The 72,089-nt window shown below is 36.3% G+C and overlaps 4 protein-coding genes across 6 annotated transcripts in view; 3 read left to right on the forward strand and 1 right to left on the reverse strand.

Annotated features, from left to right (window-relative positions):
* Window positions 1-969: 969 nt before the first annotated feature.
* LOC116182688 (MICAL-like protein 1) lies at window positions 970-2,234 on the forward strand. The gene is made up of 2 exons (XM_031503229.1): window positions 970-1,550; window positions 1,605-2,234. Exons 1-2 carry the CDS (start codon window positions 1,543-1,545, stop codon window positions 2,026-2,028), a joined length of 432 nt encoding a protein of 143 aa, XP_031359089.1. The 5' UTR covers window positions 970-1,542; the 3' UTR covers window positions 2,029-2,234.
* A 4,635-nt stretch (window positions 2,235-6,869) lies between these two features.
* Window positions 6,870-16,603, reverse strand: LOC116182689. Its single transcript, XM_031503230.1, has 9 exons — window positions 16,577-16,603; window positions 16,317-16,502; window positions 15,934-16,109; window positions 15,674-15,877; window positions 15,405-15,626; window positions 15,120-15,356; window positions 14,882-14,932; window positions 8,241-8,975; window positions 6,870-8,155 (listed from the first exon to the last, which is right to left on the reverse strand). Exons 1-9 carry the CDS (start codon window positions 16,601-16,603, stop codon window positions 8,095-8,097), a joined length of 1,899 nt encoding a protein of 632 aa, XP_031359090.1. The 3' UTR covers window positions 6,870-8,094.
* Window positions 16,604-63,286: 46,683 nt separating this feature from the next.
* LOC116182686 lies at window positions 63,287-64,483 on the forward strand. The gene is made up of 2 exons (XM_031503225.1): window positions 63,287-63,464; window positions 63,828-64,483. Exons 1-2 carry the CDS (start codon window positions 63,287-63,289, stop codon window positions 64,481-64,483), a joined length of 834 nt encoding a protein of 277 aa, XP_031359085.1.
* Window positions 64,484-66,857: 2,374 nt separating this feature from the next.
* The window catches only part of LOC116182687 (clustered mitochondria protein homolog), a 7,331-nt gene continuing 2,099 nt past the window's right edge, over window positions 66,858-72,089 (forward strand). The window contains exons 1-5 of one of the 3 annotated variants that reach the window (XM_031503227.1): window positions 66,858-67,161; window positions 67,491-67,597; window positions 67,650-67,965; window positions 68,241-68,371; window positions 68,416-68,552. In XM_031503227.1, the coding sequence (XP_031359087.1) occupies window positions 67,062-67,161; window positions 67,491-67,597; window positions 67,650-67,965; window positions 68,241-68,371; window positions 68,416-68,552 (791 nt within the window). In that variant the 5' untranslated portion in view covers window positions 66,858-67,061. Of the gene's footprint in view, window positions 67,162-67,487; window positions 67,598-67,649; window positions 67,966-68,240; window positions 68,372-68,415; window positions 68,553-72,089 lie in introns of all 3 variants that reach the window. The other 2 variants (XM_031503226.1, XM_031503228.1) reach the window with 2 other exon arrangements.

Here is a 72,089-nt window from a genome sequence, read left to right on the forward strand (position 1 = left end):
TCGCGTTTCGAAATCCGTCAGAAAATGACAGGTTTTTTTGACAGTTGTAGAAAAAATAAAATAACTTTTCTACAACTGTCAAAAAAACCTGTCATTTTCTAACGGATTTCGAAACGCGAAGTACTAGATTTTTAATCGGTTAATTAATAAGTAAGGTTGCTCTTGACAAGGTGCGCGAAATCGTCAACAGTGAAAAAAGTATTTCGCGCACGGGACAAAGTTGAACTTAAACAGCAAATTTAATTAACAATCTGTTCAGTTGTAGAAAAAATATTGTATATAACGCTAGCGCGAAGTTATTTCGCGCATTTGACTGATATTTTAACTCGGCTTCGCCTCGTCAAAATACCTTCAGTCTCAATGCGCGAAATTGAACTTCGCGCTCTTGTTATATAAATAACTATTTTTTAATGTACCTAATAATAAATTAAAAATAATGGGGACGCTTCCAACTGCGATCCTCATGGAAGAAATTTATTATTTACTATGAATTTTTAATCTTTAGAAATTTTTAATTTGTTTAAATAAAATTGCGTGGTTTATTTATTAAAAAAAACAAAAATAATTGAAATATCTTGATGGGAACGCGGGGGTGGTTGAAACATAACTCTAGAAATTAAATCAGACACCGTTACCTTCTATCTTCAATTAATAGAATCAACACAAATATTTTTGGTACAACACATTTTGTAACGAATCGCCTAACTTGCAATGCTTCTAAATATCAGGTGTTTCATCTACGAAGTGATCACTACAACTGCTAACCTCAAGGCGGAAAACGGGTCTAACCTCGTCAGCCAAAAACCCCCTTACAATCCGGTCTCACTAGCGTTTTATCTCCAAAACGCACATCTTTAACCAAAATACACGCGTTTTTATTTCCACACATCCTTTCGTTCACGTTCGCTATGAAGCGGTATATGTATGTGTACAGTTTCCTATGTTGATGAACATAATACAAATTCAGCACCCCGCTCCATTAAACAAAACTAAATGGAGGAATTGTTTCTGGTTCTCTACCTTAAGTTACTCAATCACTTATTGTTTTTATTTTGTGTATTTCTTTCTTTTTCCACTTACACCCCAGTCCCACTGTTTCCTTGTTTTTGCAGTTCACTTTCGCCTTGGTCATAGTAACCATTGTGTTTATTCTTAATTTACCTTCGCTTTTATTTTTATGTAAACTTTTATATTTAAGGTCCTGAATCGCCGTTGAGCGAAGATTACTCGATACCCAACAAAAGCACCTACGGCAAATGGAAACGACGCAAAGGTCCAGCGCCCTCGCGCCCGATTCCACAAAGGAGACACATCAATCCTTTACCGATTGGCGAGATTAAAAGAGAACTAGAATTCATAGAAATACAACAGCAGGGCTTGGAAAAACAGGGAGTTAAACTGGAGCAAATTATTCGGGAGAAATGCGAAGGGCCCAACGAGCAATCCAACACGACCCTCTCCCCTGAAGTTGACGATTTAATTTTGCAGCTTTTCGACTTGGTGAACGAGAAAAATGATTTGTTCCGTAAGCAAGCGGAACTGATGTATTTGTAAGTATTTTAGCTTTTGATAATAATGACGTTATTCGACTCTTACTATTGCAGACGCCGACAGCAAAGATTAGAGGAGGAGTATGCAGATTTAGAGTATCAAATTCGTTGCTTAATGTTACAACCGGAAATTAACAAGACAGACAGTGACAAGGCTAGAGAAGAGGAACTAATTACTCGTCTTGTCGAGGTCGTGGAGAGGCGGAATGAAATAGTTGAATGCTTAGAAATGGATCGAATTCGGGAGGCGGAAGAGGATGATAGCATAAATAACCAACTGACTTTATACACTCTGAAGCGAGAGGATCTTACTGCGAAGATGAAGGATGACCTAAAGCAAAAGAAGAAAAAGAAAGATAAAAAATTTAAACTAAGAGGTTCAAAAAAGACTGATGCGGATAAAGACGTCGACGAATCTGAATGTTCTACTGTCACTATCATGAAAGAAAAAAAGAAAAAGAAGTTTAGTATTTTTTGAAAATTCAGTTTAAGTAGAATGCTCAATTTTTATTTATCGACTTTTATAGCATTTCTGTTCTTTTTTACTTGTAGGAAATTTGGTTACTTTTTTGTTACAAATAATGCAATTTAGTTTTTGTGTGCAAATTGTATTTTTCTAAATGTACACAACTCCTGTGATTATGTAGAGCATATATCTGAATACAATTATCTGTAATATAGTCATTTGGATTTTTTTATATGAGTATGTGAGAATATAAAGAGGAAGCTTTGAACAAGTGACGAAGTCTCACTTTTTTAGACGGTTACGCATATCATAAGAAAATTCGATCTTTCCTTAATAAAGCAGTGAAAACTGTTTTGCAATATCTCTCACCGTTTTCGAATAATAAATTTTTAAAGTTACCCCTGCAAATTCAATTTTTGACATAAAAACTTGAATATCGACTAGGTAAGCCCTTGGAGCAAAGGGTCAACTATGGTATGGTACCGTTGTACTCCAAATTCGACGTAGAATCCGAAAATGGAAAAAAATGGGGGCTCCCTATTTAAAATAAAGTTGATGGCTACTTCCGGTATTTGCGGAAGTGGCGCCATCTTGAAAATATTTTAGTTCAATTCATCATGTGTCAAAACCCTTAAGGTTCTCCATATCTTTCTAACTGACGCTTGTCAAGAATGCCCCTATATAGACTCGTGGAAATACGTTACATCTCGAAACTGTACCGGGTGACCCAATAAGACTTTTCCTTGCTGGAAAACATTTTCAAGTTCTAAAAATGAACACCAGAGGGCGTAACTGCTATTTTCTTTAAATTTCGCATAATAAACTAAAAAAATGTTTTTCACATTTTTAAATTTTCGTAAAAAAAAGAAACTGTTATTTCAAAAACAAAAATGGTATGGGGCGTTCAATTGTTTTTGCAATAACCTGCTTTAACATTTTTATGGTTTGACCGATTTTAATAATTTTTATATCGTTGAAAAGAGCATTCCGTGGGCAATAAGAATCAATCAAAATATAGTTAATTTAGTTGAATCCTTCTCCGCCACGGGATTAGTTTTGACACCATGACCCACCCTAAAAAATCAAATGGAATGGTATGACTTTTTCTTTATAAAAAATTAGCCAAATAACATTCAAGGAGGCCAGTGAAAACCGTTTTTCAATAATCGTTCGTTCGTTCCTAACCTCAAATATTGGGAAAATGAGATTAATGGATTTTGGAAGTTTATTATGCGAAATTTAAAGAAAATGCAATTTTAAAATTTAAGATGGCAGTTACGCCCTCTGGTGGCCATTTTTAGAATTTGAAAATATTTTCCAGCGTTTACCCAATAATTTTGTTTACCCCTAAGTCATAAAGAGAAACGGTTCCCGAGATATATGGCCGAGGAACAGTCTTATTGGGTCACCCGGTACTGTCCGACAATGTAATAATCTTAGACTATGAAAGAAAGCCTTCTCTAAGAGGTAAAGGTAATAATTTCGAAGCTTGTTATACAGGGTGTCAATTTTAAAACTTGCAGTCGGTCATGTTTTCCAAACTAAAGAAGATACTGAAAATCGCGCAAAACCGTTTCGGGGGTATCGAGGGAGAACCAGAATGACGTTATTAGAGACAACACCCCTAAACCCCCCAGCCCTCCCCCCCCTCTTCAAAAATCCTAAATAGCAACTCCATACTTGTAACACATCGTTGGAAAGGTACTGAAAAATGCTTTCCAGTGGTACCAATAAAGTCAATATTCATTAAGACAATTTAACAAAAATTTAATAATTAACAAAAAAAACTAAATGTTGGTATTGAGGGATTTATGGCAAATTGGCTAAGAACTTCAACCTGAGCTGCTTCATTAAGCAATCTTGGTTGATTTCTTTTTTTATAGGGGTTGCCATTTAGGATTTGTGAAGTGAGGGGGCTGGGGGTTAAGGGGTGGGGAGGGGGGGTTGTCACTCTTAATGTCATTCTGGTTCCCCTCAATCAGTCAGTATAGTTCAATTTGTTTTAACTTTGTAACGAAGCACCTGTTTTGCGCCCTGGAGTTGTGACCACAGACCACACCGTATATTCGTGGAGCGCTAGCTTTGCTGATTACCCGGTATCGAAAAGCGTTGAGACGGAGAGTGAGTTCTGTGCTACCAGTAAAAAATAAAAGGAGAGAAGAGAACCTTACATTAAAAGGGGTCGAGACGGAAATGGAAAAGAAGGAAGTTATAAGAGTGGGGGGAAACGCGTCATTATTGGGAGTGGTGTAATAAAACAAAACTGACATCGTCTCTTCTGTAAGTATTTAAGTCAAGACTCGAGTCAACATCACTGACCAGCGCAAAGGAAGTAATATTTGATGACGACTTCCGTCGCGTTCTACCCACCACCGTTATATTCTCTCGTCTTATGTTTATTCGTAGAGGTTCTGTAATTTTTGTTTATTGTACCGCCGCTAAGCATGTAAGTTTTGTAATGAATGAATCAGGATTAAAACCGTTCAGGGAGGAATATTTGGATTGATTTAGTGGGTTACCAGTTGTCCCATATTTTTCCGATAGCCACAGGCCGAGTAATTAATTAAAAACCGAATTAATTTGAAGCGCATTTTGCTAAGTCATGTTGTTTTCATTTCCGATTCATTAATTTTCTCAAGAGGTAATAAGCTCTTCTTCCTCTAATTATGAAAAGGAGGGGGGGGGGGGGATTTTTTGTACGTTTTTCCGCAATTGTCTTCCGCAGAAACCGCTAAATTAACTGTGACTATTTGCTTTTCTTCTGCTAGGAAATTTGTCAGTTGGGTTTTAAATTTTGTTTTAGTTTTGCCGAAGTGACCGCCGCCATCTGCTGGAACCGCATAATGCCTGGAGCGATTGAGTCTACACCAGAGGCTACCGAGGCCCGAGTTCGCGCGTTGCTTTAAATGCAAATTTTATTTCTATTTTGATTTGTTTGAGATTGGCCAGTTATTATAGATTTCATTTGATTGTTTAAACGCATTTAGAGTGAATGGCGATTTCAATTATTTATGTACGAATCTGCCTTTTTTGGGGTAATTAACTTTTTCGCCCGTGCAAAGGAAGATACCGAAATGATAGAGATACTTTTCGGCATTCCTCTCGAAATACAACTTTTTAGTCGAAGGTTACCATATCCAGGACCTTAAGATAGCTTTTGGACTAGAGAAGGTCCGGCTAAGTAACAATGTGTATTTCATGTTCTCATGTGTCAAACTTTGAACTCGAGTTGAAAAACTTCACTTCTGTATAGTTGTACAAATAACTATTTTACCTTTCGGGCATTCATCCGCTGCACAATGTTCACACGCAAAACCGTCTCCTTCTTATACCTCCATATTTCATAGAACATTTGTATAGGCAGGTACTTCAATTTTCAAATCTTTTAATCATCTAAACTGATCTCCCATCAAATTCTGACGGCGTTTAGGATGATCGGGGCATCTGTTTTTTGTTGTTGTAGACGAGGTTGTAGAGAAAACATTATTTGATAAAGCACAGATTGATAAATGATCAACAAGGTACAATGGGTAGGATGCATCAAAATCTCCCAGCGTTGTTATATTCATCATCGATTCGCTGCAGAAAACGTAAATAGCTCCTTGTACCCAGGGCCGTAGGGAGGATAGTATTTGAAAGAGAAGATAAATTCAGAGTAGGTATGTACGTGCATTTTGATAATAATGTTTAGCTATTTTTCCAAATTTTGGAGGGAGTTCAAACCTGAAACACTTATAGGCCCCTATGATTCCCCTTGGCGGTCTTGGCCACGACGCCCAAATATACCATAAAAACTGCCAAATCATTTCTTTGTGAAGGACGCTTAATCAATAGATACATACCTAAATTGTAAGTTTGTCGACCAGCTTGGTTATGACCTTATCATATATACACGATCTAAGGCTATGACCAAGAACTTCCCTGGTTCAAATCTGGGTTCCAACGTGGACGTTTTGAAGACCGGTTGCGAATGGTAGAACAGGTACTGCCGCCCCCCCCCCCACTCAAAAAATGAAAGCAAAACAAGCCAAAATAATGGAAGAAGAAAATAAGCTTCGGTACCAATAAATTAAAGAAGGCGAAAGACAACTTATTTATATATATTTTTGATTTATTAATCTACAATTCTCTTATATCATTGGCCTATTAACAACTGCCTATTAATTTAAAGGACTAAGGGACAATAATCATCTCTCTCATCGACCTTAATTAATTATGCAACTTTTATATCTGCTGTTTAAAATAAGCAATTAATTAAAGTCATACAATTGAGATGTATACGTATTAAACATAACAAATATCGACTAGCCATGATTACAAAACTATATACATCACTAAGCACTCACTGTCTGTTTTCATGTGTACATAATATGAACATTATTCCAATTAATTTATCTAACGACAATGAAAGACTAATCAATTAAAAATAGCTTCATAAATCACATCGCATATAACTCTTGAATAACATGGCATATTGAAATGGAGTATTTCTTGAATACTTTAATGCAAATAGGTACATACTTTGAACCTACGGAGAGGTTCTGCAAAACACTGTGTGAAATCGGAACATTAATGCCTAGGCTCTCTAGGTATATACACAATTACACAGTAGCGCTGTTGTTATCATTATTGTTGTACAAAACCTCAAGGCTGCTTAGTTTATAGCGTTTTACAGACTAGTCGTCGAACTAAATGTGTTGCCCAAATACAACGGAAAGATTTTATTAGGCCACATTTTCAAGTAAGTATGGTAACGCTGTTATTAAATTTTCAAATTCTACTAACAATTCCACACGCTACTCTCTAAATTCACTGTGGAAAATAAGCACATGTTATCACTGACTATTTTGTCACCTTAACTGATATCATAAACGCACGTTTGCGAAAAAGTATTCCAAACAAGAACAGTTTTGTGATCTTACTAGCAATAAATAAGTACAATGATTACTGCATATTTGGCAGCCCGATTTCATCTTATTTTGAATTATTGTATCATCGGCAAATACGTACCATTTAAAAAAACATGCAACGAACAACAATTTTTTTAGACACTCCACATATGCTCGAATTGAAATTTACATTGATCGATTCATATTGCGATATCTAATTTGCTAGAAAATCGGGCGATCTGGTGGCAAATTATTTACAACAATTTGATTGTGTATAATAAATAGGTAGGTATGTAAAGACTAGCATATTATAGAAATTCCTGCATTCGACATTTTCTTTGACGCTATTTTGATATTAATGAGCTATTTGTACTGTAGTTTCTTCAAGAATTTGGCGCGCGATTGCCTTTCCGATGACGCGTTTTAAGTTTGCAATATATTAGTACAGTTTTCGAACAGAAAGTCGCAAGAGACCCTTTCAAATAGATGGCGATGGTCAGAATTACACTTAGATGGGTATGATATTCAACTACTGTTTAAGATATCTACCACAAGTATAATTAAAATTACTTGGATATACACGAAAACACCACGTTACATAAACATTACGTAAACACTGTGCGTGTGCTAGTTATACGTGCAATAGAATATTGAAGCTGTATTACCGACTAATATTTATATGACATAACATGCAAATACATCAACTTTTTTTTAGTAAAAGATTAGAAGCTGCACCGCATACTAATCCTTCCACGAATTTTTTTCAATTAAATTGATCTTAAGTTCTAAGCTAACATTCATTATATCGACAATATTGAATGCGTGTGTATATAGATAGAAAACATTTAAATTTTGTAACCCCAGTGTAAATTCTGACTATATACGACTGTGCATAGTTTACAAGTCGTCGAGGAGAAACAATTGCGAAAGAAATCGACATCGGATAAACTTAAAGGGCTCACAAGTAAGCTCCCGATATTCGATCTAGTCTCGACGATTGCTCATCCTTTCCGCGCATGTAACATGCAGGTCGCATTTGCGCCCGGGGCCGCCGCGACAAAATTCTAATTTTGAATTTCGTGTAGCATCGGAAACGTACCCGCCGCCAAAAACTTGGTCGAACTTCAAAAGTCGATCGATTATAGTAGTGAGCAAATAACTGAAGTGAGGAATGCGGTAGCAGGATGTATTAAAGATAACCAAGAGTTGCATATGTCTTGACAAAAGGAGCGTCCACTTTGCATGTCTCCCTGTGGAGCAAAGAAGATCAGTGTATAGCTCACATATGTGCACTGATGATAAGTGCTAGTGCGACGGTGCGTGGTGTTAACTTACTCGTCTTCCCACGGGCACACATCGTTACTCTTTGCCTCGGGTTCTGGACGGGATTCGGTTTCCAACGGTGTATCGCTACTTGCCGATTCGGCGTCCGGTTCGGCAAGAGGAGCCAACGGGAGACTGAGACTTGACTCTGCCTCGTCGTCTTCTTTGTGCTCAATCGAATCTGCCACTGTATCGTCTGTCACTGAACTTACACTTATAATGGGAGCGTTCGCGCCGGTAACGGAGCAAGTTTTCGTAAGACTACAACTCTTTTTGAAAGTTTTAGTGGAAGTAAATTCCTCGGTTTTATTGTCCGTATCACTAGCAACTGCAAGGGAGACTGGCGCGGCAAAAACCGCAGGGCTGCTCTCCTCAAAGGAAGACACCGAAGGCCTGATGTCGGAATGCCTTATTGGCACCGAAACGGATGCACGACGTTGTTCTACGAAAGAAACTGTCGACAGCTTTCTACTTGACTGGCCACCATCCAATGTACTCTGCTGAGTAATTCCACACGTGCGTCGGAATCGATCGGACACCTCAGTTACGACCGCACTTATATCCGATGAGGAACTACACGAATCCATTTGCGACGAATTCTTTCTAGAATGTGGTTCCGGTGTCACTTCCCAAGGGCACACGTCTTCCGACGTCGAAACGCTCGCCACGACCGCTACACTCGGCGGCTTCTTAATCCTACACGAAGATTCCGGATCGGTTCCTCCGTATTCGTCGTTAACTTCCGCCCTATAAAAGTCAAAACATTAGCAAATCACGAACCAATACTGCGACATTTGACCAAATTTATATATGAGAAAGGTTTTGGGTGCAACAGTATCATTGTGCGCAACAAAAATATTAGTGATAGATAATAGAGACATCTGTAGAATAGATATAGGTGACGCAAGCAACACAGTACTCTGGAACATTCCACAATTTAATAATGCGTATTTAATAATCATGCAATACCGGATTGAATTATGCTGGTTCAGATCTGAACTGGACGTTACGCCAGTCACTTCCCGTAATGCAATCCAGCATCGAGGCGAAAAAGAAACAAATAATCTACTGAAGAATTCTATTCTTCTAACAGTCTTAGGTAAAGTTTTAATCGACACATTTTAGAAAGACAATAGCTCGAATTAGTCAGAATACAACCACGTTTCAATGGCCAAAAATGTTATTCTTAAGGCCATCAAATTCTTTCAACATAGATTTGAGGTATGGAATTGTATTTTGTGTTTTTGTATGCATTTAATGCCGCTCACAAAATGTGCATAGAAATATTTATTGTAAAAACTAGATTTTCCCCCGTGACCTCATCGGTACGGTATGATACAAATCACTTGCGCATGTATCGATCAGTACCTACTCGAAATAATCGAATGCGATCTCAACGAAAAAATAAGTTAAAAAAAAATCCTATAATCTGATGAGGTCAAATTATGAATCTAAACCATCCGGGGTCACACAGACATAAAAAATTTCATGAAAAACCTTCTGGGAGACTTTTGAAAGTGCTGAATATGATTGAACATAACTTTTGAGCTTATTCTTGAAATACCAAGCATTCTAAAAAGTACTGCTTATTATAATGTGGAAAGTACTTTTCTGGTCGATCACATTTACACCACATTTTGTTCTATTGTGTTCTAGAATAATCTCTGGTCTGTTACTCGTTTCATCAATATCTGCTTTATCGTCCATTGTCTATAATAAAATCACACTTTCTTTTTGTTAGCGACATATTGGAATCGAGAAGATCCAATGGGACGAAATCTATTCGAAAGGAACTCTAGAGGTATTTTTCTTTTTTCCACTGTACCGGTCAAGCTGTTTCATTTTCAAGAGGAAATTGAGGCAAAAGGTAATTAGTGTAGGTAGTAGTTATCCACTGTCATATTCCTATCGAAATTCCTTATAGGACCTCAACCTCTTTGTTTACTGCAATAATGTAATCGATTGCCGATATGCAGGAGCAGAGCAATGCCATTTTGATTTGCAGCCGGTCCGTGTGGCGCAGTTCAGTTCAAGCTGAAGTGTGGTGCTGAGGGTCCCTGGTTCGAATCCGGGTTCGGGCAAGGATATTTGTAAATGTATAGTGGGTGCGGTTGGTAGAGCAGCCTCAGCTGAAACCCCGGCCACTCAAAAATAAAGGCAAACTAAAAAAAAATTAAAAGAATTCCATAACTGGTCGTTCTAAGGAGGACCACTACCAGTCCTATTGATGGGTGTTGTCTAAAACAATAGCCGCCACTTGCGTAAAAATCCCGAAGATTGAAAAAACGTTTGTGCTGAACATGAGTCATCACCTTGCAATGTCGCAAACTGCCATACTGTATGTACCTCTAACTGCGCACACCTCACCGTTGGAAACGTCGCTTTCCGTACCGGTTCGCGAAGGAAGAAGTCTATAACTGCATGATTTTGCTATAGTCCGTCTCACCTACACTTCTCTTATGGTCAACAACGATGCCAAATGTCATTAGAATACGATTTGTAGAAAATGGGCAGCCCAGGTTCGATTTCCGGCCGATGCAGAATTTTTAAAATTATTATATATTGTTTAGCATTTCTACATTTCGCCATACCACAGATATTCACAAACAACCGATTGCTAACCTTATGCATTTAAATCATAACACATTTAGCGCCCTCTGTTGAGCAGCAGTATAAACATGTACAGCAAAATTACGCTTATGGATTTATGCATTAGATGTCGCTGCAAAAAATATAAAGCGAATGGGTAGCTCCATTCTTGAATTAAACAATGGTGGGCAAACTGTCATATCATATCGCTGTATACCAATAATACCAATAATAAGGAATTCGAATTGTGCAAACTTTAGCGCTTTAAATTTTTTGCAGCGACATTTAATTCATAAATTCGTAAGCGTCATTTTACCGGTTCAAACATGGTTTAAAGGGTATATGTTTATACTGCTGCGAAATAGAGGGCGTTTTTAAATATACCTAAATAAAGTCACTGGATATAGAAAGTACCGCAATCATCCGCCATTTTTTATCAAATTTGCTGCCAACTTAAAAAAATTGACAAATAAAATCTGAATAGCTGTCATTTTTTATAACCTAACTTCATACTACTGTCATGTTTTATAAAAATATATACAGATATCTCCAGACAGGTGGAACAATCCCTAATATTAAAGTTACTAGAATCTGGTAACTTCCGCCATTTGTGGGCAGAAATCATGCGCTCTCTCTAACACACGAGCCCAATGGATTGCGGTACTTTCTATATTTAGTGACTTTATACCTAAATTAAAGTCCCTAGATCACTAAAGTAACGCGAATAGCAGCCATTTTGGCTCAGTTTTGGAACCGCGAAATTTAAAATTGAAAAACAGTTGAAAAGTATGTATAAAGTACGTATTTTGTAGTGCGGATACTTGGATAGGGCAAGTTTTGTGAGCGATTCACATCACAAGAAAAATGGAGTTGTTTCGCTTTTTCAATCGTTTCACCACTCCACATAAAACCCTTGTGTGTATCCAATTCTAAATATTTTAATTGATCTTCATTGAAAGTTTTAGAAAAATTGTCTTCACTTCTGAGTAATTTCTTTTTTCGGCTTCTATTTTCTTGCAAAAGTGCCTAGATGCGCTTCTCTAATGAATTAAATGGTTACCTACATCAGTAGTGTCCTAAATGTACAGATAACTATTTTATTATAATATAAAACAACAAATGTCAAACCTGACGCTAGGTGTCAATTGTCAAATGGCCATTTTGGCTCAATTAGCAGTTTGTTTTTGTCTAATATCTGGCCTAATGAATCGCGTTACCTTAGTAATCTAGGGACTTTATACCTAAATGTGTTACCCATTAAATACATAAGGTTGGCAATCTGTTGTTTTGTAGGTATATTTGTGGTCATACCACGAACTTATAAATTAAGATGAACTGCTAATGCTGAATTGACAAATGACACCTACATGGGGACAGCCATGATGTGCACTCATTTGGCGCGAAATTCAAATCAACTAATAAACAAGCATTACCCTCCTATGATCTACCACAACCCTCTATAATTACAAGCCGTGCTGAGAATTAGGGCAACACTGCATGGTAGGCCGATTTCCTAATTCAACTTGACAGATTTCAGGTGTATTTTATATGTGTTTTGGGTGTAATATTCCTATTCACTAGTTTTAACAGAGCGAGATTGCATAAATTTGTGTTACTCCGTATGGAATCAACAGAAATTATTATTCAGGTAAGTTGCTAAACGAAATATATCGATTTGTTGTCATAACCTCTAAAGCAGACTACTCCTTACTGGACCCTTTAGGCCTTTACAAGCACTTGTATTTGTTCAAAGTACCTGTACAAGCTCAAATATGACCTACACACTACATGGTACGTAAGTACGGTAAGTGTTTATCGTGAAAAAACACAATTAGTTTGTATTTCAGGTATTCTAGCACGGACATGTCAAGTCGATTTTCTGAAGGAACCGTTCCAGGAGTTCACGGTACGGGAATTTGAAGTCTACGGTGCTCCCCTCCGTACCTAGACCCACTGGAGTAGCGACTGGCTGAAAGTTTGCCATTCCGAATCACACCTGGTCGTTGATAAAACCTCGCTGATGCAGAGCGATTTACTGTCCTTTTGCCGAAATTAAGTGCTCAAGCGTGTGCTTTACCTCGACCTCTTTCGACAGAAGTTCACCAATTTCGTAGATCTCGATGGAAAACACATTATAATGCATTTACCAATTTACAGCGTTCCGAATTTTAAAGTCAAATAAAAATGTTATTATCCATTTTTGTAAATAAATAAAATATATGTAGGTACAATTGTAAGCTGCCTAAGTATCTTTCTTCTGTATTAAAACCACCAAGGCGAAACACAGGAGAGAGGAAAAATGCAATTTTTCAAGAGAAACAAGACGCCATTAAAACGTGAATCGGCTCACCGATTGACTTTCGAACAATGTTGCCAAACTTCTCAGCATGGCTTGTAATTATAGACGGCTGTGGATCTACGTTAACATCACGTTTTCTAAATAAATTACTGTGACACATGTCATTTTCCAAGGCTGCAATAGTCTCAAAACTTGAGCACTAGGAACAATCCCCTAGAAAATAACTAAAATGTGCACATCATGGCCGCGCCCATGCTAGGGCCATTTCTACCTCTATGCAACTGTTTGATCAGCAGTCAATCTTAATTTATAAGTTCGTGGGTTATAGGTACTAATGATGATCGTTGATGTAGGTTGGCAAATGGATGAATGCGCGCGGAAGGTTTCCAATTTAATAAAACACTTCCCGAAATTCCCACCGGAACGGGAACGGGGAAATACAGGCAAAAAAAGACGAGATTTTACGTTTTATAGTTGAAACTGCGGAAGATAGAGACTTCTACATTTAGAACGTAGGTTTCTTCGGGAGCGAAAATGTGTACACTTCCAGAAATTCCCACGAGAACGGGAAAATAGGTACACGGCATTGACTAATAGGCGATACGAAATCGCCGAGCACGACTATTAAAAAACAGGATTATGAGTTTTATGGAATTAGCAGCCTCTACGGTTCTGTTAGCACATACGAACTCTTTTTGATGAAATTTTCCTTAATCGCCTCGCTCCTAGAATTGCCCCGGGTGTGAGGCGATCCAATCACAGACCGCGTCCTGTACGTGCTTCTTCATGGTTCCAAAAACGTGGAACGGCGACATTTTAACCATGGTGGCAATCTTGTCCTCTTTGATGAGTCTGTTGGCCTTTATAGCTTCAACCACGCGCGCAAATGCATTCATCCGTAATCTTCACACTGGATTACCCTGGTCGCGCATTGTCGGGATTTACCAGAATCGTGCCGATCACATTTTGACTATAGTGTAGCTGAACCTGTTGTCAGTGCACATAGCAGCTTCGTTTCATTCAATTCCCAACACACGAAAAGAATCCTCATAGCAGTAAAACGCAACCTATAGGAGTGCTATTCGTACTATCTAGTCCGAGCCGGCGACTATCGCGCTGCTTGTAATGTATATTGGTTGTGATATACAAGGGCAAAAGAATGCAAAAAGATTAAGATATACAGGATGTTGCATTAAAAAATACCAAAATCTCAGAAACAGTGGCCCAAAATGATTTTTACTACGCCACTGGATTCAATGTAAAAAATAAAATAGACAGATTTTACACTTTTTCTATCCCAAAAAGTCAACCTTTTCGTTTGACCCTGTGTCTGAGCAGCGTAACAAATCAGTGTCTATCTTTAAAAACAACTGAGATACACTGCAGTCGACCAAAATGTGACACACGGTACATACCTATGTTCTTAAATGTTTCTGGATTTTTACAAATTAAACGTGGTTATACTTATTCCAAAGATTTCGGCTAACGTTTTGATGTATATATGTTTTTAAAAAAATACTTTACCATGGACTACAAAAAAAAATAAGTTCAGAAGTAACAGAGTGAACAGTTAAAATCTCTTGAAACAGCAACGAAGGCGGGTACACAATAACACTCGATAATACATTATTTATAAAGGTTTCCAAAATTCACATTTAATTGCGTGACAGAGCGTGAACAGCTGCCAGTTCAGGCAAGGGTTCAAGAATACATCGACGATACAACACCTAAAATGAGTACAATGATTGTAGGCGCTCGCACTTACGGACTTGGTAGTGGTGCGCTCGAGCCCTTAGACTGGCTTGGTAGGTCACCCCTGAAAGTGAAGCATGACTTGACTGGCTCTAAAAGTTTCTCTTTTGGCATTGCACATCGCGCAAGGATGTACAGGGTATACAGTACAAAATGTGCCCTAACCCTTTTTTTAGATTGCGGATACAAATAGCGCGCCGTTAAAGCTCATGCGCCGTGCAATGAAAGCCGCCATGTTTATTGTAATATACCTGTATGGAATATCGCTGAGATTACTTTGAGAGTGCGAGTGCGGCACGCGCGTGTCCCTTACGCCGGAAATAGCCAATTCGTGTGCCGATCCCGACAAGCTTCGATCGCTTCCCCTGCGTTTTGAAAGAGCGCCACAGCCGACGATGGTAGTTGGAGGTGCTTGCTGTTGCAGGAGAGAAGGATTTGGTGCGCTACTGGTCGATGCTTTCTTTTTCGTCGGACCAAACCCGAAAAACCTGCAAACGCGCCATGAGAACGGCTGAACAGAAACGCCGTGTACTTGCCGTTTCTTTTGAGAAGGTTGAATACCAGAAGCAAGAAGGCTTTTATAATACTCCGATCTAATAAACCTCGGATAACAATCTTTCTTCAATAATAAAGTGTAAACGTGTTCTTGAGCCGCATCAAACGTAAATCTACTGGGAGATTTCATCTCCTGGTGTACCTTCTCCATTGTTTTTCCGTCGATATTAATTTCGCAAGGAGCGCCAGGTGCCAAAAACTCACTAGATTTGAGAAAATAATTAAAGACCTTTGGAGGAAAAGTACTCACTCAAAAATTTCGCTAACTTTTCGTTGTATTTGAGACTGAGAGGAACGGCGCAGATCATTGACCGCCATCCAAAACCGTATGTTTTCGTGACTGTATTCCTTTCTAAGATAATTCGTGAACTCCTGGATACCTGTTGGATCCGATACTAATTCCTCCATTGATAAACCCCACCTTCTAACACGCTTTTCCGTTGGTATTTCAACTCTAAAAACAATAACGGCGATGAGAACACGCGAGAGATCGCTTACATTTTCACTTACAAAGGACTGTTGAGTTGCCAGTACGTTAGATCTTCGCTCACCCAAGGATTCGAGGGTTGCGTGTTTACAATCAAAGGATCGTATTCAGCATATGTCTCAACGTGTTGCATCATACTCTCTAGGGCTTGCGATACTTTCACTCGCGTCCTTAGTAAACTATTCTTGAGCAACTCAACCTATAAATAAAAGAAGTGGGTAACGTATAGATTTGACTTTTGATTGACTAATCAAGGGAAACGACGAGGGATTCCCGTTTCCAATAATTCGCCAATTTTCGCAAACCCGTTTTCAAATGAACGAGATAAGTTAATGCGATTTATATCTGCTCGCAACGACCGTCGGAATATAAATTTCTCATTTTATTTCTATCAAATTATACTAACCTCTCTTTTGCAATCCTCAATGGTCCTTTTTCGCACTCTCGATCCATTCCTACATCTATTGGGCACGGGGCATTGCTCCAAGGAACTCACCATTCCAGGTGGAGGTCGATGTATACGCCAGTACGCTCTCTCTTGGGAATCACTAACAATTTTATCTCCTTTCTTTAACACTTTCGCCAATTTAACCTGAAAGTAACAAATTGTAGAATGTGGGTACGCAAACACGGCCCTTCGACCTTTTTCTTTGTCGGCCTTTTAACCGAAATTCTACGTAAAATTTTCACCATCTTTACTAAATTGTCGGTGAAGGTAAATGAAGATCAAACACTTGCGGATGCGCTTATTGCGATAAATGTTTATCGCAGAATTAGGAACAAGATATAAATGTGACGTAAGAGTTTGCCATGTGGTTGTAACATCCGAACTGTATTAATTTAAAACGGAAGTCATTCGCTAATAATGATTCATATATGAAATTGGCGGCGCGCGGCGCTCTAGAAAGCAATTGAAGCTTTCCTCTGTTCATGCTTTTTCAAAATTTATTTCTTAATGAATTGTCCGTATTTATTTACTTGAATTTTTCTGGATTGTTTCTATTATTTCTGAATTCTTTAGTTGTTCACAAGTTTTTTTTAAATATTTTTAATTTTCAAAATTTTCTACCATTCAATTTTTGGAATTTGTATGCTACCAATTTAAATCTTGAAATTTTTTTGCCGACAGGAATACTTTTTTTTACTTGACTTTTAATTTTCAAAAAAATTGAATTCTCAATTGCAGAGTAACTTATTTGAGGTTACCGAATCTTCCAATTTTTTAAATATTTAGAACATATTCACATTATCTAGTTTTGTTAATTTTTTTGATTTGTTTTTTTCAAATGTGTCTAATTTCTCTAAATTTTTATAATCAATTGTCTTTCTGGAATTGTTGCTATTTTTCTGGATTTCCCAAACTATTTCAATGTTTGGATTTTTAAATTATTTTTTGAACTTGCACTTTTGTGTGCACTTGCAGGATTATCATTATTTTTAAATTTTCGTTGGTTATCCCGAATTTTATTTTTTATTTTATTATGCACATTTGAAATTTTTTTAAAAAATTACAAATTATTTTGAATTCTGTGAGTTTCGATTTTTTTCAAAATCTTCTAAAACGGTTTTTTAATTTTTCGATTCAATTTTTAAATGTTTTTAATTTTTCCGCATTATATAGAAATCTCCGAAAACTGCATTTTTGTTTTTTTTACAATTGTTGCGCATTTATGAAGTTTTCCATTATTTGAATTTTTACGAGTTTCTTGATCACCTAGTTATTATTTAATGTTTTCTGATGTATCTTTATTTTTCCCAAATTCGAATGTGTACACTCCTAGTAATTTTTTAAATGTTCTGAATTTTTTGAAGTTTTCTAAATGAATTTTCCGTATTTAATAATATTGTAGCGAACATTTCAGAAATCTCGATGGATATCGAGGCGCCATGAAAGATTAGTCATCGGCGATAAAGAATGAAGGCTGATGACATACTCTTTCCCGGAAATGTCACGTGTTTTGCTCTAGCTCAGGGGTCGGCAATCTATTGAAACAGAAGAGCCAAAAATTACAACTTATAACATTTCCCAGTTTTGAAAGAGCCACAAAAAAATTTTGATTTAATATTATAGTATTTGGCTATATACAGGGTCCTGCAACAATGCGTCGGTTTTTCCTACATAGCTGATACCTGGTAAAAAATATTGGTGGTTGCGGATCTACAGAAATTATTTTTGCATGTACAGGGTGTCCCATTTTTACGATGTCAATAAATAACTGATCTTTTTAAATAGAATATCCTGCATATTTTTACTTGTTTCAATGCCATTTGTTCAAACTGCTATAACTATTCTTTTTCAAATGGAACTACTACTGTTTTATTTCGCTATTCGATTGTCTTTTGCGTTCTCTTCAATGTTTATAAGGGGTGCCCTGTGCTTAAACCCCGCAGTTTTTATGTTATTCAATATTTTTCACAAAAGTACCTACTCATTAATTAATTACGTGTTTATACATCGGAGTAGGCTGCTATAATAAAAAAACCAAAGAATACAAGAAAGTAAAGGTAAACAGGTGTCACAAATTAGATAATTATTTGCTGCAAGTGTACTTTTGATTTGGTAAACAAATAAGATTAATTAAAAAGGCGAATTTCGAACAAATGAAGTAATTTCTTTAGATAAATACGGAGAGCCGCAACTTTATATCAAAAGAGCCGCATGCGGCTCGCGAGCCGCAGATTGCCGACCCCTGCTCTAGCTAGAACATTCGAATAGACTCGTGTACACTCGGGTTTATTATATAAGTAAATGTAATATGAATAATTATTTTGCTCTAGAGTTGTGGTTTTTTTTCTTTTTCTTTTTATAAAATTAATAAAACAACAACAACCCCTCAGGCCTAGCCTCAGACGGGCATAATGACCATGAGTACGTCTCTTACATTAATTTTCATTTCTATTGTATACCTACGTTGTAGTTTCTGTTAATAAAGACTTTTATTATTATTATTATATTGTTATTATAAGTACATGGAATTTCGTTTCAGAACAGTTTCAACTTCGATGCGTTTATGTTATGTTATAAATTGTAAGTGATAAATAATATTTACTGTTATAAATTAATCCATTTTAAGACTGTTATAAATTTATTGTTAATTGTCAATAAATAAAACCACGTAATTAAATTTACGTTACAATATTTAAATCTGTATTCTTTTTAGTCTGAATTTTGTTTTCGAATACTTTTAATTTCCTCTATTACTTACAAGAACTAGTTATCACAAAGATGTTAAATTTAACTAAAACAATCTAACACAGACAATTTAACCTCTTTGTGATAACTAGTTCTTGTAAGTATTTTGTGATATTTTATTGCTTGATTTTACTCTACGATTTCAGTTACCTGATGATGATGGTTATGTCGAAACATGTTGTAAATGTTAAATTTTGATAATATTAAGGAATATATGGGGAAGGTATAAATATTTTCTCATAACGATTACCATTCGCCCCCATTTTGTGCACTTCAATTCCAACGTTATGGACGACACTCATTTCTACCTTTTTATTTCTACGAATTTGTGTTGTGTAAATTTTCTAAAATGTTCAAATGTTTATAATTTGTTTTAAATTTTTTCCTGCGACAGGAAGCATTTTTATATTTGGAATTGGTTGAATGTCACTAATGATGATGAATATTCATGCATTTGAATTCACCGAGTTTCCTATAAAAATTTAAAAAACGTTCAGAATTGAATTTTTTTGAATGTTGTGTATGAATTTTTCTAAAGCTTTATCTAAAACGGTTTAAAGTTTTTCGATTAGATTGTCTATTATATTAATTTTTTTTTGATTTTTCAGGAATATTCCTCGTTTTTTGAACTTTTTAATACTTTTCTTGGAAGGTTCCATAATTTTTTAAATTCTGTTTATGGTTCAAATGTTTTTGATTTATCATTATTTTCCTAAATTCGAGCTTTCCAATTTTCTGAATTTTCCGTATTTTTTAATCATAATATTTTATTGTGCGAATATGCGTAATATTAAAAAATGTCCTGCTTTATTTGTAATACTTTTGTAGTTTTTAGTTGTTCACAGCTTTTATCAAATATTTTTAATTTTTGAAATTAGTGAATTTTTCTCCCGATGAAAAACGTTTTTTATATTTTTTTGAACTGGCTGAATTTATTTAATTCGCTGAATGTTGTGCACATACTTACTGTTTATTTAAACTTAAATTTGTGTACACTTTTCGGATTTTTAATTTATCTAAATAATCAATTCTTTTTCTTTTTACAATTCTTCTGTATTTCCCGGACTTTTTTAACTGAATTTTTTAAATATTATTTGTAGGCTGTTTTCTTAATGAATTTTCCGTATTTTTGTATTTCCAATATTTTTCAAGTCTTTTCAAAGGTATCCTTATTAATTTTTTAATTGACGTTGTGTACGAATTGTGTACAAATTACTGTGAGCTGTTTTGATATTTTTTATTATTAAGTTTTTATAATTTTTCTGAAAAGTCTCCCCTTATATTTGTTTTCCTCCGATAGGAAAAGATGTTTAAACATTTTCGAATTTTCTCGCACTTTCCAAATTGATCATATTTTTCTACATTTTTCTGAATTTTTATAAATTTTCATGATTTTTTAAATTTGATAATTTTTTGAAATATTGAATTGTTACACATTTATTAAGGTAATTGCAACAAGACAACCAATTCATCAAAAGCAAAAACTAGAAGTTGAAAAATTAGCTGCCGTGGTATACCTATACCGGGTTTAACAATTAAGAATGCCAAAGAAATTTGGTAGCAAAAAGACGCATTCTTTCCAAATACATACAGGATTCTAAGTGCATTGGGTCCATGAAGTTAGCAGAACATTGGCGGCACCAATTTTGGGACTAGATGAATTTGTTAGTAGTATATACAGTGCGTTCGAGATAAAAGGTCACCTCAATATCTATTTTATGTGGGGAGATACCAACAGATGTAATTTTATATGTAACATTACGATCTATCTGTTCGCATTTTTAAACTTCCGGAATCACTTACGGTTTAACCGGAAATCGATGCAACTTTTCTTTTTCAAATGCAATACTGTTTTTTTATGCTATTTAAAAAGAGTAATCAATTTTCTGTATGACAACACAAAATATGCATATGGTTGATTTACAAAAAATGAAGAAATTCGTAATTCAACATTTAGAAAATTTATGAAATCTAACATGCCGTGTATCATATCACACAGAAAACACCTACAATAATTTGTTCAATGTTTCAATTTTAAGATTTACTTTTGCACGATACGATCTCCCCGTGTAATGCAACAGGCACCGTGCATCCTGACAGCACACGGCATGCTAGATTTCATAAATTTTCCAAATATAAAATCACGAATTTCTCCAAGGAAAAGAGTTTTAAAAATTGAAATGTGTGGGTGAGGATAAAGCTAATTAAATGAAAAAACCTGTTATCTGTGTGTGAAACAAAACGCTGATTTGCCCTTTATCCAACTCGCAAGTGTCTTCTTTGTCAAATTACAGTAGCGATTTCCTTTTCTATATCTCCAAATTAGTAAAAGTGCCAAAGGCAATAACCATTGGTTTAAATAAATTTTTTTACAAGCGCAAAATTAACTGAAGCACAATGATCGAGTTCACAATTAATAAATGGCCTCAGATAGTTGTATCCCTTTATCGGCGTCCTTTATTTAAAGGCATTGGTCCTTGAAACTTTGACAAGGGAAACTCTAGGTCGAGCATTGTTTACGTTTGACCCTTACAAGTTTACTTCCTAGGTTTGCATGTACCCGATCCTTTTAGATCCCTAATTTCCTTTTGATACCTGGTACGTTTACAAATATCGACGAAATAAATCGCTGAAGGATATTACGTAATGACTACCAATTTACGAAGTTAATTAAAATTGCAATATGTACCGAACAAAATCCCCAAACACGAATTAATTATAAGCACCGACTAAACGAAATTTGATTGGGCAGTTTATTGAATATTAGGAATTAAATGTACTAAACGTTGATTGGGGAACTTTATTGCGTGCCCTTCGAAGTTTGTTAGCGAAAATCATTGTAGAATGTAGGTTACTTGCGGGGCACCCCTCAACGGGATGTATGGGGGTAATAAATTTAAATGAAAAACTCTTATCTTATTAAAATAACGCTGTTAACCACAAAGTGATGTAAAAACTAATTTGCATGCAACGTAAATCCACCGCAGTAAACTTGACTGAATACGAAAAGTTAAACCATTTGATATATACATGGCGGATGGAATGATGTAAACCCATTCGTTTGAATGTATTCCACAAATTAGGAGGGACTCGTTGAAAATTTAAAAGGAATTTTAATTGTTGTAAGAGATTCGGGGCGTTTTAAAGGATTTGCTTTAACAATGGATTTTCGCGTTATTTTATAAGAATGTACCCGATAGAAAGCGTTTAGCGAAGCAAATTGCATTGAAAGTAGGTCAAAAACAATTCAAAAGCTATCCATGTTTAATTAACGTCGTTGAATGGCGATAATCAGTTTTATGAATTTGCATTTCTCCTACACGATTTATTTCCCTTTAAAATGTGTATTTATTTTATCTGACTTGCTTTTACGAAGGTAGACAAGGTAAAAACTGGGTAATACCCACACTCTAGCGAAGTAAACCGGGAGTTAGTTGTAATTAACTGCTAACAACGGGAAAGCGAACACGCCTTTCGTGACCCGAATATAGGTATAAAATTTACTTTGTTTAGTTGGGTTGGGTACTCTTAGAAACGACAAAAATTACAATCCAACCGCAGCACATCGCCATCAAACATGTATTGTTCATAATTAGTAAGTATCACCAGGACTCTTTACATCCACGATTTTCCAAAAAACGACACGCCGCTACTTTAGAATCTCATGGATTTCGTAATTTAAATAAACAGTAAATTTCATTTAAATCACTGTTAGTAATTGTACCCGCACCTCTGTAAGTTTGAGAGGCATGGCATCAAAATATGCTAAACTAGTAGCCGTACAGTAGTGTATGACACGCTTCCCTATATTTCCCTGTAAAATGACTATGATCTTTGACTTTCATATGCTGTAAATGGCTTTAGGACAATGGGACAAGTAGTTGCCTTGTAAAAGGATTAGGATCTAAAGTTTTCATTGGAATTGGATTGATGATTTCGGTAGCAATACTCTAAAGTTTTTTTTAATGAACCGGTAAATGCAATCACTTCATATATCAATCCTAAATCGTGCGTTGTAGTGATGCTGTTGTAAACGGTATATGTATTAGTGTTCTATAATCTTCGAGGTGAGTTAAATTCGCACAATCCTCAAAATATACTTTCTCCCGTGCGACGCGGACGGAGGCACTCATCGGGCGTGTCCCCGGGTGGCAGATAGGGGGATACCCACATAGACACATGAATGATCGTAAAGTGACTCGTCTTTCGTTGTGGGTAGTGATGATTTTAAGTGGTTCGTCGGAGCTAAAACCTAGACCACCGCGGACAACCCTCCCAAGTCAAGGTGTTAGCGACCGTGCCGAGGACTGCGTGGCACTGGGGTGCAGTATCAATAATAATGCCTCTCGAATACCGGGCGATCTCGGAGTGGTGACTCTTTTCCTTCGGGAAGCTGCTCTGGGCAAACGGCTCTGACCAGGTGAGACCGCATTTCCGCACTGCTCTTGGGAATTGTATGGACGATAATCTTAATAAACCTTTTCTGAGCTCCTCGTCAGGGGGAACCAACAAGCCGTACTCCAACTTAAGGCCTTATTCAAGGACCTGGTGGTGGGCCAGCCCCTATATTCGCAAGATGAATAGGACAGAATAACTGCCGTAGTATAGTTAGAAATAATGTAAAACGCGTGTTGCCTGTATCTGTACCGCGGTAGGATCTGTGCAATAATATACAGTCAATCCAACCAACCAAGTCTGTTAAGAGGGCGATGGTTTGGTGTCGCTGTATTTTAGAAGTAACAGTCTGTGTCAATGGTGGTAAATTTAAACGTGAATATTCAATTTGAACTGGAATAAATAACAAAAAAAATTATTTCAAAAACATAATGTTTATTGTACCTACCTGATTCACATTACAGCTTTTGTTTTCTGGTGTGTAAATAAATAATGGTGAGGGTTTTCCAACACGGGAACAAGAGCCATACAATTGGCGATGTGAAAACATTGTAAAGAAGACCTGTTTCAGGCAAGAACCTTGGGTTTACAGAGGACGCATAAGCGGTCTGGGCCTGGTGGAGGATCCTCTTTATTGTAGGAGGGATAGTCAATGAATCGAATCTTAAACAACGGATGATTTCTGTTGTAGGGATTTCTTTGCTCTAAGATTTCAACTGAAAGATGGACGGAGCATGCACTTGGTTGTCTACTCGGCCTATGTCCCATACGACTCGAAAGGGGCTCCACCTACTAGGGAGCTGTCAAAGTTGATAGAGTACCGTCGAAATGGTGGCTTCCCTTTTGTGCTAGGCTATGAGGCAAACGCACACCATGTTGCATAGGGCAGCACGGACACAAACTCGAGAGACGACCACCTTCTGGAGTGCTTGTAAACAACTGATTTGAATGTTTTAAGTCAGGGAGCAACCCCTACCTTCGCCACAGTGCGGAGGCAACAGGTTATCAATCTGACATTGGGCTCCTCTTCAATAGCTCACATGATCACGAGTTGGGCGGTGTTTGATGAGCCGTCGCTTTCAGACATTCTTTTCCAACTATACCGGACATCCCACTGCGGGCCCTGCAGGTTTCGGAATGACGGAATCCTCGATCCACCGACCGGCACTGCTATGTGGCGAAACTGTCAGGCCGGTTTTTTTTTTTTTTTTTTTTTTTTATTTTTTTTTTTTTTTTTTTTTTTTTTTTTATTTTAGCTATTTAAGGGATCGTTGCCCATATAGCTACGTTTGTACCTTTTTTAGCTAACTAAAAGGATATACCGGGACACACGCTTCTTGCCAAGAGGTCCATCATGGCATTTAGTTATGACACACATGACTTAGACCCTGGATACATGGGAGGGCAAACAAAGGATAAAAGACAAAGGCATTTTATTAGTTATTGTAACCTATTTATATATTTAATTTAATATTAATAAGAAATTCAATGAGATGATCATAAATTTTCTTGTCATTACTGGCTAGCAGTGAAGTTATATTAATGGGCCGACTAATTTTACAATTGACTAGTTGTGACATCATTCGATTGGAAGATTGTTCAGTTTTACTGCACCCGAAAAAAATATGATTAAGGTCAGCGCTTTCAAAACCACATGAACAGGCGGGAGACTCCAAAACACCAATTTTAAATAGATGGGAGGGGTATCTTCCATGACCAAACTTAAGTCGTGCTATGGCCGTATAGTATCTTCTACATACGAAATTATTTGCGTACCAAGGGCTAAACTTAACAGTTGGGTGAATTCTTGCATAATGAGTCATCTGATTGCTATAGTACTGTTTCCAGTGTATGTCCCACTTGTTCGTAATATGTGACTTGACAAAACCCACAAAATCTGACCTCGGTATATTCTGAGTTATAACCTCTCCACTAACAACTGCTAATTTTGCCAAGTTATCTGTTATTTCATTGTGTTTCAAGCCAACGTGTGCTTTCGCCCAATAAAAAACCACCTCAGAACCCCTCTCCTTAATTTTGCACGCTTCTGCTATTATTGCTGTCACCAAAGGATTCTCTAGGTAGTAATGTTTCCGCGTATTGAGACTTTTGAGGACGCTCTGACTATCAGTCATGATAGCAAGGTTTTTAAAAGAATTCCTACTACCAAAAAACTTCACAGCCTGTAATACAGCTGTTGCTTCAGCCGTGAAGATAGTAGATATCTCATTTAATTTATATTGACGGGAAAATTTCGTTCGAAGATCGTAAAAGGCACAACCAACTCCAAGTTCATTCTTAGACCCGTCGGTGAAAATTACATCCCAGGTTTTAAAATCCTCCAATATGCTATTAAAGAGCTGCTTGTCATAGACTGGGTGGCCTATGTAGTTGGGAAAGAATGTTGGCAATACTGTTGTTTCATATTGCAGAAAGGACACATTAGGTCTATTTTGTAATAACAGGGGAACTTCCAGGTCGGACACCCAAACATAAGCTTCTGACAAAGGCGGTGATTTCTTTTTCATCCAATAGGGTGATATGTTGTCCTCAATTGCCAGATTGGTTAAAGTGCGCCCTAGGTCTTCCAAGTTTAAAGCTATTATTTTTGTTATATATTTGGCTGCTAAGAATTTTATGCGAAGGGATATCGGAGGTTCCTGAGCTTCGACGTATAGGGCTTCCACTGGAGTAGATTTCATGGCCCCGATACATTGTCTAAGAGCTTTGTTCTGGATAACGGAGATACGTTTTATTTGCGTGCTGCAAGCGGAGCCGTAAAGGTGCAACCCATAGTCAATTAAGCTTCTTGTGAGACCTTTGTATATTTTTAAAGCCACGGATATGTCCAACCCCCAACCAACTCTTGTCATTAGGCGTAAGATGTTTAAAGATTTCTCACATTTGCTTATTAAATCGCTAATATGACTTGACCAGTTAAGGTTGTAATTTAAAATGAGCCCCAAATATTTAACATTTTTGACAACTTTGAACTGAGAATCATCTAAAAGTATGTTTCCTGAGTTATAGGTACGTTTACTGGAGAAGAATACTACCGACGACTTTTCCGGGCACAGAATTAACCCAGTATTTAGCATCCAATTCTTAATTTCTTTGATTGCTTTTTCCAACTTTTCTTTAACAATGTTCTCATTTTTGTGGGATGAATAAATAACAAAATCATCAGCATACTGTACAACCTTGATGTCATCCTCAAATATTTGGAACATATCTAATGTGTAAATGTTAAATAATAAGGGGCTATTTATTGATCCTTGAGGGAGGCCCTCATATACCATTCTTGGCCCAATAAGCTTGCCCATCCACGTCCTAATAAAAAGTTTTCGATCTGTGTAAAGGTTAATGAGGTTACTGGCTACCACTGGCGGAAAGCCTAGATCACATAGATTTTGTCTCAAAATATGGAGTTTTACACAGCCGTAGGCGTCTTTAAAATCAATAAAAACTGCTCCTAAAGTTTCCTTTTTTCCCAAACTGATTTGTACCTCTGAGACGAACTTTGTCAAGGCATCGCTCGTCCCATATCCTCGTTTAAAACCGAATTGACAAGGATTATGCTTATTATTTGTGTCTAACCACCATTCTATTCTATTTTTGACCATACGTTCAAACATTTTAAATATGCATGACAGTAAAGAAATAGGACGATAGGACTTCGCGTCCTCCGGATTTTTACCGTGTTTCAAAATAGGAACAACTATGATAGTTTTAAAGGTGGGGACACTCTCGCCGTTTACCCACATGTCGTTGAAAGCTGACAAAAGGAAACCCTTCGCTGCGTGGGGTAAATTGTCTATTAATTGGTATGAAACGTTATCAAATCCAGGGGACGTGTTTTTAGAGGCTATATTAGCATTGGACAATTCTTTAATTAAAAAGGGTTTTTGCAAAAAATGACGACTCGTGGTAGTCGGAATTTGTTCATTCTCCATAGGGACATATGGTGGGGCTAACCCGTCCACGAACTGTTCAATCCACCCTTCATCCTTGGTATAGTTGGTAATTGTACATCTCTTAAATTTTCTAATTGTATTCCATATTTTAGACGATGGGGTTGATCTATTTAAATTGGAGCACATTTTTGTGAAGCCTTTGCGTTTTTTGTATTTTAAAAATCTTTTAGAGTGTGCTAATGTTTCCTGGCAGTGAATAAAATTGTCAAAGGTAGGACTTAATTTGTATTCTTTAAGAGCTAGTCGACGTAAATGTATGATGCGTGAACACTCGTCGTCCCACCATGGGGGCGGAGGATCTCTCCTTCTCAGGAAAGGTTTTTTAATTTTAAAAACTTTATCACCAGCTACTTGGATTGATTCAGTTAAGAATTTTATTTTTTCCGATGCCGATAGAAAATTTGGAGCATCAGCAAAATCCATTTCTACGCATGTTTTGAAATCTAATAATTTTGACGCATTTATATTCCATCTAGTTTTCGGGTAGTTTAAAAATGGCGATTGATTTTGAATTACCATAGACATCAAAATCGGAAAATGATCCGAGCCGTAAGAGTCCTTTAGGACCTGCCAGTCGATTAAGGTAGCAAGGTTAGCTGTACAAAAGGAAATATCAACTGCTGATTTTATCGAATTTGGGGGAGATATGCGTGTCGGGTCACCATTATTCAGAAAAATATTATTTGCTAAATCTATAACTTTTAATAAAACATTCCCGCCATTATTATTAATAGAAGACCCAAAAGCAACATTGTGTGCATTAAAATCACCCCCCACAATGTATGAATTTCCTACCTGCCCTAAGATTTGTAAATATTCTTGTTCTGTGACGTTTACTAGAGGAGGTTTATAAATAGATACAATGTTTATCTTCGTTTCATTCAAATAAATAGCGCAAACATTAATATTTGAATTTGAAGAGGCTATATTTAAGGTTACGTAGTTCAACCTTTTGTGTATAAGGATTGCTGCACCCCCATAACCATCATCGCGATCGTGCCTCACTATGTTATAATTTTTAAAAAATTCTTTGCGGTCCTTTTTGAACCAAGTTTCGGACAACAGCCCAATACTAATATTTTGTTCTGCCAAAATATAATCCAAACTAGCTCTATTTGCGGCAGCGGAACGCACATTCCATTGCAGTAATTTAATACTATTTAAATTGGCCATTGAAAGAAGAAAAAGTTTTTTTTTTTAACACTACGAGAATAAAAACAATATACAACAGGAGCATAGTAATTATCTATTATTTATCAACAGACACAGACCCAGACCCAGAGAAGGAATCCAAGTCGTCATCTATTGTCGAATCTTGGGATGCTATGGAGCTATTATCGGAGAGGTCAGGGATGTTTAAACTTGTGGAGGATTTTTTAAAACCAGATATCAACCTTTTCAGTCGGGATTTTAACCTATTTGATTTTACCGCCGTTTTACAACTTAGTAAGATATTAATAAACTGTGGCATATCATCGCAGTATTCATTTGCGATCTGAACCGGATTATGCTGCCCTTTAGCGGCTGACAAAAAGTCGCAAAAGTTACTGTAATCTATAACTGTATGTTTATCTACAAACACACTTTTAAATTCGGTATACAACTTAGAGTCATCTGCCTCAGATTCTTTTGAATCAGACCGTTTTATTTTTTTTGGAGGTTTTTTAAATGTGCCTGATCCAAGTGGAGACTCCAGGGAATCTAAAGAAGATGTAAGAGCTCGTTTCGTATTTTGTACGTTTGCTGTAGGCTCCAAGACTGGAGATACAATGATGTTTTCGACATTTTGGGACGTGTCAGCATCAGGGGTATTATCAGCTTTTCCGGAGTATTTTCTAAGGGTTGCTCATTATTTGGGGGTTCATTTGACGGACATTTGGAGGCTTTATGGCCTTTTAATTTGCACAAAAAGCACGTGAGCTCATCCTTCGATAGAAAAATTCTGAAAACGTAGTCTTTATAATTAATCAATGTAGTATTGGGGATCTCCCCACCCTCTTCCAGATCTACATAAACCTGTCTACGAAAACTTTGAACGTGTTTATAATTAGGGTCTGGAGCCCCTACACTTACTAATGTTATTGGTGATACCGGTTTTAAATTTAACCGTTTAAGCTCCTCAACTAAAACTTCATTTGCGATAACAGGAGAAACGTTTGACAAAATTATTCTTGTGGCTGGTGAAACCAACCTGCGCGCTTCAATAAATTGATCTTTAACATGTATACCTTTGCTTTCCCTTATGAAGTTGTCTACTAGCAACTTAGAGGCAAGAAAAATGCAAATTCTTCCACCTGAAATTCGCGATGCGAAAGTAACATTCTTTGCACCAATTAGTGAACCTACTCCTTCAATGTATTCAAACAAAGAGATCCCATCAATGGCCGTAAAAAGTATACCCTGTACTCTTTCTGGAAATGTATATTTTGGCTCATAATGTTTACTGGCAACTGAAGCAAATGATCTGTTAGACATGTTCGATATATTATTTATCTTATCGGTTACGTTTAAACTGTTGTTTACGTTCTCCATGACAGAGAAACGTTAAAAATATTTTATTGCGCCTGCCTTCCCCGCTCCGCCGGTTTATGGCCGGTGCTGCTCGTCAAAGTCCCCACCCCCGAAAAGGGGGGACCTTTGTTCGTAAGGATAGCTATATTCTAATAATGTGTAAAATAAACAAAAATTCTATTAAATAAAATCAAAATTCCTTGAAAACTTATCGCAATTCCTGGATTCCCAGAAGCACCGCAATTTATAACACCTCGTGGTACGCCAAATTGCAACAAACACTTCAAAAACACCAGAACTTTTAATAGAGAAAACTGCTTTAATTCGCTAGGTGCGCCTCGTGTGGCATACCGGTCGCGACTTAGTAGAGGTTTAGGTATTCCTCAAAGGTTCTTCAGAGACCCCACCAAAACTCTTCAATGAGTTAGTTCTACTCTAAAAAATTGAGCAATTGAAAAGCCATAGGTGGACAAAATTTATATTATACGGGAAAGCATAGAACACAATTTCCACAAATCAGAAATGGGAGAAGCTTTCCAATTTTACAGCACTACACGGAAAAAAATGGATTGTTAAAATCATATAGTAAAAATTATATTGTAATCTGTACGAGAAGCTATTATTAAATCAAACAAACCTTGACACACGCTGTACAATATGAATATGTCTAATCAAAATTATTCTCACTATAATAATGATATTGTATTAAATATGATCTTAGATATTTAAATATATCCAAGAGCAAATAGATAATAAACATTAAAATATAGTGTATTAACGAAATGGGTTTATTATTTGTGTATAATACAGTTTATATATAACGCATTCTAAAATGAAAACCTTGCTGTTGAAAGATTGTTAGTTTAACAACCTATATAATAATTTTATACCACTTATAATCATGAGTGATGTTCCAGAGATTTTGAGAGTTGGGCCAATACAATATGGCAGTATAAGTACAACAAAACTGTATTATATTGATTATTATACCTTATTGTTGCAAATATATCATGATTTTTGAAAACTTATAATTTGATATATTCGAAACCAATATGTGTGTATCCTGATTTTTGGTAAAAAAGGAAGGCAAATAACTGCCTTTTTTTGAGCCCCGAAAAAAAATTGTCTCAGATCGACCCGGAAAAAATTTTTCTTATAGAATGTGGCTTGTAGAATCCATAATTTCAAACAGTTCCAAGATTGGGCTACTAGTTCAAAAGTTACAGCCCTTTGAATTTTCTTTCGAAAATGGTTTCTAGTCTATAACTTTTGATTGAGAAGTCTGATCGAAAAAGTACGAATTGTTTTGGATTCTACGCACCAAAATTAATAAGAAAAAGTGTTTTCCCAAGAAATTTTGGTGCAGTCGATTTTTGGTAAAAAAAGGAAGGTTCACTGCCTTTTTTTGAGTCCCGAAAAAAAAATTGTCTCGGATCGACCCGGGAAAAAAATTTCTTATAGAATGTGGCCTGTAGAATCCATAATTTTAAACAGTTCCAAGATTGGGCTACTAGTTCAAAAGTTACAGCCCTTTGAATTTTCTTTCGAAATTAGTTTCTAGTCTATAACTTTTGATTGAGAAGTCTGATCGAAAAAGTACGAGTTGTTTTGGATTCTACGAACCAAAATTAATAAGAAAAGGTGTTTTCCCGAGAAATGTTGATACAGTCGATTTTTGGCAGGGTGTGTATATTAGTTGCAATAATCTAAGTTACTTATTAATACAATGCGGAGATATTAATTCAACTACTCCCGTATTACAAAAGCATGCATATGAGATGATTGCCGTTACATACAGTTTTTTGTATGAGTTAAAACAATATATAGTAAAACTAGCTATACACTTGCAACAATATGTATATGATAAATTTTATCATTCTTCATAGCTATCCCTATACGTATTATATTTTTTGATAGCTATTATTATAACTTTAATTACCTTTAACATACATTTTTCTCCGTGTACTTTACGTGTGAAATTCGAGTCCTATTATAAGATATTCAATAATTTAAAAAAAGTGCACAAAATTGGGATGCAAATACCAAAGCGATAAGAGCACAAAACTTGTATGACCCTGTAGAAAGTAACACAAAATTCACTATTTCATTATCAGTAGTCGGTATCGGTGTTTTTCGTAGATCCCTTAAATACGTACCTAAGAGTTTTAAAAAGTGTTAATATGGATTCCTTAGATTTTCCGCAGGCCATGCGAACTAGAAACCTTTAGAAACAATCTAACTGGGAAGATCTTAAAGGGATTCAAAAAGTTTAGCAAATAGTCTAAAATCGGGCAAGATAGAAGCAGCATTAAAAAGGATTATAGAAAGCGTAGACGAGTCGCAAAGGAAGCATGAAGTAAACATGAATAAACTATTTCAAATCAATATAGACAAAGAGCGACCAAAACAAACGGACGGACAGAAAGTCCAATTGTCCAAAATGTAATCAGTTAGTCCTGTGGTCATTGTCTAGCTAGGGTCTACCGATATTACTGAAAATGAAATTGGAAAATTCATTTGAAAAATGCAGGGAAAAATGTTAGCATGAGTTGGGGCACTACTTACGTTTGCACTGTATATTAGACATGAATGAAAACTTTGCGACCAATCCGTAAAATAGTGAGCTTTCGGTTGAAATTTTAGACCTACTAACTCCCCTTTTCTTTTCCTAATACTATGAAATTAAAAATAATTTCCAGATTTTGTTCTTAGTTCTACTTGAATTATTTTTATTTGTCCACCCGATATTTAAAATTGGCTTTAATGTGTATACCTGTTTTACCTGCAATTGGTCAGTTTAGTGAAATTTGCTCTAACATTTTTCTATTAATTAATTACCTACGTGTCAAAACCGCATCCCCACCTACATCCATTTTAGCAAAAATTGGAAGCTTGGTCGATAATAATTAAGTGTATTTCTATTATATAAGCGATGGTTGTATGAGAGTGGAATTGATCGCTAATTTGTAAAAACGCTTCAAAATTAGAATTTTTCTCAAATATATTCCAAATTTACTTTTGTAACGGTAGCTCTTAATTTGGATTTATTGTTTCGAATTTTTGAGAAAGTATTTATTTAGGGGTGCGCAAAATAGCTAACATAGGATGAAGACGCACTGCCTTTTTAGCGACCACGTCGCCAAATGGTGTTTGTTCGACAAGTTTCTCTTTAAGACCACTTATCGCATGATCAAACGATTTAGATGAAGGATCAGTTTAAGCGAATATGTAAACCTTAACCTCAGGAAATAAACGCTTGCAAGTAAAAGATATTCAAGCGCCGCAATTGCCATCCCCGAAAGGAGTCTACTCTGTCAAGTAAGGAATGTACTGAAATTCATCTTAGCGAGCGAAATTAGACCAAGAAAGATGTCAAAACTAATCAGAAAGCTAGATACAGTATATAAAAGTTTCCCATTAATAATTCAAACAAAAAATTGCAGAGGTGACGAGCTTAAGATGAAGTTGCAGCGTTTCGAAATAAACCCGTTCACACCGAGTTAAGATCAAAAGTCCACTATTCGCGAGGGATTTGATTTAAAAATTGTGTAAGAAAACTACCAAGATTGCCGCCATCATAAATCCTAGTGACGGCTTTAGTAATTTCCTCACAAAGCCAAACTCAAATAAATGTAGTCAATCCTCATACAAATTACGGCTTCGAAAACATATAGACTAGATATAAGAATATATGAGGGATAGAGAGGTTTTCATATAGCCTCGGGATCACGGGATCATCCTTCCGGATATGAACAACCCAACGAACGCCCTAGTGTTTATATTAAACATATTGCGAAAATTACATTCGGCGAACGACGTTGTCTCGCGGATAAACTCTTTTGTTTGCTTAAACAACTAAAGTGGATGAATGTGATAGCATCTAACAGAAGTCTATTCCGTTTAGTGAGTCTCGTATATTCTGTTCAATATTTCGAGGCGAAGGCCTCCCAAACTATCCCGGATATAAAGTTCAAATAAGATAAAGATCGGAGTCGTAAACAAGTTATAGGAAACAGAACTAGGGATTATTACGTTAAATCTTGAAATATTCCGAGAATGTTTCATTTTCCGATCACGTTCTTCATGAAATCTTGCGTTACTTTTCGATGTACTACTATAAGTCTGTTGAGAACAGCTGTCAGCGGCCATATTGCGACAGTTAAAGCTTGGGAAATGTTTGACATCTCCGGAGTGCATGTGACATTACCTAACCAGACATAAAAGGAAGCCATAAAAGCAATCATGCGGTTTTTATTTATTAATAATACCTGCCTACGATATTTTTATGAGATCGCGATATTTTAATCTGTGTCGCGATGAAATGTGTTCGTGCTGACTTTTCAATCGAACCACCACACGCGAAAATAGCATGTTAGCCAATGAGATAATCAACGGTACTAATGCAATTTCGTGTAGGCATGTCAATCAACGTTGAACAATGCATTGATAAAAGGCTGTACAGAAAACAATACGTTAATGACGCCAAACATTGCACAGCTGGTCGGTTTACGAGTTTCCAATTAAATTATGCATGTAGTGCGCATTTTATAAATGTCACACTCATTAGGGAAAAACAGTTAATAATAAAGTATATAGAAGCGAGCAAAGCAAATAAAAGGAAAGCTCATTTTCTTGAAAACACGCGTTTTTTGTAAGATGAATTTTATTTATATCTGTATCACCAGCGCCACACTTCGTAATTATCCAGTTCAGGAGTATTATTTTTTCCATTAGTAATAGTAGCGTAGAAACTGGAAATGTTTAGCTTTAGGTAGATATTCAGAAATTGGAGTACCACATTAGAACTGGTTTCAACACGAATATTTAAATATAAATGCACGTCCAATCCGTTATAATTTAATAATAAGTAAATCTGCCGATACGTGGAGAATATCCATAGGTTGACCCAGAATAATAAAATATCAATAACATTAATATTTAATTTAATAACTCCTACTTATTTGCCAACCATTTTATATTTAAATGTGATGCAGTATACAGAATACTTTTATAATAAAATAAAAAATCCAAATAATTATTTTAAAAAACTACACGAAATACAGAATACAAAGAAATAAAAGGGGGCATACGTTGGTGTACTTTTTGAAGAAGACCGCTTGATTTGATCACATTTCCAATTACTTACGATTGAAAAACTGTACGACAATTTTGTTATGTCGTACCTCAATATTCGGGTCAGGGAAGATTTTGCAAAATTGGACATTAAGTCCAGTATCAAGATGAGTTGATCTCGAAAGCTTTTAAGATTCAGATTTCAAGGTTAGACAATTTAGCTTTCGTGGTGAAGCTCCCACGTTCCAGCTAGAATACTTGATGGCAATCGCCAATCACAATTTGTTGAAATACAAATTTCAAGCTTTTATGTTTGAAAGTTAAGATTCAATATTCGAGCTTTTAGACTCGATAAATTGGAGATTGAACAGACTATCAAGATGTAGGTATAATGAGTTCGGTATAATACGAGAATTAAATTAACTGTGAATTTAGTCTGTTCGCTTAAGAAAATGAAACGTAGTTTCTAATGCATGACGTTCATTTAATGAATTAATTTCGAATTCACTCAACTATTCATGTAGATAAAATAAGTGTAATATTACAATATTCAAAGAACCTGGAAATGTTAAATTCCGGCATAGCGATGCCATGAAATTTTCGGAATGGTATGCGCATAATTAAACGCGAAACGCAATCGGTCACCATTAAAACTAATCAGAGAGTGGACATGTTCAAAAAGCAATCTGTCGATATTTGTATTTCAGAATAGTATGTTGACATTTTGAATATTTTATCAGTTTAAAATCAATTTGAATAATGCATGTGGGTAGTAAATTTGCACCCGTAGCAATACTCCCATGAGAGGAGCCAGCTTGAATAACAGTTCCCTCCTATTTCTGTAACAAAATTCTGTCCGTAAGTTCGGCCCCAAAAATTCAACCCTAAGAAAGTTCGTATCTGGTTAAACTCGCCTATGAAATATTCAGCTTTAAAAGACTCGTATCGTTAAACGTATTGGTATTCATTTACCCCTAAAATGTGAAATGTGTGAAAAACATTTTAATTTACGCAGTTATATTTGGAGTAAATCATTAATTAGTATTTCGCTACTACAATTACAAAACGTTATACGAGTTTCTTATTAAGCGTTGGTACCTGCCTTTAGGACTGTGTACTACATATACACTCACCAGTTGTAGAGATGGGGTGAGAGTGTGCCAGCGGAGGCAAACTTGTCTTGGGAAAAAAACTTTTAGAGGAGATATATTCAGGTGCCCAATATTTCGGGTACCAGTTACTTAGGGGATTGTTTTCTTGAGGACTCATTTTCAGGGGCGAATTTCTTTGCTGAATTAAGGGAAGCTCTAGCTACTCCAACTTCGACCTTTTGTGAACATGACTCTTTCTTGGGACAAGTTTCTATTGCGAAGGGGGACCACTGATCTAACAAAAAGTGTGTTATATATATATATATTTTGTAGGGATTTTGATGCTCTTTAGTTTTGCATAGAACAATTTTTTTCCTAAAAGCAATTCTGACTTAGTTATGAGCCAAAAACCATTTATTTCCGGGTTGTCACTTCCGGTTAAGGCATTTCCCCCCGTCAAACATGGGTAAACTTTATTCCATCGTTTTCAACAAATTTTTTTTTTATTCGGAAACCGCTTAAATCAATTCTTCTGCAATTTGTTCACGGTCAAACTACAGAATGATTCCACTATCACACTATCATAACATCGAGGGATTTGAAACTTCATAATTATTAGAAGACTCGGTACTTTCAAAATATTCATAATTTTAGGAAAATTGTGAAGGGATCTCAGAACCCTGCAAAGTTTCAGAAGGTGTACTACATTGATTAATCTTCAAAAGTTTATCAAAGTCTTCAGAATGTTCAATATCTTCAGAATCTTTGAAGTCTTAAGACCTGCAGAACAATTACAATCTTTAGAATTCTCGAAAGTTTTTGCATATTCATGACCTCTTATGTAGATCTTAAATTTCCAAAAAATCTTTAAACACTTCTAGAAGACCACAACATTCCCACGTTTCTGAATTCATAAGACAAATTCTCAAGTAACTGAAAATATCGTAATTGATACAATCGACATTAATCTAAAGATTGTAATATCAGATCTAATAGGAATATCCAGTTCAATTCAAGTGTTTCAGATAATGACGATTCGTATAAAATGAATTTGGAGATACACGAACAAAATTCCTCACGGTTATTTGAGCGCAGCCACGATATATACGTGTAAGTGTATCGTGAGCCCAGCGAATTTTTTAAGAAGTATATTACGAAATAACATGCGATCTCTAGATGACGTTATTATTGTGCGGAAATACCAAGGAAACCGAATTCTGTGACAATAACGAACTAAAACCATTGGGGTTGTCAAATTGTATAAAGATTACGGGCACGACAGAAAGTGGCCGCTATTGTTACCGACGACCTATAGAATAATATTTCTTTGTATTTTAGTACGAAGGCATCCACTTTATAATTGTTAAAAAACACACCATTACTCTTAACACCATAATTTAGTCAACAAATCAAATCATATAAATTCGCACCAGTAGGTTCGCGTGTTTCTGATATGTGATTGAAAATGCGTATCGTATAAACTTAAAATTATGAAGTACCTGCGCCTCCATTGCCAGTAAATCGCAAAACTTGGAGAACTTTAAACTTTAAAACATGTTAGGCTTCTAAGTTTTCGGAAGGAATGCGCTCGCGATTTTACATAAGGGGTGGAAAAAGATTTTCCAAGTTTTAGACGTAATTTGTAACCCAGACGTCTATAATTTGCTTAAAAAAATTTAAAAAAAGCGAAACGAACGTTCGAAAAACGCTTTTCTTTACGCGCGGTGAAGCGAAAATTTTAATTAAACTGTTTATTTAATTAGTTCGTGTTTTATATAAAATGCGACTATCATTTTAATTTCATTTATTCCGCACACCTCGCGTTTATTATGGACCGAATTTGTTCTTTTCGTGCGCGCCATCAAATAGATTGCTTGTAGTAGAAGACGTGAATATCAAAACTTCGCTATTTATTATTTATTAGGTTGAATGAATTTATAAAGGCGCCTCATTAAATTATTCACTTTTGAAGCGATAAAAACACGTTCGGAAAAGTTTGGAAGTTCTTGTCAAAATATCGAGGAAAGGCAGTAGTTTTTCTTTTTTTATTTATACTTCGTGGTTGATTTTGTTCGTTCACTTAGGAAACTAATTTATTATTGCGTCAAAAAATATGTTATATAAAATTCATTCTAGCAATACTTACCTGTTCCTGAACGTGAATTTTTACTGTTTCCCAGGTTCTTTGAGCAAATTTTTCGGAGGCGAGTAGTTCAGGACCGAATTTACCTGTGGGGGCGAATTGTAGGGTAGAAAGTGCTCCAACAATACGTTTTCTGGAACGAATATATTCTATGACTGAGTATATCAGAATTAAATAAATATTTCGGGACACGTATTTCCAGTGCTCGTTTTACCGATAATGATTTTTTGAAGGCAAATTTCTCATCGGCAAATTTTCCAGTTGGAGTAGGGAATTTATCTTCCGCGGTGTTCTAATACTTTTTTCTTTAGGTAGGTATGTATACAGGGTGTCTTACATTGAGTACGATAACATGACATCTTTGTTATTATTATACTCACTTACAGATTCGATTGACAGTTGTGTAGTTTTTGTTGCTGGTGGATATTCCGATGCGATATGTTTAAAAATTTCAATTATTTTAGTAACAAGCAGAACTATCGAAAAAAATTTTACATAAAAGTTGGAAGATTCGATACGATAAATTCAATGGATGCAAAAAAAATTTTTCAAAATGGCGGTTTTCGAGATATTGACGTCAAGTTCCTTATTTTAAATGGACTTTAACTGAAACTGATTTGGGGCGCCAGTCTTGATTTGGACCTCCTGTATTGCGTATGGCACGAAGAGATTACCTACTTTGCGAGGGACAAACTAAATCCTGTAACTCAAACTTTTTGTTTTATCGTCCTACTTTTTTTTTTGATCGCCGTATTAAATCCCCAACGACGGCCTCATTGTAAGTACCGGCAAAAACTGCGCCCGTAATAAAGTGACAACGCAAATCCGGCATATTTGCGGGTAAAACGTTTGAACAGGAGTTGGGTAGATCAAAGGCGCAGAGCCCTTGTCGTGCATGGGAAAGGGTAATTAAAAGGTACGATCCGTCTTTCTCATTCATATACTACGCCATACAATGCCTTCTTTAAATATAGTTTTAATATTGAAATCCTTGTCAATTTTTGCAAACAGCGTTTGGGAAACTTTTTTAATTATAAAATTGTTTCTCAAATAAAGGCAATCGCTTCGTAACAGAAGTTAAATTTCCGAATTACAAAATTCTCCTCAAAACTTTTACGTGGCTTTCAAATTGGTTCGAAATTAAAGTGGATACGTGATTTACGTATTTAAAGAGTTCCATTGAACGTAATTCGTTTAAATTGTTAAATAATTCAAGATTATACACCTCGAACGTGTCCCTGAAGTGCTCATCAATCTAAGAACCTTCGATTTTATGGAGGCGGTGGCTAAGAGCCACCATTTGAAACAAACGTGAACTGTTACTCATTGCGCGTTGCTTTGAATGTCGCCGTTTAATCGGAAACTCGAAAATCAATTACTAAAGGGATTAGGCCCGACTTAAATTCTAAAAGGTTGACCACTTCGTTTCGAAGTTTCGTTTTGTAAAAGTTTCGCTTCGTATTCGATGCATGTGCCCAAATTACGTCCTGTCAATTGCCGTTCGGTTTTCCTTAATCCTCGATTTTTGTCTCGTTTTCGTTTCCTTTGTCTTCGAAAATAAAAAAAAAATCTTAACGATCTGCTTTTGCATAAGACCGGAAACGAGACGCAGCTTGAACTTTCGATTTTCCGCGGCTTCTCTTAATTACGTGATAAGTAAAAAAATTTCACCTCCTTCGTAATTCTTGAGAACGCTAATTATGAGCACCGCGAACTTGATGTGAAAATTTCATTTCGCTCTCTTGACACCGTGTTATCTTCACCGTAATAAAGTTAGCAAGGATTTTTCTCGGATAACAAAGATGAAAAATATTTCCTAGGCGTATCCGCCGGCTACAAAAGAGACACTGCCAAGTGAGACTATGACATTTATTACAGGGGGCCGGCAAATCCCACTATGCGGAAGGACATAAGCCGTCTTGTCTTCAAATCCTTAGGGAACTTGTCAGCAAGTGACGTCCTTGTTGAATGTCTGAACTCTGAATATTAAAAAAGGCAGACCGAAATGTAACTTAGTTATACCTTAGGTAGGTTTAACCTAAAAATGTCGCGTCATTTTTCAAACTTGGAATCATTACTGGAATAAAACTGAGAATTACAGATACCTATTATCGGGAGCAATTGGTCGGAGGCGCCTCAGTAAATAAAGATTTATATCGCATACTACGATCGCGAAACGAGGAAACCTATAAAATTGAACTGCATTCTTTGCGGATATCACTATAGAATATCGTGCAAAAAGACTCCGGGAAACATGGAAAGTGTACTTTACGATGGGGGTGAAATTTAAACGCGCGTCACTATTCGTAAATGACACACGGCCTCGCGTGGATTAATGCGCCTGTAAATTTCCAACTTCCCTAAGCGATGTCAGCACCACCTTTCTAATTAAGGAAAACCGAAAACGGAAACAATAAAGGGAAATGAAATCTACAACCGATCCAGGTGGTAACTACAAATTAATTAGGAGGGTATATTTAGGGCAGAACATAAAAGCGTCAGTATTCCTATTATAACTAAGCGCTGTGGAAGATGCTCCATGTCTTACCATACACCATTTCGTGACAAGAATGTTTGTCAGTTGATTTTGGGCACCAACTTCATAGATTACAGAAATGTTTCTAGTGTAATCAACTGTCAATTTGGTCCACGGGTACAAATTTTAAATTAGTCTTAATTAGTTCTGTAGCGAGATACAGTGTAGGTTAAATGGAGTCAAAGTTGCCTCTTTGTGACTAAAACAACGTAGGTATTTGAAATTTTTGAAAAATCTTTTTAAAATCAGTGCTAGGACATCACCAAACACCTGAAAATGTCAGATTTCGTTCTCATTTCTCCTACCTACATGTAAAGTTACAGGATACTAATTTCTTATGGACGTATATTGAATTTTTACGGAATGAGCTAGAAGACAAAAAAAGATATTCATTTGAATGCATCGCCGTCTTGTTCATTCAGCAAGATCTACCCGTAGAAGTTTTGTTGAGACACGAATGTAAAATATTTGATTTTAAATGTGCCTTGTACGTTTACCTAAAACCCTAAAAGTATAGAGTGTGACATGTAATCATTTTTCTTTTTTTGTCGTCTATCATTCCGTAAAAATCCAATTTGCCGTCCATAAGAAATTGTGGTAAATAGACGATAATGCTCATAGGTTAACAGAGCTGGGCAGTATTCGATCTTGTAAATACTTTTTAGTATTCAAATCCTTTAAAGTATTCAAATACTTTGTAATTAAATACTTTTATGGAAGCAGTATTTGTATTTGTAACTCAAATACTTTCACAAATATTTAGTATTCGAATACTTCGCAAGGTATTTGAATACTTAACCTTCCTTTTTACCAAAAATCGACTACACCAAAATTTCTCGCGAAAACACTTTTTCTTATTAATTTTGGTGCGTAGTATCCAAAACAATTCGTACTTTTTCGATTAGACCTCTCAATCAAAAGTTATAGACTAGAAACCAATTTCTAAAGAAAATTCAAAGGGCTGTAACTTTTGAACTAGTAGCCCAATCTTGGAACTGTTTGAAATTATGGATTCTACAGGCCACATTCTATAAGGAAATCTTTTTTCCCGGTCGATCTGGGACAATTTTTTTTTCGAGGCCCAAAAAAAGGCAGTGTATAACCTTCCTTTTTTACCAAAAATCGACTGCACCAAAATTTCTCGGGAAAACACTTTTTCTTATTAATTTTGGTGCGTAGAATCCAAAACAATTCGTACTTTTTCAATCAGACTTCTCAATAAAAAGTTATAGACTACCAATTTCGAAAGAAAATTTAAAGGGCTGTAACTTTTGAACTAGTAGCCCAATCCTGGAACTGTTTGAAATTATGAATTCTACAGGCCACATTCTATAAGAAAAGGCTTGAAATATTTCTGAAATATTGTATTTGTACTACAACAGGTCTATATTCTAAGTAACAAATATTTTGTTAATGTAAAAGGCCACAAATCAACAACAAAAGCCACTGATACGAACACACTCATTAAATACAGAAATATAAATCTTCTTTGTTTCTGTAAAATAGGTAGCAATCTGGTCTAAAATTATGTAAGCTATTCGAGCTGAGAGTGGATAAATGAATTACTTAACAAATACGTTAAGACGGCTAGCATGCGGCTACTTTATCAAATACATCAAAAAGTACCCGTTTCGAAGTAGGAAGTGTTCGTTGAAAAATTAAATTAAAAGAATTAATAAGAAATTCATTTCCTTGTTTTCTCTTACTCTTTGCTTTTGTATCCCTAAAACAGATCATTTTCAATATCGTTGACATTATTAACACACTTCAGGCAAATCTAACCTGAAATTTGGTGTTAAATTTAAGAAAATGTCCTGCGCCTGTCTCGCCGTGGGGGTTACTCTCTATCCTGCGGTTCGTTTTACAAGATCCGTTCTACATTACTTACACCTTAATACAAATATTTTTGCCCCCTTTCAGAGTTCTTGCCCCACTACACAGATACTTTCATCGCTACCTTATATTAGTTGTGTAAATTTTGCTTTATTGGGTGGTAGCGTTTAGTAACCAAAAAAGTGTATTTTTTCAGAATGGCAAGCTCTTTCAAAATATAAAATAAAAATGTAGGTCCATATTTAAAAAAGATGTTGATGATAACCCCAAAAACCGAAACGTCGGGCTTAAATTGTAATCTTGCCAGTAGTAAATCTAAAAGCTGGTTTATCTTGTGGGCAAAATCATCTTTGTTTTCGTCCCATTCAGCACTCATTGGATTTGGGAATGTAGTCCTTTACACTTTACATTGTCGAAGCGTTTCCGTTTGCGTTCAGCGTAAAATTCGAGCGATTAAAAAGTTTAGGAATTTTCCTTTTTTGTCGGGATAGTAATCGTGCACATTGTTTTAAAGGAAATCCGGAGTTGTGGTAGCGAACTAACGTTTAGTTTTTCAAAAAGTAAGTAGCTTTGTAAGTTTACAGTAAAATATCTATTTTAACTCAAAGAAGGGATGTTCGACACTCTCCTATGCAAGGACCATTGCACTATTTTTTTCCTTGACTTTCACTTGATATTCCTAGAATTTCCGAACAGTTTAACTAGTTTTCTCATAAAGCTACTAGACCCAGCTTCTTCGTGTGAATCATCCGAAGACATAACAATTATGTGTGAATTCGTTTTTGAGTAGAGTGATCTTTGTATTTCGACCTGAAAAACTCATATCTTCGGCTTTCCATCTTTCGTCTTATTCTTTTGTTTTCCAATAACGATATCGCGTACTTGCACGACTTTTCGTCCTCCGTTTATGTCAATATCTTGTGTAAGAAGTACAAAATATGTTTCCTCCATTGTTATCTGTGCCAAATCGGATCTATATCATCGAAAGGGCGTAATCTCGCAGTTGCGGCACGGTTCGAATTAACATAATCCCTTGAAATTATTTGTCATCCGAAAGATTTAATTTAATCCTTTTAGTTGAATCGTTCGTGCAGTTCCTTCAATCTCTCAATTTTTCACTAGAAATAATCTACGAAACGAATCAACAGGTGAAAATGTAAATTACTGTCGTTGCCAAAGGAAAAAGTCACCACGAAATAAATACGCGTACACGAATTCCTACATGCTCGACATGCCTTATTAAATTAAGGCAGTTTTTCTTTTCGAATTTTCAAGAAAGCGGCGGCTTTTTATTAAGATTAGGCCACCGCTCTAGATTGAATTACTAGTTGTTAACAAGAGTTTAACTAGTGCTTTAATTGGATTGGAATTGGAACTATTAATTCGAAATCGAGAATAGTTAAGGGGAACGCTCTTCCAATCACGCTATATATATACCACTAATCCGACTCAATTAGTATTGCAATCAAATTCCGATGTATCCGTCTTAATTTTCGACTGACCCAAATAAGAAAACCGTAGGGGAAGTGGAACCGCGTGTACCGGAAAAATTTCCTCTCTTGTCTTAAAAGCTCGTGATATTTACTCAGGATATTAGTTTTCTTTGTTGTTTGAATAGTCTACAACCACTTGTTGAAGCTAAATATTTCCTATAAAGGAAGTTATTAGCACACTGCATGAAAATAAGATGAATTTATAAGAACGTGCGGTTCTTCGCGTCTCTCTTTTTTTAATTTTTTCCTCGCCAGAAATGAGCTTTTGTGGTTGGCTCAGATTCATAACGACATTTATTGCGTTGGATATTTTCTTTTAAGCCAAATCAAAATGAAGGCTTTATTCCTTAAAACTATTTATTGGCGTTTTAGGTAGAGAATTGAACGAAGAACCGGGGTACGAGATAATAAACCTTTTATTTCATTCTTTTCCTGGGCAAGTTACGTGAAAGTTTCTCTTATTACGATTTATCAACCTTTTCTGTGTAGCCTTTATATAGGTTTGGATGAATACAAGATATTAAGTTCGATTTTTAGTTGTCCTTTAAGCGTCTTTGTAATTTTTTTCTTTTCATTTTTACGATTGTGTTTATTACATTGTCTTGAGCCGATTTATTTGATTTCCTTCACACTTCCATTCACTGTAATCGAATTTTATCGTTAACTAATCGTGTATTTTTTCCATCTAAATTAAAATCCGCTATATTTTCAATTTGCTTTGCGTAGTATATCCCTGTTTTGTTCTGCTACTGCTTCCAAGTACAATTTTAATATTTACCGGTAGATCTGTCCTACTGCCAAAGTGGTAATCAAATAAAATCTAAATACTTTTAGTTCAAAAGAAACGGATCACTTTTAATAATACTTTTACTCATAAGTGTTGAATTTGTCACTTCAATGCAAAAGACAAAAAGATGATGATTGCATGACGACCCCTTCGTGCATCTTCCATTCTTGAAGAGCAAGTAATCCACCGTCTTAGGAAACGATTGCGGGGGTCCTCTGGGATTGAAACAGTAGACCAATATTTCCACCCCGGTCCCTTGGAATATCACTTCCAGCAATTTCTGTCGCAGGTTTTCCGCGTACTCTTTCACCATAGTTTCTTGCGGGTCTTGTACCAAACTTCAAATCACACGACAACCGGAGTTCTCGACCAAACAACACGAAAGCTGGAGTCTCTCCTGTAGTTCGGAATAGCGTCGACCCGAATTTTCTTCCCGGGTCAGTGTGTAGTTCCAGGTGTACTCCAAATCTGCTAAAAAGTTCTTTTATTTATTTATTTATTTTATTTATTGTATTTATTTTGTGGGTTACCATATTGCTTCGGCCGCTAAGTCCTTTTTCCAAAGCAAACACATTTTAGTAGCGACAAATTAACCTTTTAACCTGGTTCACTTTTTGTCAAATTCTTGCATGAGGCTGTGAGCTCGTAATCTTTCACTTTCACTTGTCATTAGTATTTGTATCTTCTAGCACCTACTAAAGTGGTCTAGAACCTTTAGAATATTTAGCAGCCACTAAGGGGTTCTTCAAGAGCTTTCAAAAGTTTGCCGGGACTTACAAAGTTTCTCTTTCAAAGACATGCGCGTTTATTGGTCTTTAACAATTTTCATCAAGGCTGTCTTTCTCTGCAGTATTCGAAAAAAGAGATTTCAAGAGTCATCAGGAGGAGTTTCCTTCAGAATTTAGTGTTTAAGCCTTTATAAGTTAACCTCCTTTAAGAGGGCCGAGAGTTTATTGGTCTGGAGTATTTAAGAGCCACGGTCATTCAGTGGCCTTTAGAGCTTCTAACAGTCATTCAAAAGCTTAATAATCGTTTAATAATGTATAATAGAATTTAATATCCGGATTGTGAAAGCCTTTAAGGCCCTTTATGGCCGTTAAGAGAGTTTCCAAAAGCCACCAATTGTCTATAAAAGTATTTTATGTCTTACTAACCTATCATGGCACATTTTATATCTGTGATACGCGGGCATAAAGTACCACTTTATGCCCTAGGGCATAAAGTATCACCATAGTAACTCATTTATACTTAATGACAAAACAAACAAATATTTGCAGGTCATTGAAAATTAGAAACGTCAATTATCAATTGTCAATACCTACTAAATCACAAGATTGTCCTTATTTCGTATAGTTTCTGGAACTTCTTGCTCATTCACGATGAATTGAATTATTTAAAATTACGTTTGACGTTTGGATGGTTTCAATCACATTAACAAATTCGAACCACGCATACTCGATCAAACATAATGAATTATTTTGTAAACGAATTTTGACGAAGAAAACTATTTGTAAAACATAAAATTGTGTATGTACCACGGGCATAACCTGATGTTTATACTCTCGGGCGACTAAAAAGCTCTCGGGCCATAGGCCCTCGAGCTTTTTAACTCGTCGCCCTCGAGAATATAAACATCACTATTATGCCCTTAATACATAAATAACTATTTTGGTGTCGTTAAAAAAGGATCTCCATGCGTTCAAGGTTTTCAAAACTCCAATAAACTTTAATTTAATATTGGCATCCTTTCAGAACCTTTGACAATCCTCAAGAACCTTTAAACATTTTGAATTCGGATAAGGAGTAAAGTTTCGTCTTGAAGAGTCTTTTAGAGTTTTAATGAATTCTTAAAAGTCGCTAAATGCTGTTGTGTTGTGAACCTTTCAAAATCTTTAAAATATCCTGTCTCTAACACCTTCCGAAAGAGTCGAAGAGTCTCCAAAACTTTTTCAAAAAATGGGTTCTCGAGATTTTCTTCTTTACGAGACTTTTGTAGAGCTTTTAAAGATTTAAAAAATTCTAGATCGTTTTAGAGGTTTTACAGTCTTTGTTAGTCAAAAGCTGAGCCTTTAATAAGTTGTATTAGTCTTTAAGAGACTGTTTCGGGAATTTTCCAAATTTAGAAGCACCATCATTAACAAACTGTAATGGTCGTTAAGGTCTTTGTAAAAATGCAACATTTTGTGACTTTTGAAAACCTAAAACCCAAACGAAACATATGACCCCCTTTCCGTCCCTGAAAAACCAAACCATAATTTTTAGATGACAACTTTTTGGGTTTCTTCTTTGATGTCTTTCAATTTGTAATGGTCGCTGCCCTATTTTGGTTCTTCAGATTCGAAGGAATAACAACAGCAAACTTTCATTTTGAAAATCTTTCATAAAATAAACGGCCCATTTACTTCATGTATCCTTCCCCCGACTCACGCTCTCGGTTAATTTAGATTGAGGTTTTACCTTACAATGAAACGAATTTCACACTGAGCGATGGTCTGACAGTTTTAGTACGCTATTTTTGTCTACCGCGTATAGGTACGTTAATTAAGTCACCCCCCTCTCGATTTTTGCACACCTATCGAGGCGTTGCGGCAATTTTCAATTTATTTTAGGCCCTCGCGGGCGCGCGCCTTCCGGAATAATCAAGATAGTCTTTCAATTAAAAAGGGCGACAGCATAGCGTGGAAACCCTTTACGGAAGTCATTTGCACGGCGAGAAACGTCCGAGGAAGTGTGACGTTCGGATATATAATGCGTATAAAATACTGACAATAAATAGGGAAAATTTGGACGGATTAAAATGGATTACACGGGAATATTGCGACGGAGAGAAAGGAAATGGGATGTTATATTTTATTTTGCATAAAGATAAGGGTTAATTAATTAGTTGTAACGAAAATTTAATTGTAATTACATTTAAAATGAAATAATGTTGAAATGTGCCTTTGAAATTACTTCCATGGCAATGAAATTATCTGTTTTGCTTTGAATATTTTCGTTGCGTGGGTATATGCGTACTTTTAGGTAATTAAAAAATGTTACCCCAAAGTGAGTTACGCCAACCTGTGTATAGACAAATTGCACTGTTAACGTTTAGCCGAAAAATCCGTAGAAGTTATTAAAGTTTTAAGCCAGCAGTTTACGTATTTTTGAGTTGTAGGAGAGTTGGGGATTTATTGTGGATTTTCCTATGGTTAAAGTTACAAACAGTTTTGCTAACGTAAATGCCTATCGGAAAAAATAGCTTTACAGTGCTTTCGTCTTGCGAAAAGTTCAGAAGTGGAAGGGCTAACGACTTTATGTTGCGCAAATAAATTTAAATACTCAACATGCAAAGGGAACAAAAAGGGAAAATAAACGACAATACTCAACATCTGTTGTTAGTAAGTAATGCGTTGCAGTTTAGTCAATTTAGGTCGCTTCTTTCTGAATGCGGATAATATTCCTTTTTATAAAAATGCTCAATACTTTGTGCGACCTATCCGATTTACAAATTTACGCCTACCTTATTGCTACTTATGTATAAAAGCGTAGGCGAGCATCCTCCACATTTAAAGCTCCCGAATTCTTGTTTCGAATTTCGAATTCCTTTTATAAATAAACCTACGGATACTTCTCAATTAAGACAAACTTTGTCGGCTAATTCCAGCTGAACCTAAATACTAAGTAAATTTAAATCCTTTGAAGAAATACACATATCCTATCATCGTGCAAAAGCTAAGATGTGTTTTCGTATTTGTGGACTGTACCGACAATACTGACTTGATGCTATATGCGAATGATTTAAATTTTGATCGCCCTTCTAGGGGGTGTTTTAAAATTAATGATCAAGTTTAATAGTTTCGAACGTTAAAAAGTTGATTTTTTCAAATGGAAAAATGAAAAAAATTCTACATCGATCAATTATTACATTCCCTATCTGTTACAGTATTCGTTTTATTTAAGATTTTCTAAAATTGTGACAGTTACATGCATAATTTTCTTAGGAGACCTCGAAATAAACGCGTTAGTAGAGGTCATTGTGGAAACATTCCCTGGGAAAAGCTACTGATGGTTTCAACTTGATGGAACGCCAGCTCATTCTACCTATAATGCTTATATGTATTTTAACATTTTTTGAAGGCCAGGTGGATTAGGCCTACAGATCCGCGCTATTGGTCTTCTAGATCTCCAGATATAACGCCACTGGACTTTTATGTGTGGGGTCTTATAAAAAACAAAGTTATACCAGTTTTTTCTCGTGAAGAACTGCAAGTTAGGGTGAGAAAAGCTTTTGATGCAATGGAGTTCCTATACGAGAGACGAGTGTCAACGGAGTTAATCAGAGGATGCCATTATGTATTGAAAAAAACGTTGGCCACGTAAAACAAAACCTCAATTAATTAATGTTTGTTTTTTATTTTGTCATTTGTTATCATGGCCTGCTTCTGTTTTTGATTGCATCTTAATTTAAATTTGTATTCATTAAAGTAAAGAGGATTTTTTCATACTTAGTGATATAATAAACCTACCATAAATAACGAATGATAACAATTATAACCATAAACAGTTTTTCTCACAGATCTGCTAATGCGTTTATTTCAAGACCTCCTAAGAAAATCAAGCATATAACGGTTACAATTTTAGAAAATCTTAAATAAAACAAAAACTATTACAGATTGGTCTAGGGAATGCAATATGTGATCGATGTAGAATTTTTTTCACGTTTGAAAGTGCAAAAAAAATAAAGCAGGTTTCATTTGAAAAAATCAACTTTTTAAGGTTCAAAGTTATTAAACTGACCATTAATTCAGTATTGTTGATTGGTCTAGGGAATGCAATATGTGATCGATGTAGAATTTTTTTCACGTTTGAAAGTGCAAAAAAAATAAAGCAGGTTTCATTTGAAAAAATCAACTTTTTAAGGTTCAAAGTTATTAAACTGACCATTAATTCAGTATTGTTGATTTTTGAAGACTTTTTGAAATTCAAATCAACGGAGCCATAGGTACAGGGCGCTAAAGAAAAGCAGTCAAACGTCAAAAATTTTGAACAATCCTGAATAACTTGAAAACCTTTTTGATGTGCTAGGTATAGGGAATTATGGTATCAAACGACGTAGATTTTCATGTAGATTTCGAAAATGCAATAAAATATACGGTGTTCAATTTAAAATAAGAAAGTTGCTATCCACTCCCGGTACAACCAGAAGTGACACGATCATGATAATATTTTCTTTCGATAGATCATAAAAAAATATGTGCAAATATTCGGATTTAAATTGTTAATGGGAATCTGAGTACTTTTTGGTAACGGTTGGCGTGAAACAGCCTGTATAATTACACAGATCTCGCAAATAGCACATTTTAAAACCGCGCTAAGTGTTACGAGAATCATACCCCATCATAGCCCTACAACAAATCCCATTACGGATGACTTGTAAAATGTTATTATAAGGGCCTATATGGCAACATCCGTACGCAGATTCATTGGAAAATCAGATTAAACTTCAATTCCCGAAACGGTTTTGTAGATCTTGCGTTTCGCGTTACTTGTTGCATAATTAACAAATTCTTCGACGAAAATTTCATTTGCCAGACAACAGTTAGGATACCACATTACAGGCCGAGTTGCAAACACATTTCAGTTGTTAGCTTCCGGCATCGCTGGTACTTATCAAATCAGCTGAAACTCCGACTGAATTTAGCAATGTTTGCCTCCCGGAAATGTCGTTCCTCTGAGGAAGTTACATTGCCTCTGACACCAGGGAGCTCGTAAACTTTTTATTTTCTAATGTGTGTGTCTTTTCTTAGTGAAAAGTGAACAAATTCTCTACTTAAACAGTTTTTAACTCGATGAATTTTAAATTTAATATTTTAGCCTCAAATTTGTATATCTAGCGCTTATTGCTGTTAAATATTCATAACACTATGAATATAAAATAGAGATTTTAAATAATGCGAATCATATTGTGTGAGCCGTCGACGTCCTCATTCTTTTCCTAAAGAGCTTGACGTTTACACAACACAGTCATATTTTCGACTCGTCTCAAAGCTCAACTTTGTAAGAAAGGAATCAATCCGCCAACATATTTTCTTATCCTTGTGTATGATGCAAACGGTTAAGCTTTTTTTATACCGCAAGTATCCGCCTCTGAATATGTAAATTCGTCTTTATGGCGTTTTCTGACGTGTCTGTGTCTCAAATGTATCGATTTACAACACGTACTCCTTCGTCTTGGAACATAAATTTCAAAGAGACACTTCGGTTCGGTTGCAATCGCTAAATACATTAAACTCCCGGGAGGAATGACGAATGGTTATATAAACAAAAGAATTTTAAATTAATGTTTAATATTTTAAATTATTATTTACACGCAATCCACTGCTATTTAAATTGTTCCTCAGTATTACTCAATTTATTGAAAATCTCGGAAATTTTACCAGAATAGCTTATTTGGTAGGGCGCACTTCAAAATTTTGATTGTGGAAATCATGTTTACGGCACTAAATTACCTCCAAACGTCCATTATGCGTTTATTAAAAATTAAACATATTTGAGGATAGGATAAACTAAACATTTCAGTAAAACTCAGTTGCTGAAACCCCTTCTGGCTGTAACGGGCCCTTCGTTATATCAAAGTGAAATTTGTTTATATAAATGTTTAAATCATAATAATATCATCATAATAAACTTTATCGATACGACTAGCTCAATCGCTTCAATAACTTTACCCCACGGCTCCAACCAAAAAAATCTGTTTTTTCAAATATAGTTTAAAATTGGGCGAAATTTACCATATACAAAAAATAACATTTTCGCTTGGTTTAGCTTAGTTTATATTAAAAAAACATATTGTGTGGTGGTTATTACCTAATTTTTACATATTTATATCATCCTAAGTTTGCTACCTGGTTTGTTATAAGGATGGTTTGTTGAGAAATTCACTGCAACCCTGTGCCATATTATTTTAGAAAGATTCTTTGATTTTTTGTCAAAAAACAAATAAAACAAATTTTACTTGAGCTGTAAAGAGTGCGATATTTTCGAAAAACTTCATTTCTGATCTAGCAAATTGTCCGCATTTCGTTATTCCAGTATATTCACCGGGTTTTTCACCAAACTAATAAAAAAGTGCGTTTTCTCAAAGGAAGGCATAAAATTTTGCACTATAACACAACACTTTATATTATAAGGCAATATATTGTGATATAACGCGAAGTTTTGTATTCTAACTTATATTTTTAAGAGGGACAAAAATAAAAAGTGTCCCTTAGACGCCTTCATAGATCCGAGTATGTAGTGCGTTTATTTATAAGATGATCTTTATGCATGTGGTAGCACAATTGTGTTATTTTCTTTTTCATCAGTACATCTTTCAGATCACCAATTGCGACGCAACTCGAAACCGATCATCGATCTGGAATTTTACTATCATTTTTGAATTAGGAAAAGGTCTACCGACCCAAAGTTAGTATTCTCTACAAAATTAAACGTTCGCGCACAAAACGGCTATAACGCGTCGATAAAGCAATAAATAATTTTATAACTCAAACGTAGTAAAAGGTAATATCCACCAAGAAATTTTATGAGGTTCTCCTAAAAACTTTCAGATAGAATATTAAAAAAAAAGTGCATAATCGTTCTAATTTTACAAGTACGTGTACGTGAACTCGGCCCTTTGGTTTAGCAAAATTGCGAAACTTTGACTTGTTTATTATTACAAAAAGTCGGGTCAGAGCATATCGATTGCCAAAAACGAGCTTCGTTCTAGTGAAATGAGTAAATTCTAATTTTGAATTTCAGCAGCGCTTTTCTTTTTTGTAATTGAAAAAATTGAGATTGAAGCTTATTTAAAATTAAAATGTATTTTAATTTTTAAGATGTAAAATGTAATATCAAATACGAAATTCGCTGTTTAAAGTATATAATAATTTAATTTACATATTTCGACAATGTTATTACCGTCACTCAAATTTCCTTGTTCCTCATTCGCGAATTTTTATTAGGTATCTAGTAACAACTAATTGACGTTAGCAATTTTAATTTAACGACCTGCCGCGAATTATTTTATGAAAGGATCTTAGGACGTCACTTCTCATTTTCCAACTTTGACGTCTCGTAAATTATTAATTCCGTAATTAAGAACCTTTCTAATCACTTAGCTTTTGAATATTTATTATTTATATGTGCTAATGCTAGTAGAAAGATGTGGCACATAGTGTTGTGAATGATCATTATCTCTTTGAATTACACCCTGTCTACGTTTAACTTACACAGAGTATAAAAAAAACGTAGAGAATACCAACTATAAACATTTTTTCCAAATACGATGAGGGTTTAAAATTTTTCGATCCGAAAACCCCAAATTTCCCTTTGTTCTGAACTTAAGAAAAATGAAATTAAGAAAATTCCTCAGTTTTTTAGTTCTAACAGGAACTCTAGGTAAAGTTTGAGGAAGATCCCTAACAAAATTTCGAGAGGAAAATATCTAGAAAAAAGACACTTTGTTTTTAGGAAATCAAAAGATTACTTTCGAAGAGGATGCGATAGACGGTTTGCAAAATTACAACGAAGGCATCTAAAAAGATTGCATCTTGCACATGCCATCCGAGATTTTCAAAACTTTGGAAATTTCTAAGATTTCAGAGAGGATTTTCAAAGAAGCTTTTCAAAAACAAGAATCCGAAGAGGTACATGGTTTATCACCGTGACCCTACCGAGGTAGGGCCCCGGCGGCAACTGGGAATGGCTATCGAGGAGGGTCACTAGGATGAATAGAAGAAATGCTTGGCGCTAACCTCAAAGGAAATCCTGGCATTCCAGTTGAATTCGGTCTTTGAACATCTAAGGTGGTTTCTGGGAAAACGACACGAATTAAAAGTGGCAAATACGAAATTAGTCAATTTGTCAATCTTAAAAGGTAACTGTTAGGTTTTGTGCCTGTATTAAGTTGAGCAAGAGAATCCAGAGGGGCACAAAATTTGCGTCAATGATAAAAGCAAAACAATTTATGATGCGAGTCACTCTGTAATTGAGCGCAAGCCTGTTGAGGTCCCAGAACAAGAGAGAAATAATAAATAAAACAAAACATCTTCCACGTACCAAAATTAAACATTCTTCGACATTGATTAAAGGATCTGTTACGGGCAGAAACAAAACAATTCGATAATATTCCTCGTAAGTCTTACAAATTGCATTCATTTTGCATCGCGATATAAATTGGGTTACACATTTATGCAAAATCCACCGCCATTTGTAAGCTAGCAGCATTGAATAAGGTTCTATTCGGTTGCTTTAATAGCGAAGAAAAATAATTGTGTGATTATTATGACGTGATTTAAGAAAAAAATGGTTGTCGAGATTTGGGAACGGCAATAAAAATTCGTACACAAAAAGGGTTTCTATTTTTTTATGGAAACTTTTCACAATAAATTCTTATACGACCTAAATAATAATGTTTATCCCAAAACGGTGCTCCTTATTTCATGTGGAATGTTCCCCATACATAATTTTGATTTATAAAGTATGTCTGAGTGTGGTCGAAAAAATTCTACAGAAAGTTTATCCCATCGGTATGGAAGAGGGAATTTAAATTTCATACCCAACTTCGTAATCCTCGTTACTGCACTAAATAAATGGGATTTGCTCTGAAATATTTCTGTTGTATATGGGGGCGGAAGGGAGCCGAGGATTTTCTGCTCGTTTAATCCTTTCTCTCAAAGGGTCACAGGATACGTCTAATGGAACGCACACTGTACTGTTTGTATATTATAACTCCCTTCTACCCTAATTGAAATTTCGTATGTTTTAATGACTTCTAATTTTTGTGTGGCGAAGTGCTTTTGTGCAGTATACGCCCCACGAGTAAGGCGAAAATTGCGCTTGTGGTTCTCCGAACCTACATTATACATGGATGTAATACTGCACACTAAATTACAAGCAGCATCCCTAAACTCCAAACACGTGGATTATTTAAAAGGCCGGGCGCTATCTATCTAAATGATTTACCATCCCAAAGGATAGAGAAAATTGACTTTTCCATCTATTATTATTTAATTCCCCTTCCGAATTCTCTTCAATTCCGACATATAGATTGTTTCTAATCTTATTACCATTTTCCTTTTTCTCCCCCTTTTTCGTTGTCAATCGTATGCGACCTTTTCGGGATCAAAGATGATAGTTGCTTCGGTACCGAATTCGTCTTAAGACGCGAAGGGTTCGCCTCCTTAAAGCGACCCTCTAATTTCATTTGAATTATTGCAGGTGCTCTGTCAATATTACACTTAATGTAGGCCAATAAAGTGGATTAATTGCCTGTTACAAATTCGAACCAGTCGATTTAGTAATTCGCTTTCTGGATATTTATTATAGTCGCAGGTAATTAACATATTTAAAACGCAATTTCACCTTTCGTTTGCTTAAATATGTTTCGCGTAATTTATATGCACATAGGGAAACGTTTTCAAAAATCTTTCTTTCCTTCGATTTTCACTTGTTTCTTTTGCATTGTAGTTTAGTTGCTCACGGAAAAAATACCCTTTTATAGTTTTCTGTGCTCGATTAGCACAGCTGCTTCTTGGTCTTCCTCGCCGTCTGCTCGCCTCCACCAGCATCCTGCTTCCCCTTTTTCCATCACTTCTCATTACATATCTTCGCTCCTGCACCTTATTTGACACGTCAGTCACCCTTATTGTATCATTCCAAATACTATCTCTTCTAGTTTTTCCCATCGCCCACCTCAACATTGTCATCGCTCTACTTCCAATCTCTTTTCGTTTCGTGGGCCTGGCCGCACTACAGATTTAAAAACTCCTTAATCCTACTGTCACACAGTACCCCCGTCATCTTTCTCCAATTCAGTCCCTCCTTGTAGTAAATGGTAGGTTGACCGGATATTTTGAATTAATAACACTTTAAGGTAATTAAGATTTCTTTAATTAATTGTTTCAATAGATCCCTTGTGGGGTGGTATGTGTATTCTGGCTTATTTTTTCAGCCTTATTTGATTGGTTTTGTTTAATAAACTTGTTTCATCTGTAAATGTTGCATGTTGTGTTTTAAACGAGCCAGATATGAGTTTTTGGAAGTGTGGAGTGGGTCAAGGCTGCTTAGTTTTCTCAAGTTAATAAAATTAAAGCCTTATCGAGATTTTTCGTAATAGCGGCTGCTGGATGTGCTATGAAAAAAAATTAATTATTTGTTATAACAGATTTTGTTAGTATGTGTGTTTAATTGAGCTAGCAGGACAGGTGTTTGTGACCGTTTGCCATTGCACATAGCAATACTTCGAACTAAACGTTTCATGAATACGGCTGAATGAGTAAATTTTCTTATCCTAAATTCATTTTATAAAAAAAGATAAATGTTATACCTACACCTGTGTCATTATTAAGCCCATTTGGGAAAAGTAGATCCTCTCAATTAGAAGAATTGGACGGAAAACCGATAAAAAGCGAAAAGTAAATTTAAAAGTACGTGTAAATCAGAAAAGCATAATGGAGCTATTTTCATAACTCGCATACAACATTCCGCAAGGGATAGGAAATGGTTTCGTAAAGTAAGTGTCACACTCCTCTTCCTTAGGGAGCCTATTTTAGCAAACACTCAAACGTGCTCATTTTCAATTTATTGATCCTTAATGGTTTGCGAAACCCTATACTATATTTTTAATATTCTACCATCACGATCATCTAATTTGATTTCACCGGGGAACGCACGGAGAAAAATGGATTGTTAAAATCATATAGTAAAAATTATATTGTAATCAGTACGAGCAGCTATTATTAAATCAAACAAACTTTGACTTCCTTGAAAAAAGGAAGGTTATACACTGCCTTTTATTGAGCCCCGAAAAAAAAATTGTCTCAGATCGACCCGGAAAAGCCTGTAGAATCCATAATTTCAAACAGTTCCAAGATTGGGCTACTAGTTCAAAAGTTAAAGCCCTTTGAATTTTCTTTCGAAATTGGTTTCTAGTCTATAACTTTTGATTGAGAAGTCTGATCGAAAAAGTACGAATTGTTTTGGATTCTACGCACCAAAATTAATAAGAAAAAGTGTTTTCCCGAGAAATTTTGGTGCAGTCGATTTTTGGTAAAAAAGGAAGGTTATACACTGCCTTTTTTTGAGCCCCGAAGAAAAAATTGTCTCAGATCGACCCGGAAAATTTTTCTTATAGAATGTGGCCTGTAGAATCCATAATTTCAAACAGTTCCAAGATTGGGCTACTAGTTCAAAAGTTAAAGCCCTTTGATTTTCTTTCGAAATTGGTTTCTAGTCTATAACTTTTTGATTGAGAATGTTATTTGAAGTTCATTTAGTGTTTTCCACAGGCCTACTTACGATTTGCCACTTCACTTTTATAAACCGTAATTGGGTGGATATTTGTGTATGTAATATAAAATTAAATGATTAGACGAACTTACCTTATATAAGTTCAGTCATAATTGTATGAAGATCTCTTCCGAGTGAAGTTTAAAGACACTGTTTCGGTAAAAAGAAAAATCCTACAAGGAATACTAAGATAAGTAACCGTATTATGTTTGTATCATAAAACTTTACAAATGTTTTGTTGCGAGTTTTCAGACCAACCTGCGGTTAATCTAATAAGATCTGTTACGGTACACCCTGTAGGTACATGAGATCGACATTCATCAAAGTTCAAATAAGTATTGAAACGATATCGCAGTTGGCACGCATGGCAATTGTTTGTCTTGCCTTTCTTTCCTTTTCAAACTGTCGAATCGTTAAGGTCGGTTGTGCAAATATTATAAGTACCTACCGAGTAAGTAACTCATGTAATTATTTATTGTTCTTCTGATACACTTGTGTGATTGTGATAGTATAGTAATTAGCATTGTTAAGGTGAATTGAGTTAGTTTTCATGCCTTATTATGGATTGTAGTTGTGCATGTGTCTCATTGATAATCACTCAAATGTCGCTTGATATAAGCACAATATGAATGATGTAATTATGTATTGGTGATCGTCATGGAGACGTCAATTAGTTCTTGTATTAAATACGTGTTGCATGTAGGTGAGATTGGAACCGGTCAGTCGCCACCAAAGATACCCACGGTACGTCACTACTCACTACAGGACGATAAGATTACGGGAAATATCCCGGTCACCATTTTGGGCGTCGCGATCGGCTGGATCTGCTGCGGGCCGGGACAGTCGGGTGGAGGTATATCTACCGCTCCTTTTTTCGCCGCTCACCTTTAATTTAATTAAAATATATATAGTCGCGTCAAACTTGGACTGTGATAAAATGGTTATTGCTAATTACTAGTTAACGCACATGGTGCACCCTATTCTCTATGTATTACTAATTATTAATAAATTAATTGTACCCCACACAATATCGATCTTACCGATCTGCGGCTTCCCCGCTTATTATTATCTTCTATTAGTATTAAGCGAGTCGCTTCACCGCAACTCGCTACAAATGGTAGCAGAGCGTAAAATTTTCAAATTTTTTTTTTTCCCCCTTTTTTCTAAATTGAGGTGAGCAGCGAACTGCGATTTATTTTGATACTAGTTGCTTAATTGTTCCCGATTTGTTACGTTGCCGATTTTGCGTATGACCCAGGGTTTACCGCTAATCGATTAAAATTATTCGCTTCGGCGTAGGTATGGTACCTAATTATTCGTTTAAGATTTCTTTATAAGTATTTTAATATTGGTGGATATTTCAATTGTTAATGTCCCCGATTACGCGAAGTGCCGCTAAGGCGGCCAAAACAGATTCAGCATCTTGCAGTCCGGCATCTATCCCTACGGTTAGCCAGTCTCAATTTCTTCGGCAGGAAGAAGAACTTCTTGCTGCCTTCCGTCGTCTTAAGCTTGTCCCTGATCCAACTCAGGTCCAGAGTGATGTGACTGAATTAATTCCTCAGCCTACCGTTATAGCTCCTTCCTTCAAACCTAAAGCGAAAAGGGCTAACATGCCGAAAGCAAGAAAGTCAGTACTGACTACATCCTTGCTAAGCTCACTTGCTAATGATATTAAATCAACAAACGATGCAGTAGCGCAAATAGCAATCCATGCCCCTTCGTATCACTCCATTAAATTTGCAGTAGATTCTAAGCAGTTAATTTCTAATGTCCCAAACTGCAGTCATAACGACCCCCAATCAATAGTATTATTTATAGAATCTGTGGACAAATTGTTAAAGTTTCCCAAGGTTGATTTTTTGAGTCTTTTGGTATCCTTGGCAGTTAAAGTCGATGACCAGATTAGAGAATGGTGGTCTACTATGATGCACCATTCATGGTCCCAATTAAGGAATTTACTGTTCACCAAGTATGTAAATCGTTCTGATGTGATATTACTATGCGACAGATTTATTCATAGGCTGCAGAGGGAAAACGAAACATTTGAAGCTTTTGTGTTGGATATCAAATCAAAATCAGCCGCGATGAATCTTAATTACCCAGAATCGCACTTAATCTCGTTAATATGGGCCCATTGTAATAGACAAACCTTTGGTATTCTTAAATTTTTTCCGGAACCCCTCACATTCTTGGATTTGGATAGTGTCATTCAAAAAATCGAATCAACTATACGGAGGGAAAAGGGGTTTACCTTACCAAGCACGGTACCCGCAAGATTAAATGATATTCAGAGACCTCAAGTACAACCTTCCGATTCTATCCCCAACGGTTCGCGTTTTTGTAGATATTGCCGAAACTATGGGCACTCAATAGATAATTGCTTCAAACGTAACAATAAACGAGAAGGCTATCCAAAAAACTAGTTTGTTTCTTAACCCCTAGACATGATGTACCTAGTTCTAATTGCGTTCCTTTAGTTTTAGTCGAAATCTGTAGCCTGAAGGTTTTTGCTCTATTAGATACGGGTTCAAGCTACAATTTCATATCGTCAAGGTTTGCTTGCAAATTAAAAAAAATTAATAAAATTAATTACACTACAGTCTCGTCAACCGTTATGCTTCCAGACTCTTCAATGATTAAGGTTAAAGGGTGTACCAAACTATTTGTTAAGATTTCAAATTATTCGTGGCCGATACAATTTTACGAGTTTTCAAATTTATATTTCGATGTGATCTTGGGCATCCCGTCACTAAATGCAATGAATGCTGTGTTAAACTTCGAGAAAAAATTCATTTCGTTTAAATTTAACCCGGATAATAAAATTAAATTTAGTGACCACAAATGTCAGCAGACGGAAATGCTGCACTCAATTTGCGAAATTAAATTTAATCTAAATAAATCGCAAAGTGAACAGATCGATGACATTAAATCCAAATATTCAGATGTTTTAACAAAGAGTATGGGCATAGTAAAAAATTTTGAGTATAATATTAAGGTCTCTTCGGACCAGCCCATTTATAAAACCCCATTTTATTTAAATCCAGTAAAGCAAGCTGAACTAGATGTATATCTTCATGAGTTGTTAGACAACGGAATTATTCGGAAGAGTAGGTCCCCATACGCTAGCCCTGTGTTTTTTGTACCAAAGAAGGATTCGGGGAAACGTTTAGTAGTAGACTACCGAGCCATTAATAAAATAATACAATACGACCCTTTCCCTCCAGCTAACCAGCAAGCAATTTTCAATTATTTACACGGTGCAAAAATCTTTACGTTATTTGATATGAATTCTGCCTTCCACCAGATACCATTAACAGAAAGTTCCAAGAAATATACTGCCTTCGTTACTCCTACCGCCCATTATGAATATAACTACTTGCCCTTTGGTCTTAAAGTCAGTCCTACGGGATTAAACAGGCTAATCGCCAAAGAATTCTCTGATATACGCTTTAAATTTTTCCTCAATTACTTTGATGACTTCATAGTTTTTTCTAAGACCCCGTCCGAGCACTTAGGTCACTTAGAGATTGTTTTAGAGCGATTTCGTAAATGCGGTATTACTCTGAATCCAGCAAAAGCTCGTTTCGCGATGTCTAAACTTAGAATCTTGGGGCATGTAGTTTCGTCGGGATGCGTTCAGTTAGATCCTCAGCGGATTGAAGCCATAAGTAACTTGCCAGTTCCTAAAAGCGTGAAGCAAGTGCAGCAATTTATAGGGATAGTATCGTTTTGCTCGAAATTTATTAGTAACTTTTCAGAACTAGTAGCTCCTCTTAACGAGCTAAAGAAGAAAAACGTTAAATTTAAAATAACAGACGAGCACGTTACAGCAATCGAAAACCTCAAAAGAGCCATTTGTGAAGCTCCAGTGTTGCGACTCCCAAATTTTTCCAAACCATTTATTGTACGTACTGATGCGAGTAATTTGGGTATTTCTGGGGTGTTATTGCAAAAGTTAGAAGATGGAATCCATCCGATAGCATTCGTTTCAAAAAAACTAACACAAACGGAAAAGAGATATTCGACTTATGAAAAGGAATCCTTAGCCGTTATTTTTTCCTTAGATAAATTTAAGGACTACTTGACAGATTCACACTTTACCTTACAAGTTGATTGTGATGCTATACGTTGGCTTGTTAATCACCCTTCCCAACTATCAAAATTTGGCCGTTGGCTTCTAAAGCTATCTAAATTTAATTTTTCTATTGAGCATATTCCCGGTCCCTCTAATGAAATCGCGGATGGATTGTCTCGATTATTTGACGATACTCAAGATCCAATTACCTCTCCGTGTAATATGTCAGTACCATTTTTGAATTCAATTATAGAACTTCCCGAGTCGTTTATTTCAATTCAAAAACATCAACAGACTGATGAATATTGCAAACTCATCCAAACCCGCATCCAAGGCGGGCAGGATGTAAATAACTTTGCGATTGAAAACAGCCTGCTTATTCGATATGTCGGAAGGAAACGTCTTAAGAGGGTGGTAGTTCCAGAGAAATTGTACAATTTAATTATATATTACTACCACGATTCAAAAATTGGGAACCATAACTCTATTACTAAAACCTATAGGTCGGTGGCTAAACGATTTTGGTGGAATGGGATGTATAAAAGGATTAAGGATTATATTTTAAGTTGCCACTTGTGTCAAACGTGCAAACCCCTTAATATTCAAGTTAACGCTCACCTTGCTAGTACCCCACCAACTGCTGTTTGGGATAAGGTGTACATTGACTATGTAGGTCCAGTTATTTCCTCCGAACAAGGCTATCGTTTCATGCTTGTGTGCGTAGATAGTTTTTCGAAATGGTTAAGGGTGTATCCTACACGGAAGTCCACAGCTAAAGTTACTTGTAAATACCTTACAGAATTATTTTCTACGTACGGCCCCCCCAAAAATCTTATTTCAGACAACGCTAAATGTTTTTCCAGTACCTTAGTGAGCCAGCTTTGCATGCAGTGGGGTATACGTCACGGATTTTCATCTCCATATCATCCCGCTTCCAATATGAGTGAAAGATGTAACAGAAATCTCAAGTACAACTTGACACTCTTGATTAAGCAGTATGCCATGCAACATAAATCTTGGGATCAGGTCCTTCCTTTTTTTGTGTTAAATTATAACAGCACCTACCATGACGCTATAGGTACTTCTCCTGCAACAATCTTCCTAAACCGAGACATTACAACCCCTCTAGACCATATCTGGAATCTCGAATCCTTCCTATCCCGTCCCAATCCTTCTTCCCAGGTGGAGATTCACGAACACCTTCAGAGAGCTCACGAAAAGGCAAAAAAATATTATAATAAAGGGAAGTTACCTACCACCAAATTTCGTATCAATCAAAAGGTACTCGTCAAGCAGTTTGCAACCTCTGTTCCGCACACCTTAGATCAAAAATTTACCCCCTTATGGTCCTCTCCTAAAGTGATAAAAGGTTTTACCTCTCCAGTGTCGGTTTTATTGGAAGATGCTGAAACATACGAAATCTCCAAGTCACATATTCAGTTTTTGCGCCCCTACATTGAAAGACCTGCTTAAACGATTTATTGTTCTGTAAATTATAGATATATGGGTAATTAATTGTAATTAATTATTTTGAGTTGTTTGTCCTTGTCAACGCTTCGCTTTCTGTTGGCAATGGGGGATGTTACGGTACACCCTGTAGGTACATGAGATCGACATTCATCAAAGTTCAAATAAGTATTGAAACGATATCGCAGTTGGCACGCATGGCAATTGTTTGTCTTGCCTTTCTTTCCTTTTCAAACTGTCGAATCGTTAAGGTCGGTTGTGCAAATATTATAAGTACCTACCGAGTAAGTAACTCATGTAATTATTTATTGTTCTTCTGATACACTTGTGTGATTGTGATAGTATAGTAATTAGCATTGTTAAGGTGAATTGAGTTAGTTTTCATGCCTTATTATGGATTGTAGTTGTGCATGTGTCTCATTGATAATCACTCAAATGTCGCTTGATATAAGCACAATATGAATGATGTAATTATGTATTGGTGATCGTCATGGAGACGTCAATTAGTTCTTGTATTAAATACGTGTTGCATGTAGGTGAGATTGGAACCGGTCAGTCGCCACCAAAGATACCCACGGTACGTCACTACTCACTACAGGACGATAAGACCACCATTTTGGGCGTCGCGATCGGCTGGATCTGCTGCGGGCCGGGACAGTCGGGTGGAGGTATATCTACCGCTCCTTTTTTCGCCGCTCACCTTTAATTTAATTAAAATATATATAGTCGCGTCAAACTTGGACTGTGATAAAATGGTTATTGCTAATTACTAGTTAACGCACATGGTGCACCCTATTCTCTATGTATTACTAATTATTAATAAATTAATTGTACCCTACACAATATCGATCTTACCGATCTGCGGCTTCCCCGCTTATTATTATCTTTCTATTAGTATTAAGCGAGTCGCTTCACCGCAACTCGCTACACCATGCCAGCAAGCTAAAGTGCACAAACACAACAGAGCAATCTTATAGACAAATTTGACCTTCCATCTGAGCGTTTTCAACATGTACACATTGATATTGTAGGACCGCTACCGCCGTCGGATGGAATGCAGTATATTTTTACAGCCGTCGATCGCTTTACTCGATGGCCGATTGCAGTTCCTATTGCGGATATTCGAGCTGAAACTATGGCACGTATATTCATCACGAGCTGGATTTCAAACTTTGGAGTTCCACATCGAGTGACCACGGACCGTGGTCGCCAATTTGAAAGCACTCTGTTCAGGGAGTTGAGTATTCGTCTGGGGGTAGATCATATTAAGACAACTGCCTATCATCCTCAGGCAAATGGCCTTGTCGAGCGTTTCCATCGACAGATGAAGGCAGCTCTTATGTGCTTCGAAACAACGGACTGGTCTCATCGACTTCCCTTGGTTCTTCTCGGATTGAGAAGCACTTTCAAGGAAGACCTCGGAGCCTCGTCAGCCGAAATGGTTTTCGGTACAACTTTGCGTTTGCCCGGAGAGTTTTTAGATAAACAAACTCCGTCAAACGTGGTAGCTACGCAGTTCAGCGACGAGCTTACTAGTATGATGAACGAGATTCGACCTGTTGCAGCGGCAGACCATTCTAGGCAACGACCTTTTTTTATCAAGGGATTGGACGAATGTACGCATGCATTTATTCGAGATGATCATGTGCGTCGTTCACTGCAACCGCCTTACCTTTGGGCCATATGAGGTTGTTAAACGTGGCCCCAAGATGTTCAATCTGTTAGTGAAAGGGAAGACAAAAGCTGTCTCGGTGGACAGAATCAAACCGGCTTTTATTTTGGCGTCTTGGCCCGGTTTGGTCGAGTAATTCGTTTCCCTCGGCATCGTCTGGGGGAGAGTATTGTGGCGACCAGGTAGTCCGCTACTAATGATCCTTGTTTCCAGGACGACGAAATAATAGGGGAAAAAATCCATTAGAATGAAAGTTGTCAAGTTAATTTATTAGCAGTTTTAAATCGTTATTTAGCGTTGGGAGTGTTAAATATAAAGAATTCCCACAGGCTCACCCAACTTGCCCGACAGTTTATCGCGACACTTAATGCTCCCAGTGTAAATACATGTGGAAGTTTCTCCCGCGAGATTGCCGCAAGTAACTAGTTTAATAGCATATTGGAGGATTTTAAAACCTGGGATGTAATTTTCACCGACGGGTCTAAGAATGAACTTGGAGTTGGTTGTGCCTTTTACGATCTTCGAACGAAATTTTCCCGTCAATATAAGTTAAATGAGATATCTACTATCTTCACGGCTGAAGCAACAGCTGTATTACAGGCTGTGAAGTTTTTTGGTAGTAGGAATTCTTTTAAAAACCTTGCTATTATGACTGATAGTCAGAGCGTCCTCAAAAGTCTCAATACGCGGAAACATTACTACCTAGAGAATCCTTTGGTGACAGCAATAATAGCAGAAGCGTGCAAAATTAAGGAGAGGGGTTCTGAGGTGGTTTTTTATTGGGCGAAAGCACACGTTGGCTTGAAACACAATGAAATAACAGATAACTTGGCAAAATTAGCAGTTGTTAGTGGAGAGGTTATAACTCAGAATATACCGAGGTCAGATTTTGTGGGTTTTGTCAAGTCACATATTACGAACAAGTGGGACATACACTGGAAACAGTACTATAGCAATCAGATGACTCATTATGCAAGAATTCACCCAACTGTTAAGTTTAGCCCTTGGTACGCAAATAATTTCGTATGTAGAAGATACTATACGGCCATAGCACGACTTAAGTTTGGTCATGGAAGATACCCCTCCCATCTATTTAAAATTGGTGTTTTGGAGTCTCCCGCCTGTTCATGTGGTTTTGAAAGCGCTGACCTTAATCATATTTTTTTCGGGTGCAGTAAAACTAAACAATCTTCCAATCGAATGATGTCACAACTAATCAATTGTAAAATTAGTCGGCCCATTAATATAACTTCACTGCTAGCCAGTAATGACAAGAAAATTTATGATCATCTCATTGAATTTCTTATTAATATTAAATTAAATATATAAATAGGTTACAATAACTAATAAAATGCCTTTGTCTTTTATCCTTTGTTTGCCCTCCCATGTATCCAGGGTCTAAGTCATGTGTGTCGTAACTAAATGCCATGATGGACCTCTTGGCAAGAAGCGTGTGTCCCGGTATATCCTTTTAGTTAGCTAAAAAAGGTACAAACGTAGCTATATGGGCAACGATCCCTTAAATAGCTAAAATAAAAAAAAAAAATAAAAAAAAAAAAAAAACTTGCTAGTCTACCTGCGCCTTAAGAAGTTAACTCGAGATAGGAAAAAATGGAGCACAATAGTTTATAGCTTGGTTTATAGTGACTTATCTGGTAGAATATATTAATTTATTTTCCGTACACCATGATGGTAGAACGGTTTTGATTATAATAAATAATAACGTTACAATTCTTGTTGTTTATTCCATATTATGCTGTAAAGGATCATGACGGTTGCTTTCAAGTTGGGGCTATAATGTAACTGGAATTCACAGTGATAACGCTTTGCGTTAAAGCAAATTCAAATTTTAGCGCGCTTGCGTTTGCGCAGTACCTAAACACTATGGCAGTACCGAGGGAGTCAATATGCAACACATCTGCAAAGTTAATGCCAGTGCCCTCTGATGGTTGTCTCGCCTCTCTTACATATCCCCCCATCGGTAATTTTGAACCTGTTATCAATCCCAGGTATTTTATGTCTCTCTCGTTTTTTTCTTGTCCTTAGTGGTCGTGGACTATCTTTACCCCTTTTAGTTGCCGGTCGCTATTTAATATTGTAGCTGTAGCTTTTCCGCTGCCTCTTTTAGCTTGCTTGCCTTCATCCATCGCCTTCATGCAAGGTGACATTTACAATTTCGTTGAGACAGTGGTGAGGTTTTCATCGGGGCCAAGCCTACCCTTGGAATTTCTACCTCCATTGCACAAGTAAACTGACAAACCTCTTCAACAGTTCATTTTAATTGAACGCTTTCAATTTCCAAATTTGAAATTGGGCCGGTTTAAAATTTAAAATGCAGATGGCGCCACTTCGCAACATGAATGAAGGCGGCCTACGTTATCGAGTTTTAATACGCGTAGTCGCGTACGCATCCCGGTTTTTGTTTTCTTAAGAGGGGGAAGACCTTGCATAGCACGTGCACTAAACCCCATAATTTTCGGTTTGGTTTTCTAATAGCAAAATTAGTGAAAAACCGGCATTTTCCGTTGTTAAGTACTCGCATTTCCCCTGCAAGTAGTAATTCAAGCGCTTCCGACCCAGTAATTAACGTGCAATGGCTTTGGGTACAAAGGTTGAGGAAACGGAGAGTAATTGTGCCCAAGACAATTCGGACGAAAATACGTGCAAATCGAAGGAAAACGGCCTAATTACCGGTAAGTTTCTCCGAGACTCTTGCGAAACTTCTTCAATTTTCATTTACCGCTTTTATGCGTTACGTAATGGCTGTTCGCTGATTTGATTTGTCAATGCATCGATGTCACAATCGCCTTTGATTTTATTTAATTCTTTAAATTAGCCCGTTAATTGAATTGCTACTCGTCCATTGCGTTCTTTAATTAGAGAAACGGCCCCATGCAATGAAATCCCTTGTTTACCTACCTTCTGTCATTTGAGGGACTATTTTTAAGCACTTCTTGAGCATCTTCCTGCCCTCCCTTTGAATCCACGTGACTCTCGCTTAACGTTAATTTTTTCTCAGCAGAAAATTCGAGCGAATCGGATGCAAAGAAAGATGAAGTGGTTTTCATACAAGACGTGGGATTTTCGGTTAAAATCGTCAGCCCAGGCACGGACATGTTCGAAATACAGGTAAGGCCAATTCTACGAATTGTCGGGACACTATACTATCGAGAATCCGCAGGTTTCTAGCATCGAACTGGTGCAAGAAATTCACCAGCTGCTGATGGACAGGGAGGACACGTGCCATCGTACCTGCTTCTCGCTGCAGCTCGACGGTAACTCGCTGGATAATTTCGCCGAATTAAAAAACATTGAAGGTTTAAAGGAGGGCTCCGTGATCAAGGTCGTCGAGGAGCCGTACACGATGCGAGAGGCGCGTATACACGTGAGGCACATTCGAGACCTGTTAAAGTCTCTAGATCCGGCCGACGCGTACAACGGAGTCGAGTGCAGCTCACTCTCATTCCTGAACGCGGTGACACAAGGTGATATATTAGGTGAGTTTGAGAACCTCCCTTTGCTTTTGAATGTGGGGGGTCATGGAGTGTGCAACACAAATAATTTAAACAATAGAATCTTAGTATCGTCTCAGTTGGCTGTGTTAAATACACAGAGTGCATGTACTATGCGATCAAAAATGAGTTGCTGTCGAGTCACCTTTGGAACTTTTACATGGGAAATCGTATTTAACTTAAACTTCCAAAGGCGACTCGACAGCAACTCATTTTTGATCGCCCGTTACAAAAGCTTGAATGACAGAGTTGATTTGTAGAAAAGAAGAAGCTACGACCGGAGAGTGTCGACTGTACGCCACCCGAATTTATTATGCCCAACGGCAAGGATCGGCCGCTTTCGGCGCTACAGCCCCAGCTAAAGGACTGCAAGGTCCCGCAGTGCGTTAAGGTATGAAATTCGTGTTGGAGTTTGTGAAGTACGTGTGCTTTTAGGTGCTAACGACCTCGGCGTGGAACCCTCCGCCCGGTCACAGGAAAATACACGGCGATCTTATGTATCTTTATGTTGTAACGCTCGAGGATAAACATTATCACATATCGGCGTGCTCAAGAGGTTTCTATATTAATCAGTAGGTACACCAATTGCATTCGTTTTATGAATTTCCTCTCTTTGGAACAATAGACAATGAAGTGACAGTTATATGCTAATGATGTGTACCTTTTCTAATTCTGGGACCAAAACTGCTTATCTTTAATCTAACTACATGTGGGAGAGTACTGAAATTGAGGTCAGTTTAAATGGTGAAGCTGGGAAGTGCACTCACTCCTAAAATAATTAGTTTAATAATCCCGAAATTAAGATTCATATTTTCTACCACCCAAAAAATTGTCCTCTTTTCTTTTGTTTTTTTTTAATTGTCCCTTGTTCTTTTGGTATATTTTTAAATGTAATCCTTGGGATGGGTGGAATCTTTGGTTTTATGAATGGGATCATTGTCTTCTGCTCTTTTGGTATATTTTAGATGGGGTCATTGCCCATTGGGATGGATGGGATATTTGTTCCTTGCTCTATTGTTTTTTTAATGAGATCATTGTCCCCTGCTCTTTTGTTTTTTTTAATGGAATCATTGGCTTCTTTTTTTTTATATTGAAACGGGATGAATTGGGATAGGATAGGTGGGATCATTGTCTCCTGCTCTTTTGGTTTTTTAAATATTGAAATGGGATTATTTGGGAGGAGTGGGATCTTTGTCGTTTGCTCTTTTGGTTTTCTTAAATGGGATCATTGTTCCCTGTTCTTTCGGTATATATTTTTTAAATGTGATCATGCGGGGATGGATCGGATTTTTGTCTTTTTCTTTTTGGTTTTTAAATTTGTATTTTGAAACTGAATTATGGGATGGGTGGGATCATTTCTCCCTGCGCTTTTGGTGTTTTTGAAATGGGATTATTTGGGAGGGGTGGGATCTTTGTCCTCTGCTCTTTTGTTTTTTTAAAGGGATTGTTGTCCTCTTTGGTATTTTTTTAGATGGGATTAGTGGGATGGGTGAGTTCTTTGTCCCCTACTCTTTTGGTTTTTTAATGGGATCATTGTCCCTTGCTCTTTTGGTATTTTTTAATGGGATCTTTGTCCTTTCCTCTTTTGTTTTTTTTTAATATTGAAACAGGATTAATTGAGATGGGTGGGATCTTTGTCGCCTGCTCCTTTGGTTTTTTCCAATGGGTTCATAGTCCTTTGCTCTTTTGGTATTTTTGTAACGGGATCATTGTCTCCTGCTCTTTTAGAAGTTGTAGATTGTAGCTTGTAGCGCATTTTTTAAGAATTAAAAAGAATGTGCTATTGTTTGCGTTTTGTCCGTCCGTTCGTCCGGACCCACGTCTACCGTTTTGAACTACTTCTACGGGAATGGTCCTAGAGTCCTGGAAATTTTGTGCAGTAGGCAGCCTATACCTTGAAGGTGTGCCAGACGGCCATCAAATTTCGCTGTCTAAAAGGGGGGCCCCCCACGATTTATTTCCTGAGATGCTGTTTTTGAAAGTAATACGTGCATAACTTTTACATACAACAATCAATTGGTCTCAGATTTTGCATACGCATGCCTTTAGTGGTGCCAAGTTAAACTTTAGAAAATGGGGGGAGGGGGGTAAACACATGTTCTACTCTTCATGGTGTTCTAATGAAAGGTCTCATCGAAAGGAATTAATTTATACTAACCATAGCCTTCCCTTTTCGTGATCGGTTATAATTCCTTCTATCTTAAGAGTAAATTGTCAAAGGAAAGTACCTACAAAGGGCGATTGGAACGTTTGGAAGAAATATAACCATTGCGCATTTAAATAAAATTTGATACATAGTCACTTGGAATAAAACCAAATTTAACGCCAGTTTCAAAAAATTTCGTTTTGCGCATGCGCAGTGCCAACTTTCTTATTTATGGAAGAAATTTCGTAGGGGTGTTTAAAAAAATGCGCTTTACCTGCACAAGGGTTGTGCACAATTTGTACTTGTTTTAAGATGGTATCATTGGGATGGATGGGATCGTTGTCTCCTGTTTCTTAGTTTTTTTTAAATATTGAAACAGGATTAATTGAGATGGGTGAGATCTTTGTCGCCTGCTCCTCTGGTTTTTTCCAATGGGATGATAGACCTTTGTTGGTATTTTTTTTACGGGATCATTGTCTCTTTCTCATTTAGAATTTCTTTAAGATGGTATCATTGGGATGGATGGGATCATTGTCCCCTGCTTTTTTGTTTTTTGTTAAATATTGAAACAGGATTAATTGACAGGGGTGGGATCTTTGTCGCCCGCTCCTTTGGTTTTTTCCAATGCGATCATAGTCCTTTGCTCTTTTCGTATTTTTTTTTAACGGGATCATTGTCTCCTGCTCTTAGAATTTTTAAGATGGTACCATTGGGATGGTTGGGATCATTGTCCCCTGCTTTTTTGTATTTTTTTTAAATTTTTATTTTGAAACGGGATTAAGTGGGATCTTTGTCTCTATTTTTTTAATGGGAGCATTGTGTCCGGCTGTTGTCGTTTTTTTTTAATGGGATCATTGGGATGGGTGGGATTTTTGCCCCTCTCATCTTTTGATTTTTTTTTCGGCGGAATGTTTTTTTATCATTCCGCTGTTTTTTCGTATTTTACAATTTTATTTATTTGTGATTGAAATGTGATTGTCTGGTAGTGCTCCATTAGCAAGGAATGCTGCTCTTTTTTTAATTTTTTTGCAATCTAAAACTAATGATCAACCTTCTTGCAATTTTACATTAGTATTCTTGTGGCGTGAAGACCAGACATTCAATTGGCCATTAGAAGCTGCTGCAGTTAGTAGTTTGTGTTTGAGTAAACCTTCCCCTTCCCTTGCGAATACTGTGCGAGGACGACGAGTAGCATAATTTTAAGAAAATTAATTTTTTTTAGTTATCAGACTGTGTGGACGTCAAGTAGTGAGTTGTCAATTTTTTGTATGATAGACGCTCAAAAGAAAAAGAAATTAAAACGCCATAAAGACTACAGATTATAGAGTTTGGTTCGGGATCGAATTAAAGAAGTTATAATAATAATAATAATGCCTTTAGTACTTTTTAAGAAAAAAAAAGGAACAAAAATATAATTCTGTGCACTAGAGGCGGAGTTAAAAGCTGCTCTTCCACTCAACCTCTTGTTGGCGGCTTCATCCTTTTATATTATTTAGATATTCGATGTGTAGACATGTACATATATTATCAACATATCTAACATACTACCAAATGTAAGAAACCAGTCCGGTCACTGGTCTTAAATTCGCTTTAAAAAAAGAATTATTTAGAGAGGTGTTGGGAAACCAACAAAAGATAGCTGTAAACAAGAAAAAATAAATGAAATAAAAAATATGATAGATTAAAAATTATATTTTACTATTTTATGAATCTATTAAATGTGTGAATAATTTTTTTTAAAAATATAATTGCCCAAGAGTTTTGAATTTTGATGGGAGGCTGTTATAGAGCTGAAACCGCGTTGATTTTCAAACAATTACACATTAGTCTAATGCGTAGCTGGACGTCAGTTTAATTAGAAGTCTTCCAGTACCTCTGCCACAAAATTAAATAAACAAATACCCTGTTTTGAATGGTGGATTGACATTTTAACTCTTCCTGCACTTCCACTAAATTTTCTGCA

The sequence above is a fragment of the Photinus pyralis genome, unplaced genomic scaffold, assembly GCF_008802855.1.
Source record: "Photinus pyralis isolate 1611_PpyrPB1 unplaced genomic scaffold, Ppyr1.3 Ppyr1.4_unclustered_Scaffold6911, whole genome shotgun sequence".
NCBI lineage: Eukaryota > Metazoa > Arthropoda > Insecta > Coleoptera > Lampyridae > Photinus > Photinus pyralis.

What these genes read in the sequence shown, in the direction of transcription:
- LOC116182689 (XM_031503230.1), bottom strand. Translation starts at nt 16,603, where the DNA reads ATGGTGAAAATTTTACGTAGAATTTCG. An exon ending in AAATTTTACGTAGAATTTCG is followed by an intron (nt 16,503 to 16,576) that starts GTTAAAAGGCCG and finishes TGTTACTTTCAG; the next exon opens with GTTAAATTGGCGAAAGTGTT. An exon ending in CTCAGCGATATTCCATACAG is followed by an intron (nt 14,933 to 15,119) that starts GTATATTACAAT and finishes CTTCACTTTCAG; the next exon opens with GGGTGACCTACCAAGCCAGT.
- LOC116182686 (XM_031503225.1), top strand. Translation starts at nt 63,287, where the DNA reads ATGGAGACGTCAATTAGTTCTTGTATTAAATACGTGTTGCATGTAGGT. An exon ending in GCCGGGACAGTCGGGTGGAG is followed by an intron (nt 63,465 to 63,827) that starts GTATATCTACCG and finishes TTGATATTGTAG; the next exon opens with GACCGCTACCGCCGTCGGAT.